The sequence below is a fragment of the Narcine bancroftii genome, chromosome 7 (assembly GCF_036971445.1).
Source record: "Narcine bancroftii isolate sNarBan1 chromosome 7, sNarBan1.hap1, whole genome shotgun sequence".
NCBI lineage: Eukaryota > Metazoa > Chordata > Chondrichthyes > Torpediniformes > Narcinidae > Narcine > Narcine bancroftii.
In genome coordinates, this window is record NC_091475.1 from 215,424,546 (window position 1) to 215,496,634 (window position 72,089).

Genomic DNA, 72,089 nt, shown 5'->3' on the forward strand with positions numbered 1-72,089 from the left:
GGTGTGATCACCCATGAGCGCAAGCTTCTCGTCCATCAGCTCCATTGGGGATCTGCCCCCCAAGGCGTCGAGGTGCAGCATCTGAGTGGCTTGCTGGTGCCTGGATAGTCCGAAGGATCCAGTAAGCACTTGCTTGATGGTCTCATATTTGTCTTTGGCAGGTGGGTGTTGAATAAGGTGCAGCATGCGTCTGGCGGTGGCCTGGTCCAGGGCAGTGACCACATGGTAGAATTTGGTTGTGTCGGACAAAATCTGGCGGAGGTGAAACTGAGACTCCGCATGGCCGAACCAGGTCTCCGGCTCCTGAACCCAGAATTCAGGCAGTTTCACGGCTATAGCGCTGATCCCAGGCTCACTCATGATGGGTTTAAAGATGTTTGAACCAGTCGGGGTCACCAATTGTAGGGGCAGCTACACTGATCCTGAAAGAACACACACAACCAGACGGGTTGAGCTCAGTGAGCAGACTAGTTTATTCCAGGCTGCTGGGCTGCACTTATACTCCCAGCCCGAACCTGGCTGAGAAACGCGCTGGAGGGCACTGATGTCACCCAGGCATCATGTGGTCCCCTAGCACGGGCTTCTGAATCCCGTGCTGGGAGGAAGGAAAAACCCCCGATGGCACCATTTTGGCCGGCTACCCCACCGCGTTGTTTACAAATGGGGCTGGTTCACCTGCCTTGTGGTGAGCCGCCACAGGATAGTAATTATAATCATTTATTTGAATTAAATTACCTACCTTTAATGTCTAAAATTAAGTATGATTTGAATCGGTGGAAGGATTTACCTATAACGTTGACAGGACAGGTTAATTGTATTAAAATGAATATACCCGAATTCAATATCTTTTTTTAGTCTATTCCTTGTAGGACTCCTCAAAAGTTTTTTTTTTAAAGATCTTAATACTTTGGTGAGAAAATGTTTGTGGAAAGATAAAATGGTGAGGGTATCACTACAGAAATTAACTTGGAAATATGCATAGGAGGTTTATAACTTCCTAATTTTCAAAATAATTATGAATCAGCTCAGTTGAAATTTTTCAATACGATGTTTCAAGTGGATAATCCTTTGACATGGGCTAATATTGAATTATCTCAGATTGATGAGAAGAAGATGGATCAATTTATTTATTGATGGAATTCTCAGTTATTAAGTAATTATAATTTACCTCTGTTAAAACATTTAATGGAATTATAGAATAAAAAGAATGAAACTATTGGTTTGGAGTAAAATTTCAGCTAAAACTGCTTTGTTTCAAAATAAGCTTTTTCCTTTCATGGTTAATAATCAACTTTTGAAGTTGTGGGAATCAGAAAGGAATTAAATTGGTGGAAGATTGTTATGAAGCTATTTATTTTATTTCCTTTCTAAGAATGAAGGCAAAGTATGAAATATATTCAAATACTCTTTATTATTATCAGGTTAAAGCATTATTATTGTACAATTTTGGACATATCTTAAGGCTACCGAGATGGTCCAAATTTTAAATTTTACTTACTGATGGTGGCAAGAAAGGATTTATATCTGAAAAGTATACTTTATTACAGATTAAAATGTTTAAACTGGATGTTTATAAAACCAGAATGAAATGGGAAAAAGATTTGGCGTTATCTATTTCTCAGGATGATTGGATAAATATATGTGAGATCAGTATGACTAAAATTATAAATGTAAGGTATCAATTGGTTCATTATAATTTTATTCATCAATTATATTTGACTCTGGAGAAATTAAGGAAATATAAATATATTTCCTCTGATTTATGTTTTAGATGCCATAAGGAAGTTGGTTCTTTTTTACATTCGGTTTAGTTATATGAGGCGGTTAAATCTTTTTTGAGCAAAATTAATTATTTTTTGGGTTATATTAAAAAATTGAATTTGAAGTTAAAATTACATAAATTTCAAATTGCTTTTTTGAGATTGGCTTTAGCTGTGGCTAGAAAATGTCTCACAATTACTTGGAAAAACTAGACTAACTTGAGTATTTGGAAATGAGATCTTGTATTCCATTGGAAAAGATAACATACAACATGAAATAATTACCCTTTTTTGTTAAAACTTGGAGCCCATATATGGAATATATGCGATTTAATTTTTAATATTTTCTTTCCCATGCATTGATAGTGTTCCCCAGGGAAAGTGATTGAAGGGTGTGATGTTAGTTGATCTCTTTTTCTTTTCTTTTTTTTTGGGTATTTTCAAGGAGTGCTTGGAGGGATGGCTGGGATAGGCTTGGAGGGTTGAGGGTATATGGGATAAAATATGTATAGGTTTGTACTTTGATTGTATGATTTATAAATAAAATGTACAAAAAGTAGGACCTATTTTGCCATATAAAAAGAGCTTTAACTTGATAGTAACAAAACAAAATATTACCACATACATTAAATTCATTTTTTCAAATATTATAAATCTCCCATCCGCGAAACAGTCTCATTCCTCTTAATACCCTTCCATCTCCAAATCCTCAAAAATTTGTTAACCATTGAAATTAAACCTTTCATACCAATTTCATTATCAATATTATTCTACAAATCAATCAAATGTTTCAAAATAAATGATTCCCTACTTCCAAATAGTAATTTAGAAATCCATTTATAAATAAACTCCTGGGGGTCCATATCTCATATTACATTAAATTCAGTAGAAGCTCAAGCTGGAATATTATCTAAACAATACATTTATAAATTACAATTGAGCTGCTTTATAATATTTCTTAAAATGAGGAAGACATAAACTCCTTAACTCATACTTCCAAGTTAATTTTTTCCAAAGAGACCCTTGGCATTTTATCTTTCCATAAAAATTTCCTAACTGCCATGTTTAAGTCCTTAAAATTTTTTGAAGGAATTGGGATGGGAATTGTTTGAAAAAGATATTATATTTTAGGGAAAACATTCATTTTAACACAATTTACTCTACCATCTAAAGTAATAGGTAAATTATTCCACTTTAAAAAAAATCAGCAACAATTCTATTAAGCAAAGGTAAATAATTCAATTTATAATTTTTTCAAATCATTATCAATTCTAATACCTATGTCTGGCCATCTAAATTTCGTGACCATTTTACAATCTGCCTAATCACCCACAGCTAAGGGCATAATCTCACTTTTTCCCAAATTAACTTGAGATCCAGAAACATACCCATATTCTTTAAATCTAATCTGTAGTTGGAACAAAGAATTTATAGGATCAGTTAAATAAAACATCATCATCATATAAATTAATTTTATATTCCTGATTCATTTTAGTTCCCTTAATCTTAGAATCTTGTCTAATAAGTTCAGCTAAAAAATCAATTGCTATAATACCTGATACCTGGAATGGCAGGAATGACTTATGAGGAAAGATTGCGCAAATTGGGATTGTACTCACTGGAGTTTAGAAGATTGAGAGGGGATCTCATAGAGACATATAAAATTCTGGCAGGACTGGACAGAATGGATGCAAATGGGATATTTCCAATGATGGGAAAATCCAGAACCCGGGGCCATGGTTTGAGGATAATAGGCAAACCATTTTGGACCGAGATGAGGAGGAATTTCTTTACCCAGAGGGTGGTGAATCTGTGGAATTCATTGGCACAGAGGGCAGTAGAGACAGGTTCATTAAATATATTTAAGAGGGAATTAGATCTATTTCTTCAGTATAAGGGTATTAAAGGTTACGGAGAGAAGGCGGGGATGGGTACTGAACTTTAAGATCAGCCATGATCTCGTTGAATGGCGGAGCAGGCTCGAAGGGTCGAATGACCTACTCCTGCTCCTATCTTCTATGTTTCTATGTTTCTAATAAATAAAGCTGGGACAAAGGATGACCTGGTCGATTTGACATAGTTAATGGAAAAGAGGTAGATATTAGGCCATTGGAAATAATTTTTGCCAAAGGATTTTATATAAAGCATTAACCCAATTTATAAATGTAAAACCAATACTAAACTTATCTAATACTTAACAAAATATTCCATTCTGATCTATCAAAAGCTTTTTCTGCATCCAAAGTTATTGCTACACTACAATCACTAATTAATCTTGCAATATTGTCTGCAGAATATTATTTTCTAATAAATCCTGTTTGATCTATATGAATTAAATCAAGGAAATATTTAGATAATTTATTTGACAACAATTTTTCATCAATTTTATAATCAACATTCAATAAGGATATTGGATAATAAAAGGCAGGATTTAACAAATCTTTATCTTTCTTTGGTATAACTGTAACTATCGCTATTGAAAAATAATCTGATAAAGAATGGGATTTTGTCACCTGCTTTAACACTTCCATAAACGGAGATATTAAAAGATCCTTAAATTTCTTATAAAATTTAGACAGAAAACCATCTTCTGGAGATTTTCCATTCTGTAATGAATGGAACTTCATTAATTTCTCTTATTGTAAAAGTAGTATCTACACTTTTCTGATCTTGATACATCAAGCTAGATAAATTTATCTGAGATAAAAATTTATCAATCTTAACTTTATCTCCAGTAAATTTGCCAGCATTGCATTTGCATTCTTCACCACCAACTTAACCTGCAAGTTTACCTTCAGGCTGTCCTGCATGAGGACTCCTATGTCCCTTTGCATCTGAGCATTTTCAATTTTCTCCCCAATTAAAAAGTAATCTGCCTGATTATTTTTTTTTCTACCAAAGTGTATGACTGTATACATTCTGATATTATATTTCATTTGCCACTTCTCTGCCCCTTCTCCTAATGTCTTTTTTAATATATTTTTTAAATTTTTCACACTATGGACCATATCAACCAAAATATTTACAAACATCTCTCATTAAATTTACATAGTGGTAATTTCTCCCCTGTTTTTCCCTTTCCCTCCCTCCCCTATACCCACCCCCCAAACCCATAAATATTCAACGTATATAATACAATGAAACCATAAAACAATATTTTCACACAAAGGAATAAACAAGAAAAATGCGTCATCTATTTATTACACACTGAATCTGGTCGTTTTGTCTTATCATCATTTTCATTCTCATTTTAGGGGATGGAGGTTGTAGGCAAGCTTTCTCTGATATGTTCCATGTATGGTTCCAAAATTTGTTCAAATATTGTGACTTTATTTTTTAAATTATATGTTATTTTTTTCCAATGGAATACATGTCTTCATTTTCATTTCCTGCATTGATTTAACCATAAATTTGGCTACTTTATTCTTTTTACTTGTCTTTTGTCCAGTTTTATCCAACACTGGGTCCAAATTAAGGTTAAAATCCCCTCCTATCAATATATTTCCTTGTGTGTCTGCAATCTTCAAAAAAAATCCTGCATAAACTTTTGATCCTCCTTGTTAGGCACATATATATTGAGCAAATTCCAAAATTCTGAATATATCTGACACTTTATCATTGCATACCTCCCTGCTGGATCTATTATTTTCTCCTCTGTTTTGATTGGTACATTTTTGTTAACTAGTATGGCTACACCTCTAGCTTTTGAATTATAGGATGCTGCCATTATGTGTCCTACCCAGTCTCTTTTTAGTTTGTTATGTTCCACTTCAGTTAGATGTGTTTCCTGCACAAATGCTATATCTATTTTTTCCTTCTTCAATAAATTTAGTAGCCTCTTCCTTTTAATTTGGTTATGTATTCCATTAATGTTTATAGTCATATAGTTCAACATGGCCATCTTATATCTTGCAAACACCTCTTTTCTACCTCTTTGCCACCTCCACCCCCCGTTTCCCCATTTTTATCTCTTAGTTTTCTCTTATGACACTTAATGTATGACAACACATTTAAGACATAAAGTACCCCCACAGTTCCCACATCCACTAATACCTTAACCCCAAAAGTCCCCCCCCCCCTCTGAGTTTCCCCATATCCCTTGCCTGGCAACCACAACTCCCCTTTTCATTTGGATTGTGATCTTGTTTGCAGCATCAACTGATTTTGCAGTGATGGTTATTCCCCCTCTACGCAGCTCTCTCCAGAAAACACTTTTTTTTTTTAAACACATATAATAAAGCTCTCTCTTTTTTCCCCTTTCTCCCTTCCTTCATTGCCGTTCTTCATTGTTTCATCTCTTCTCCTGTCCTGCAAATGTTCTGTGAATTCTTGCGCTTTTTCTGGATCCGAGAACAATCTGTTTTGTTCCCCGGGTTTAAATATTTTAAGCATGTAACCATAAAGTTGATTTCACTGTATTAAATTCCTTCCTTCTCTTTAAGAGTTCAAAACTTATGTCTGAGTAAAAATATACTTTTGATCCTTCTATTTAATCGTTTATTAGCTTCTCTAACTTTATTCCTTGCCCGTTCCAGTTTATTTTCTCTTGTCGTGTATCTCAAAAATTTTACTAAGATGGATCTTGGTTTTTGATGTGTGTGGTTTCGGAGCTAATGTTCTGTGTGCCCTTTTTATTTCCATTTCTTCCTGCATTTTTGTTATTCCTAGGACCTTCGGGATCCATCCTTTTATAAATTCCTTCATGTCTGTGCCTTCTTCTCCCTCCTTCAGGCCCACTATTTTTATGTTGTTCTGCCTACTGTAATTTTCCAACAAATCAATTTTCTGAGATAACAACTCTTGTGTCTCTCATTTTTTTGTCACTTTTTTCCAATTTTTCCTCTTGAGTCATTCACTTCCATTTCTACAGCCGTTTCCCACTCTTCCACATTCTCTGCTCTTTTCCCTATTTCTGTCATTACCTGTTCTAACCTTTGCATTTTATCTTCTGTTCTTTTCATTTTCCTTTTAATTGCATTAAATTCTAATGACAACCATTCTTTTATTGATCTCATTTGTTCTTCAAAAAAGACTTTATCTATATTCTGTTCATCAGTTTTACCTTTTATTTCTCTTTGTCCATCAGTTTTACCTTCTATTTCTCTGTGAAGATCTTGGTTTTCTTCTACCTCTTCTTCTGTGTCTGTATCTGTATTTGTGTCTTCTTCTCTTCTTTGTGTCTGTGTCTCTTCTGTTTTTCCTGATGAGCTGCTTGTATTTCTTTGTCAGGCCTCTTCTTGCTGGGCCTCTTATTGCTGGACCTCCCCTCTTGGGTTGCTCATCTGTTGTACTTCCTGACATTGGTCTTCTTGTCAGTCTTCCCTTCGTCTGTCTTCCATGTCTGTTTCATCGCTCCCTCTTCCGTCTTCCTTGTTCTCCATCTGAGAGCCCTGGTATTGGGCATTCCTCAGCTGCTCACTCTGTGACAGCCCGCTCCTCTGCTGAGACCCTTTCTCCTTTGATTGCACACTGCGCATGTGCGACTCCTTGTGCATGTGCATTTGAGCACTTTTGTTTGGCTCCGAGAGCCATTTTTGTAGTGCACCGGCTGGTGGGTCGTGACTCCGCAGGGCAGGCACTGACCTCGAGGGTCAGGTGCTCTTTGTCACCACAGCGTCCAGTTCCTTCCTGCAGGTAAGGCCTTCTTCTTTCTTCTCCGGTGACTTTTTTACTTCTTATTTTCTCCTTCTTGGAAGCCATCTTCTTTCTCTTCTCTGTATCTTTATCTTCTATTTCTTATATTCTATTTTTGTTATGCCTTGCTTTTTCCTAACTTTTTTCCTATTTTTCTGGAGAGGGCTGGTTTTCCCGACAAGCTACTACTCCGTCATGTGACTCCTTCCCTCCTAATCTTTCTAAGACCTTCTGCAGCCTCTGTGTTTCTTCAACACTCCCTGCTCCTCCACCTCCCTTCATATCATCTGCAAACTTGGCCACATAGCCATTCCTTCCATAATCCAAATCATTAACATACAACATGAAAAGAAGTGGAACCTATATCCACCCCTGTGACACCACTAACAGCCAATCAGAATATGATCCCTGTATTCCAACTCTTTGCTTCCTGCCAATCAGCCAATGCTCTCCCCACACTAGTATGTTTCCTGTTATACATGGGCTCTTACCTTGTTCAGTAGCCTCACATGTGGCACCTTGTCAAAAGCCTTTTGAAAATCCAAATATACAACATCTACTGCATCTCCCTTATCCAGCCGGCTGGTCACTTCCTCAAAGAATTCCAACAGGTTGGTGTAGAGCTCGTCGAAAGAACCAAAGACTTGTTGATCCAAACCAAGGCTTTTATTAGCAAAAGACCGGAGCTCTTCACAGGTGGCCGACCAGTCCGGAATGATCCGACCTGGCTAGGGACACAACCCTTTAAGGCCCAAACAATAGGTGTGGCTTAGCTCTCAGCCAATCGCTGTAAGCACAGTCTAGATACAGTAACTATATACACTATGTACATTGGTGATAGATCTGTACTATCACAGTTGGTCAACAAGATTTTCCCTTACGGAAACCCTGCTGCTTTGGCTGATCCTGTCATGTACCTCCAAGTTCTTCTAACCTCATCCTTTACGATTGACTCCAACATTCTCCCAACCACTGACATCAGGCTCACTGGCCAATAATTCCCAACCTGCTTCCTTCCTCACTTCTTGAATCGTGAGCTGACATTTGTTATTTTCCACTTCTCCGAGACCAGGCCAGAATCTATTGATTTCTGAAAGATCATTCCCAATGCTTCCATAATCTCTACTGCTCCCTCTTTCAGGAACCAAGGGTGCGATCCATCTGGTCCAGGAGATTTATCCACCTTTAGACCATTCAGATTTTTAACCATCTTCTCCCTTGAAATAGTAACTGGACTCACTTCCCTTCCCTGATGCCCTTCGCCATCTGGCCCACAGCTCGTGTCTTTGTTTTGTTGAGAAAGTGTCAGGTTTGATGGGTTCACAGAGAGATGAGTCTGGAGACATGGGTTTCTAATCAAATCTAACTTATTAACACAACAATAAATAGAAGAGTGTGGGAGATTGTAGCAGGAATAAAACATGCACAATAAGAATGTGGGAAAAATGCACATAATTTATAAGGGAGTGTGGGAAAGTCGTTACGGGAAACACGTGAGAACATTAAACAGTACACAATTACTAATTCACACACTATAGGCAGGAGTTGTACACACCTTCCCTTCCCCAGACCGCTAATTGCTGGGAGGCAGCTCTAGTCCACACAGTACCTGAAGGGATATACGCATGGAGTGCTGAGATCGATGGCTCTACTGCCAGTATTGATCTATAGCAATACTACGGCTCTGCCTCAGTGTGCTGTGCACCTGACCCAAGTGGTGTCTGCTGTAGTGACCTGGCATTGGAGCAGTGTCTGTGGCTCGGACCATGAGGCAGAGAGAGTGAGTATCCTCTGTGCTGTTGTTAAATAGCCACGCCTCCTCCACACACACCCCTCCATCCCTCGGAAGCCACATCACTCTGGAATCGCGATGATGTTATGTATATATTTGAACTAAAAACCAAAAACTTGTTTAAAACAACAATGTTTTGATACATTCACATACCCTCCTTATGTTGGAGGAGGCAATATCATCAAGTCCAAAGACCGTGCTCCACCTCTCTGATCAAACAGGGTCACTGTGTTACCGATGGGGCAGGGTTCTGTGGGAGCTGCTCCCCAGTGTCTGAGGGGAGGGCAGAGAAAGGAATTTGTCTGCTTACCGACTCATATGCCTGGTTTCTCCAGGTTAGCTGGCAAATGAGAGTACCCTCCACCCGCAATGTCTGTGAACAGGCAGTTGTCCAGTCTAGATGGACACCACTGTAGTATCTCGTGGTGAGGCATGGGTAGGGGCAGACATGTATCCAGGTTATATCCGGGATGCCCAGCTTCCCTGGGCCATCATCCGATACCAGGATGCTGTGCCTGCTCACAGTCACTTTCAACGGGCATCAAAAGTACCTGTGTTGGATCCTTGCAACAAGAGCCAGGAGGAGTCGAGACTTTTCGCCCATTAGTCCTTTTAAATGAAAGCTCCCAAAGCCCCTGCTCAATGAGGTGTTTTGCTTCTGTTAATTTGGGAGGGCGGAGGGGCTAAGGTGATGTTGCCACTGTCAAGTGAAACTAAAAGCACATAGAGTCCGTCCAATGCCAATGTCATTTCTACAGCTCAGGGTCTAACACAAAGTCCATGTAATAGGTGCAATCCAATGTCTCTCAGGGAGGGACATGACTTGCTCATGCAGCCTACTGGCTTCTTCTGGCCCTTTCTCTGCCAAGATGACAATGTACTGTGACAGAGTATATAGAGGTGTTTGGGAGATAAATTGGGAAAGGTTTGTTGGAGCAGGTCACACGCAAACACTTTAAAACACAGAATGTTTGCAGGAGCTTTTGGAAGAGACTCAGACTCATGAATGATGGTTTGAAAAAGCAACAAATGTAACAGCTTTGTCTGGAAAATAGAACTTTCTGACCTGGAAGGTCATGTGATTTTTGCAGACAGAGAGAGGAAAAAAGTCAGGATTTGCTCTCAGAGTTGGAGGGAGTGAGTGAGAGAGAGGAGAGAGAGACACACAGAGATTGGTTCCAGAGGGACAAGCTGGCAAGCTTTGGAAGATGGCCTGGTCAAAGGAGAGGAGGACTGGCTGTCTGGTGTTTCCCTTTGAATAGGAGAAGGTACAAGGTCAGGAGAAATGGAGAAACATGATGGGCTGCAGACGCTGTGATTGTAGTAAACACACCAAAATGCTGGAGGTACCCGGCCGGTCTTTTCAGCATCTGTAGGAGTCAAAGACATTGTTGACGTTTCAGGACAAGCCCTTCTTCAAAGGGAAAGAAATCAGAAAAGGCAGAAGCGAGAAATATCAGAAAGTCTCAGAATTGAAACAATGGGGAGGAATCCAGACCAACAACAGGTGTTAATTGGATGTGACCAGGGATGAGGTGAGAATTTATCACATACATATGATCACACTTTTCCTTTCAAAAACAAAACAATCCCCCCCCCCCCCCCCCACCTTTCACAGTATAAATCCACACCGTCAAGGCTCACATTTATATTGATTGTCAAGAATTCTACATGGGGAAGTCACCTGCATTCATACTTTACCACCATTCATTATTACCCTTTTTATTATATTTATAATTACAATTGGGCCCTGATATAATTCAAATATGGCTGTCATATCTTAATAAATGTCATATTTGTTCTTCAAGTTGTATAACTTTTTCCGTTGGTATATGCACTAATCGACAATGCTAAGGCTATTTCAACAGAACAAATTTGGAATTTGGTTAGTTTATTACTTATTTCAATAACATTTCCCAAAAGATAAAGCTCCAGATTGCCTGTGAAGGTCACCACTGTTATCCTTGATAGTATTTCAGTAATATCCTGCCAGAAAGGCCTCACCTTCACACAACCACGTAGCATATACAAACATTCCTATTTCTATTCCACATCTCCAATATTTCAGATTTTGATTTATGTAATTTCTGTGGTGTGAGGTACAATTGGTTTAGAAAATCATATTGTACTAATCCGTATCATGCATTTATAATTGATTTCATGCTATCCAAACATCAATCAGACCAGCATCTTTCCATTATTGCAACTCCTAAATCAAACTCCCATCTCTCTCAATCTCTGCAAACCTGGCTTTGCACTTTCATTCTGGAGAACATAGTACATCTTAGTTATAAATTTAGGTCTATTCCCCAGCCATATTGTTCATTCCATTTCACTAATTTCAGGTGGGGCCAAACTTGGTCTCCATCTTTCTCTTAGGAATGATCTTAACTGGAGAAAACAACAAAAAGTCCTGATGGGCACTTCATATTTATTTCTTAATTGTTCAGTAAGAGATTCTTCCACATAACAATCATCAACATATCTTATTCCTTTATCATACAATGAATTCAATATTTTGTTACCCAGATTCATGCAGAAGTACATTTTTACATAACGGTGTTTGTAATAATATATCTGCTTTTTTTCCAATACCCTCTAATTTCTTGCCTTATTCTAATTATATGTATTAATATAGGGTTATCAATATTTTTGTTATTAACAACATTCCACTTATAAAGTCCTTCACTCTTTCTTCTTTTATTGAATTCAATCCCATTCCAATCCAAGAAGGGGATTCAAAAAAGGATGATAAAAATCTTGCTTGTGTTCATAAATAATACTTAAAATCCAGAAACCCAAATCTTCCCAGTTTATAATCCCATGTAAGCTTTTCCATTGAAATTCTTGGCACTTTGTTATTCCATAGGAATTGCCTTATATAATTATTCAATAATTTAAATAAATTTTTAGGTAATGCAATAGGAAAATGTTATGAGCCCAGAGGACCACAAAGCCTAGCAGCAATAGATATTCACCAAGACAAATGGTTACTTCAACAAAAGTTGCTTTTAATTATCTTTAAACATGAAAACAGAATCACACTTTAACTTAACCAACCTAACTTAATCCCCTTCTAATTCTAAGTGCACGTGTGTGTTAGTTCAGAAAAGTTCTTTGGTTCACAGTCCAATCTCACTTCTCATTCCTCCAAGTTCACTGGTTGCAGGGAATTCTTATACTGTGCACAGAATTTAATATTTATAAAGTTCACCATGCTTTGGTGCTTGAAAGGAAAATGGTAACAGCTCAGGAAGGTTCTTGTCGGTTTTCAGAGAGAGATTTGTTGTACATTTACTTCCATCACCAATTCAGTGTCTTGCTGAAGAAACTTGCCCCCTCAGGGTTTTCCAGATGATAACCTCTTTCAGGTCACCAGAGAGTTCCTTTTTGTTTCACTTATTCCAAATGAAACATTAGACAGCCAGTCCTCTTGCATGAACCACAAGGGCTTTGATCAGGCAGTCTTCAAAAAATGGGGCTTTACACAAGCTTGCCAGCTTGTCCTGTTCCAGTCCCAGCTGTTGTCTGCTGGCTGTAACACTGTACAAGTAATCTCTCTCTCTCTCTCTCTGAGAGAAAGCCTCTTTGTCTCTCTACTTGCAAAACCACATGACCCTCTTAGAACAGCAAGCTCTCTTCCAGACAGAAGCGGTTCAGACATGCTCTTTCATCTGTTGCCTTTTGTAAACAACAATTCATTTGTGAAGTCTCTTGAGCACTCTTCAAAACTCTTGCAAAAGCCATGGAGCTGATATGGCTAGCATGGGGCAGAGCTCCAGTATTTCAAATAAGATCTGTTTTAAAATGTTTGTATGTAACCTACTCTAACAAAGCTTTCCCAATTTATCTCCTTAAAACATATCTATATACCCTGTAACTCAACAATTGAAAAAGAAACTGTAATCTTGACGTCACCTTCATTTTAATACAATTTACTCTTCCCACTAGAGTAATCAGCAGGTCTTTCCATTTCTGTAAATCTTTCTCAATTTTTTCTAAGAGTGTAGTTGAATTTATATAAGTTCCGTAAATTATCATATTATTCCTAAATATTTGATTCCATCTATCTTCCATTTAAATCTACTAGCTTTTCGATATCTTTCATAATCAAAATTTTTCAATGACATTATCTCACTCTTGTCCATATTTATTTTATAACCTGATATTCTTCCATATTTTTCTAATGCTTTTTGTAATTTAATCAAGGATTCAGCCGGGTCAGACATTTATAATTAGCACATCATCAGCAAATAAACTAACTTTACATTCTTCTTGCACAACTTTTAAGCCCTTAAAATCTGGATCTCCCCGTATAATCTCTGCCAGTGATTTAACAAAGGGATTTAACAAAGGCAACAAAGGGATTGAGGAGTTATGGTAAATAGTACCCTCAAGGCTGATACTCAGGTAGATGGTGTGGTGAAGAAGGCATTTGGAATGTTGGCCTTCATAAATCGGAGTATTGAATTCAAGAGTAGGGAGGTTATGATGAAATTGTACAAGGCATTGGTGAGGCCAAATTTGGAGTACTGTGTACAGTTTTGGTCACCAAATTATAGGAAAGATAGAAACAAAATAGAGAGAGTGCAGAGAAGGTTCACGAGAATGTTGACAGGATTTCAGGGTCTGAGTTCCAGGGAAAGGTTGTGCAGACTGGGGCTTTTTTCTCTGGAGCGTAGAAGATTGAGAGGGGACTTGATAGAGGTGTTTAAGATTTTAAAAGGGACAGACAGAGTAAATGTGGATAGGCTTTTTCAATTAAGAGTGGAGGAGATTCAAACAAGAGGGCATGGTTTAAGATTGAAGGGGGAAATTATAAGGGGAACATGAGGGGAAATTTATTTACGCAAAGGGTGGTAGGGATGTGGAATGAGCTTCCGGCAGACGTCGAGGTGGGATCACTGGTTACATTTAAGGAAAGACTAGATAGTTACATGGATAGGAGAGGACTGGAGGGGTATGGACCGGGTGCTGGTCAATGGGACTAGGAGGGTGGGGATTTGTTACGGCATGGACTAGTAGGGCCGATCTGGCCTGTTCTGTGCTGTAAGTGGTTATATGGTTAATAGCCGAGATAAAAAAAAGTGCCAGAGACAAGGACACGTATCTCTGCTTCTTCTACTTACGGGAAAAACTGCTGACATCTGATTGTTGGTTATAATTTTGGTTTGTGCTTCATGGTAAAGAGTTCTAACCCAGTTTATAAATTTTCTGCCTATTGTTATGGATTTATGTTAATAGTAATATTTAGGTTGTTATAAAATGTCTTAGTGAATTAAATTATAGTTAAAATATTGCATTTGTATTGTTAGTAAGTTAGTTGTGGGCTGCAACAGGGTCACACACAAGCCACAGCACATTTACAGAGAACCATTTTACTCGAAGATAGATCATTCTCGGAGTCACAGCATCTTGGAAAGACGGACTTAATGGATCAGAAGTGGTCCTTAATTATTCAAGAACAACAGAATGTTTGCTTTATTAAAAGCAGAAGTTCCAAGTACTCCATAAGAACTGCTGAGGAAGCCATCTATTTTTTAAAATAAAACCACCACTTCAGCCTCTTGAATGGATACAAGGTCAGAGTTGTTATGGAGATGGAATGGTTTTGAAAAACGAACAGAATTTTGGTAGAAATAAAACTGATGGCCACGTGGTTTCCAAGAATTAGGACTCACCTTGTTGATGTAGCGGCCATTGCCACAGGCGCTATTTGAACACAGCAAATAAGTGGGCAGCATAACGCTGCAGCAAAACAGGCCAATCCAGCCAATCGCCAACAATGGGTCATGAAGACACCCATCAGAGCTTGACACCCATCAGTGACGTGGCAGCCAGGGACAGCCCGACTATATAAAAGAGCAGCCAGTTCATTAATTCAGTATCAGTGGCACTCCTTGTTGTGTGTCTTATTTCCCAAGATACACCACAATGTAACTGTCACATGATTTGGAGAAATATATCGAATTCAGACATTTTTTGATCAGTTTAGTTTGGAGATTAACAGAAGTCAAAACCCTGTGACACACAGGGGTTGGAACCTTGTGAAAGGCAGGGTTGAGTTACAGTAACCAGAATAGATGCTGTTGTGTATTTCTCCTGGGGGAAAGGGAACACAGAATCAGTGGCTTTTGAAATAAGGGAGACTGCTTCACTGTCTCTTTGGAAAAGAGGACAGAATTCTACTGAGTCCATTTCTGTGTATGGCCACTTTGTTTAACTCTTGTCTAGGTTTGTGAATTTATTGTGGAAGAAAATAGTCACATTCCCTGTCTCTTTGACAAGAAGACAGATTCTTCACATGGAAAATAGATTCCAAAATCTTCAGTAAAAAGAAGATTTGATCCTGGGAAGACAGGAATTGTATTCTCCTTTTCACAGGAGGTATATTAGTGGTTTAGATGATGGTCCCTTTTTAAAGAAAATCTCTCAAGACATCTCAAAAAAATTGTGTAAAGAGGCCTGAGGATAGGATGTTTAAAAGCACTTTTTATCGTTATTTCTGAACTGAGAATTTAAGGCCTTCAAGCAAAACTAAAATGATGCTGAAGTTTTAAAATTTTACTTTTCAGAGTGAGACTTTAATTACACACACATAGTGAGGTTAAAATTAAAGTTTAGAGATAAGTAAGAAATATATTATTAATAGTTTAATAAAAAACCTGTTTTGAATTTACCAGTCCAGTGAATATTCCATTGCTGTTCCTGTGTTAGTGTTAACAAAGTCCCTTTAGTCCCAAACAAAAATTAAAAGGGTTGTGAGTTTGTAGCACTATGTTGTAGCCTCCCACTAGCTGGCAAAGGAACTGGCACTCAAAATGGCCAACTAACACAGCGCGTGTAGAAAGCCTGTGCACACCAACGGCCTTCATGGGCCAGGAGCCTGCGTGGTGGGAACTGTAGTCAATCAAAGGACAGCTCACTGGTGACATCACATCTGCCAACAGCAACAGGAATACCAAACCATGGGGGGGGGGGGGGGGCGGGGGGAGGGGGAGGGGGTTGGGTCTATAAAAGCAGGGATGGGAAGATCAATAAATCAGTCTCGACTTCACTTACACCCATGTGTGTCATTCTTCTCTTGCTCTGCAGTAGAGCCATGCTACATTGGTGTCTCTGACTGGTCCAAACGGAATTTGGACCCGAAGATGACCGACCTGTCCACGAAGTTTCACTAAAACTGCCAATGTTCTGGACATTGCAACTACTGCTGTGGTTTGAACAGGCAGAAGCTCAATTTCAACTATGGCAGATCTCCACCGATTCCACGAAGTACTACTATGTGGTGAGCTTGCTAGCCCAGAACACTGCAACAAGGGTCGTTGATTTCCCATGGCAGCCTCCAGAACAGGGCAGATATGAAACCCTAAAATAACTGTTAACCTGCTCTTTTGAGCTCTCAAGGTGGGAGTGCACAGCCCGTTTGCTGCACGTGGACAGCCTGGGCGACAGGGCCACATCAGTCCTCATGAGCGATATGCTGGTCATTCCTGGAGATGAGGCACCCGCAGCCACCCTGGAGAAACTCAGGGAAAGACTGGGTACCTGGTCCCAGTGTCACCCACGCATCATGGGCAAACAAAAACTTTCATCCCCAAGGACTTGAGGACCTGCAAGTATGTTTTTGCCCACAGGGGAGTACATCGGGCATCATTACAGCAGCTGTACGAAGGACCATACAAGGTGATCAGGCACAACGGGTCAACATGTATCCTGGAAAGAAACGACATTCACTGTTGACCAGGACACCTGAATGCAAACCAACTGTGTGTCAACACACAGCCACCACATCACAGGGACAGGCCGCCAAAGCAAAGGCAGACCTCAACTAAGGACGACAGTGTCAGCATCATCGGTTCTTGGGGAAGGTCGTGTAGTGGCCCACTACCTGTCAACTGAACTGGCACTCAAAATGGCGGTCTAATGCGGTGAGCACAAAGCCTGCATACACCAATTGCCTTCATGGGCCAGGAGCCTACACAGCTGGAACCACAGCCAATCAAAGGCCAGCTCGCTGGCAATATCACATCTGCCCGCAGTGGCTGGAAGCTGGGTCTATAAAAGGCTGCGAAGATGAACAAATCAGACTTGACTTCATTTACATATTGTGGTGAATGTCTGCCAAGCGGCCTGTCTCTCCTCTGGCGAGTCTTGCTGTACTAACACTGGCTGTGCATTATCTCTACTGTTAAGGACACTCCCCTTGGGTATAACTGTGCCAGGGAAATGTAGTGGTTCCAGCTGTGTGAATGCTGATGGTAACAAAGTTGGCTATTGCTCCCGCCTTGAACCAGCTGCTGCCATAAGCAAGTTTTGTTTTAACAAGGTGAGGAGGGGAGCAATTTCAGTGTAAGTTCTTTGCCCCCACCCCCATATTACACCAGCCACCAGCCAACAACAATTTAGGGCACCTTTAAAATTTATGCTACAGGCCTTGCAAAGCTTTAATCTAGCACTGCTGGGAACACGAGACCACGGACAGATGCGTCGGCCACAAAGACGGGACTGAAACGTGACCACACTATTGTAGCAGATAGTGCGCCATCTGCTGTCGGGATGAGCAAACTACAAGGGCCTGCATGTTGGGTTCAACACCGCCATCAGGTGTCCAGTTGAGCAAACTGCAAGGGCCCGCATGTTGGGTTCAACACTGCCATCAGGTGTCCAGTTGAGCAAACTGCAAGGGCCCGCATGTTGGGTTCAACACTGCCATCAGGTGTCCAGTTGAGCAAACTGCAGGGGCCCGCATGTTGGGTCCAGTTGAGCAAACTGCAAGGGCCCGCATGTTTGGTCCAGTTGAGCAAACTGCAAGGGCCCGCATGTTGGGTTCAACACTGCCATCAGGTGTCCAGTTGAGCAAACTGCAAGGGCCTGCATGTTGGGTCCAGTTGAGCAAACTGCAGGGGCCCGCATGTTGGGTCCAGTTGAGCAAACTGCAAGGGCCTGCATGTTGGGTTCAACACCGCCATCAGGTGCCCAGTTGAGCAAACTGCAAGGGCCCGCATGTTGGGTTCAACACTGCCATCAGGTGTCCAGTTGAGCAAACTGCAAGGGCCCGCATGTTGGGTTCAACACTGCCATCAGGTGTCCAGTTGAGCAAACTGCAGGGGCCCACATGTTGGGTCCAGTTGAGCAAACTGCAAGGGCCCGCATGTTGGGTTCAACACTGCCATCAGGTGTCCAGTTGAGCAAACTGCAAGGGCCCGCATGTTGGGTTCAACACTGCCATCAGGTGTCCAGTTGAGCAAACTGCAAGGGCCCGCATGTTGGGTTCGACACTGCCATCAGGTGTCCAGTTGAGTAAACTGCAAGGGCCCGCATGTTGGGTTCAACACTGTCATCAGGTGTCCAGTTGAGCAAACTGCAAGGGCCCGCTTGTTGGGTTCAACACTGCCATCAGGTGTCCAGTTGAGCAAACTGCAAGGGCCCGCATGTTGGGTTCGACACTGCCATCAGGTGTCCAGTTGAGTAAACTGCAAGGGCCCGCATGTTGGGTTCAACACTGCTATCAGGTGTCCAGTTGAGCAAACTTCAAGGGCCCGCATGTTGGGTTCAACACTGCTATCAGGTGTCCAGTTGAGCAAACTGCAAGGGCTCGCATGTTGGGTTCAACATTGCCATCAGGTGTCCAGTTGAGCAAACTGCAAGGGCCCGCATGTTGGGTTCAACACTGCCATCAGGTATCCAGTTGAGTAAACTGCAAGGGTCTGCATGTTAGGGACAGTTGTTGAGGTCGAGGATGATGGACTTCATTCCATCAATCTATTTATGGGCTCCCAAGTGGCTTATGAGTCATGTGTGTATTTGTTTAACGTGTACTTGATATCCAAGCAACACACAAACTTCAAAAATCAATGAACTAATTCCAATGGAATGGAAACACCACGATTGGAGCTGATGGATTTGTTGCTGCCTTCATCCACCTTCCCAGCCGTTAGGTTCAAAGTAACTTTGTGTGCCTTTTCCACCATTGAGGTCTTGGTTGGACCTCACCCTCAACCTCCCGCCATGGGTGGCCCAGCTCCAGACGGCATCACTCAGGATCTCAGGACCGCACAATCTTCTCCACCACAAGGTGACAATCCATGGAGAATAGGCACAACACCACCATCTGGTCTCAGGGTGAGCAAACTATGTGGCCACATGTGAGGTAAAACACCGCCATCTGGCATGAGAAACCATAAACTGCAAGATCTCAAGTGCTGCCATCTAGTGTTTGAACAGAGTACTGCATGAAGTGATTAAACAGGTACAACACCACCACCTGGTATCAGATGTAGCAAACAAGTGCGAGTCATTTTTCTATTATTCAGTGACAACTGTAATTTCCTAGTGCATTGAGGATGAGGGGAGGATATGATAGAAGTTTATAAAGTGAAGGGTTGACACCATATAATAATTACAGCACAGAAATAGGCCAGTTCAGCACTTTTAGTTTATGCCAAACAACTTCTCCCACCTAGTCCCATTACCCTCCACACCTTTCTCATCCATATACCTATCCAATTTTTCCTTAAATATTAAAATTGAACCCACATTGGCCTGAAGCTCATTCCATACTCCCACTACCTTTTGAGAGAAGAAATTCCCCCTAAACTTTTCCCCCTTCAATTTCAATCCATGTTTTCTTGTTTGAATCTCCCCTACTCTCAATGGAAAAAGCCTATCCACATTGACAATCTGTCCCCCTCTTAATTTTAAATACCTCTGTCAAATCACCTCTCAACCTTCTATATTCCAGAGAATAAAGTCTCAGTCTGCTCAATTGTTCCCTGTACCTCAAAGCCTGAAACAGAGGCAACATTCTTGTAAATCTCCTCTGCACTCTCTCTATACTGGTTATATCCTTACAATTCGGTGACTAAAACTGCACACAATATTGCATATTTGGCCTCACCAATGCCTTAGACAATTTCAACATAGCATCCCAACTCCTGTATTCTATACTCTTCATTTTGTGAAATGTGTGCAAGATAGTTTTGTACAACAATATGTAGAGGTGCCGACCAGAGAAGGAGCAGTGTTAGATCTACTGTTGGCAAATGGGATGGGTCAAGTGACGGAGGTTAGTGTTGGCGAGCACTTCGGGTCCAGTGATCATAATGCCATCAGCTTCAATGTCATTATGGAAAGAGAGAAGTCAGGGCCAAGGGTTGAGGTTTTTGATTGGGGAAAAGCTAGATTTGAGGAGATGCGAAAGGACTTGCAGGGTGTGCATTGGGACAATTTGTTTTATGGGCAGGATGTAGTAGAGAGATGGAAGTCTTTTAAAGATCAGATTTTGAGAGTGCAAAAGCTTTATGTTCCTGTTAGGTTAAAAGGAGGGCCAAAAGGTTTGAGAGAGCCATGGTTTTCAAGGAATATTGGAAACTTGGTTCAAAGAAAAAGGGAGGCGTACATTAGATTTAAGAAGCATGGAGTTAAGGAGATGTTTGAAAGATACATTGAATGTAAGAGGAATATTAAGAGAGGAATTAGGAAAGCTAAAAGAAGGTACGAGGAAACTATGGCAAGCAGGGTGAAAACTAATCCAAAAGAGTTCTACAAATATGTTAATGGTAAGAGGAAAGCTAGAGACAAAATTGGTCCCTTAGAAAATCAGAGCGGAAAACTGTGTGTGGAGCCTAGAGAAATGGGGGAGATATTGAACAGTTTCTTTTCTTTGGTATTCACTAAGGAGAAGGATATTGGGAGATGAGAGATAAAAAAAGCAAATTGGGTAAATATGGGGAATATAGAGATTACAAAAGGTGTAGTTTTAAGGCTTTTGAAGAATATAAAGGTGGATAAGTCTCCGGGACCAGACGGGATCTTCCCCAGGACATTGAGAGAAGTGAAGGAGGAAATAGCAGAGGCTCTGGCGGTAATTTTCCAAATGTCATTAGAGATGGGGATAGTCCCGGAGGATTGGCGCATTGCGCATGTGGTTCCGTTATTTAAAAAGGGAGAGGCCAGAGAGTGGTAGTGGATAATTGTCTGTCAGGTTGGAGGCCGGTGACCAGTGGTGTGCCTCAAGGATCTGTATTGGGCCCATTGTTGTTCGTTATATACATTAATGATCTAGATGGGGTGGTGAATTGGATTAGTAAATATGCAGACGATAGTAAGATAGGTGGAATAGTGGATAATGAAGAAGGTTTTCAAGGATTGCAGAGGGATTTGGGCTGCTTAGAAAAGTGGGCTGAAAAATGGCAGATGGAATTTAATGCTGATAAGTGTGAGGTGCTTCATTTTGGTAAGAAGAATCAGAACAGGACATACGTGGTAAATGGGAGAGCATTGAGGAATACAGAGGGAGGGTCGACTGAGTCGGTGTAGGTGGAAATAGGAAGGGAGCTATCACTGGGCTGGAAGTCATCTATAGCCCCCAAATAGCCCTCGGGACCCCTAAGAGCAGATCAGCAGGTAGATTTTGGAATGTTGGGAAATACAGGCTGTGGTTATGGGTGATTTCAACTTTCCTAGGGGGTAGGGTTGGGTGCAGAGTTTGGGTTGGGGTTAGTTGGGTGTTAAAATTTGGCTTAGTTGGGGGGGGTTGTGGTAGGGTTTGGGGGGTCGAAATTAGGCTTGGTTGGAGGACAGATTCGGGTTGGGGTCATCTGGATTTGGGTTGGAGGTGGTGAAGAAAGCTTTTGGTATGTTGGTTTCATAAATAACATGTAACATATATATATATAACATATAACAATTACAGCACGGAAACAGGCTATTAGGCCCTTCTAGTCCGCACTGAACCAAACACCCCTTTCAAGTCCCACCTCCCTGCACAATGCCCATAACCCTCCATCTTCTTCTCATCCATATACCTGTCCAACCTTTTCTTAAATAATACAATTGACTCCGCCGCCACTATTTCTCCCGGAAGCTCATTCCACACGGTTACCACTCTCTGAGTAAAGAAGTTCCCCCTCATGTTACCTCTAAACCTCTGCCCCTTAATTCTTAACTCATGTCCTCTTGTTTTAATCTTTCCTCCTCTTAACGGAAATAGTCTATCCACATCCACTCTGTCTATCCCTTTCATAATCTTAAATACTTCTATCAAATCCCCTCTCAACCTTCTACGCTCCAAAGAATAAAGACCTAATCTGTCCAATCTCTCCCTATACTCTAGATGCTTCAACCCAGGTAACATTCTGGTAAACCTTATCTGCACTCTCTCCACTCTGTTTATATCCTTCCTATAATTAGGCGACCAGAACTGCACACAGAACTCTAAATCAGGCCGTACCAACACCTTATACAATCTCAACATCACTTCCCAACTCCTATATTCCATGCAATGATTGATAAAGGCCAGCATACTAAAAGCCTTCTTCATCACCCTATTCACGTGAGTTTCTACCTTCAGGGAACGATGTACCGTTACTCCTAAATCTTTCTGCTCTTCTGTATTCATCAATGCTCTCCCATTTACTACACATGTCCTGTTCTGATTCTTCTTACCAAAATGAAGAACCTCACACTTATCAGCATTAAATTCCATCTGCCATTTTTCAGCCCACTTTTCTAAGCAGCCCAAATCCCTCTGCAATCCTTGAAAACCTTCTTCATTATCCACTATTCCGCCTATCTTAGTATCGTCTGCATATTTACTAATCCAATTTACCACCCCATCATCTAGATCATTAATGTATATAACGAACAGCAATGGGCCCAATGCAGATCCCTGAGGCACACCACTGGTCACCGGCCTCCAACCTGACAGACAATTATCTACTACCACTCTCTGGCCTCTCCCTTTCAGCCAATGTTCAATCCATTTGACTATCTCAATATTTATACCTAAAGACTGCTCCTTCCTAACTAACTTTCCATGTGGTACCTTATCGAAGGCCTTACTGAAGTCCATATAGACAACATCTACCGCGCTACCCTCATCCACATTCCTAGTCACCTCTTCAAAAAATTCAATCAGATTGGTCAAACAGGACCTTCCGCCTACAAATCCGTGTTGAGTGCTCCTGATCAGACCCTGTCTATCCAGATATTTATAAGTATATAAGAACTTTCTCCATTATCTTACCTACCACAGACGTCAAACTTACAGGCCGATAATTGCCAGGCTTCCTCCTTGAACCCTTTTTAAATAATGGAACCACATGCGCAATACGCCAATCCTCCGGCACTATCCCCATCTCTAATGACATTTGGAAAATTACCAACAGAGCCTCTGCTATTTTCTCCTTTACTTCTCTCAATGTCCTGGGAAAGATCCCGTCTGGTCCCGGAGACTTATCCACCTTTATATTCCTCAAAAGCCCTAACACTACATCTTTCGTAATCACTATATTCTCCATATTTACCCAATTTGCTTTTTTTTTAATCTCACATATCCCAATATCCTTCTCCTTGGTGAATACCGAAGAAAAGAAACTGTTCAATATCTCCCCCATTTCTCTAGGCTCTACACACAGTTTTCCGCTCTGATTCTCTAAGGGACCAATTTTATCTCTCGCTTTCCTTTTACCATTAACATATTTGTAGAACCCTTTTGGATTCATTTTCACCCTGCTTGCTATAGTCTCCTTGTACCTTCTTTTAGCTTTCCTAATTCCTCTCTTAAGATTCCTCTTACATTCAGTGTATTTTTCAAACATCTCCTTAATTCCATGCTTCTTATACCTAATACATGCCTCCCTTTTTCTTCGAAGCAAGTTTCCAATTTTCCATGAAAACCACGGCTCCTCCTTTTAACCTAACAGGAACATAAAGCTTTTGCACTCTCAAAATCTGATCTTTAAAAGACTTCCATCTCTCTACTACATCCTGCCCATAAAACAAATTGTCCCAATGCACACCCTGTAAGTCCTTTCGCATCTCCTCAAATCTAGCTTTTCCCCAATCAAAAACCTCAACCCTTGGCCCTGACTTATCTCTTTCCATAATGACATTGAAGCTGATGGCATTATGATCACTGGACCCGAAGTGCTCGCCAACACTAACCTCCGTCACTTGACCCATCTCATTTGTCAACAGTAGATCTAACACTGCTCCTTCTCTGGTCGGCACCTCTACATATTGTTGTAAAAAACTATCTTGCACACATTTCACAAACTCTAACCCATCCAGCCCTTTCACAGAATGTTTCCCAATCTATATGTGGAAAATTAAAATCTCCCATAATTACAACCCTGTGCTTATCACAAATATCCACTATCTCCCTACAGATTTGCTCCTCTAGGTCTCGGTCCCCTCCGGATGGTCTATAATACACCCCTACAAGTGTAACCTCTCCTTTCCCACTCCTCAGTTCCACCCAAATAGCCTCCGTGGACGAGCCCTCTAATCTATCCTGCCTAAGCACCGCTGTAATATTCTCCCTGACAAGCAATGCAACACCACCTCCTCTTGCCCCTCCGACTCTATCACACCTAAAGCAACGAAACCCAGGGATATTCAGCTGCCAATCACATCCCACCTGCAACCATGTCTCACTAATCGCTACCACATCATACTTCCAAGTATCAATCCACACCTTCAGCTCATCCACCTTTTTTACAATACTCCTGGCATTAAAATATATGAATTTCAGAGATTTCCCAATTCTTAATCCCTGTTTTCCCTCATCTTTAATAACAACATTATTTCCTTTTCCTGCCAATTGCCCTTCATCTTCTTCCAGAGCATTTCCTTTCTCTATCACCTGTCCATCCATATTCAAAGACTTACTACAAACTTTCTTTGTTTGCATTCTAACCTTCTCCTTACTGCTCTGTACTATTTTTCTCCCTCCCCCCAACCATTCTAGTTTAAAGGATCCTGAGTAGCCCTAGCAAATACCCCTGCCAGGATTCTGGTCCCCCTGGGATTTAAGTGTAACCCATCCTTATTGTACAGGTCACATCTTCCCCAAAAAGGGTCCCAGTGATCCAGAAACTTGAAACCCTGCCCCTTACTCCACCCCTTCAGCCATGTGTTAATCCTCCTCCTCATTCTATTTCTATTCACACTGTCACGTGGCACATGGAGTAATCCAGAGATTACCCCCTTTGCGGTCCTTCTTTTTAACTCCCTACCTAACTGCCTGTACTCACTTTTTAGGACCTCTTCTCTATTCCTCCCTATGTCATTGGTACCTACATGTACCACGACCTCTGGCTCCTGTCCCTCCCACTTTAGGATATCCGGGACACGAGCAGCAACATCCCGGACCCTAGCACCAGGGAGGCAAACCACCATCCGGTTCTCCTTGCTGCGTCCACAGAATCCACTATCCGTCCTCTTAACTATGGAGTCTCCTACCACTATTGCCCTCCTCTTCCTTTCCTTACCTTTCTGAGCTACAGGGGCCGACCCCGTGCCAAAGGCACAGCCACTGCTGCTCCCCCCAACTTTGATGTCCTCCTCAACAGTGCTCAAAGAGGCGTACTTATTGCTGAGGGTTACATTCACAGGGCTCGTCTCTGGCACCTTACGTTTTTCTGTCCCTCTCCTAACAGTTACCCACCTTTCATCCTCCCGTGGCCCTGGCGTGACCACCTGGCTGTAACTCCTGTCTGTGACCTCCTCTGTTTCCCTAACCAGCCTGAGGTCATCGAGCTGCAGCTCTAGTTCCCTAACACGGTCCCTAAGAATCTGCAGCTCGACACACCTAGTGCAGATATGGACCTCCGGGAGTCTGAAAGACTCCAGGACCTCCCACATCTGGCACTCCCAACAACACACAGCCGTAACACTCATCCTTTACCCCAATGAAGTAGTAATAAAGACTATCTTACCTTAATGTGCAGTGACTCGTCCTCAACCTGTTGCTCCCACTCACTGGCTTGGGCCACTCTCTCGCTGCCGCTCCCAAAAACCTTTCCTTTACTTTAATACACTACCCAATGTCACCACTAGCACTGTCCAATCCTAACCAGTTTCCTTTAATTACTCCCACCTGCACTCCCTATTCAATTACTGTCTCTGCACTGAACAGCAATCCCCACCTAAATTATTAACTCTTAATTAAGACTAAATGACCACTCTACTCACATCCGTTCAGCACAGCACGCTCCCGCCTCTTCGCTCCTTGCCAACTGGATCGATTACTTGTTGGCTGCTGAGGGCGGCGTTTGTGGAAGATCGATTGATGACAATGGTCACAATGGTCAGGCGGTTGAACTTTTTACTGGTGACTGGAGGTGGATACACACAGTCCTTAAAGCAGTTGGCATCGTTATTTTAGCCATCATGATACTTCCCTGTCTAATTACTTGTGTGCAGTGTTTAATTCAACGGACCCTTCATCAGATCACTACAACCCAAAGGATGTATGTTTCCCAAACTCCGTCTGATGATGCTGAGACTGCAGTTCGTTTGCTGACTCACTGGGAAAAAGACCAAGCTTCCAGTTGAGAATTTACTAAGCGTAAGTATAATAGAATAAGGGTCTTACAGTGATAGAAAGAGCTAGCAAGTTCTGCATATAGAATTAGTAAGTCCTGGGGGTTGAGAGGTGTGAATAAGGACAATGACATGATGGGACCCAGACAGGATACTCCCATGATCTTCCAAGTTTACAGAAACTGCACCGTAGTTAGACAGAATTACCAAATGCCAAACCAATCCAGGAGGCAGAAGAATGTTATGGGGGGAGGGTACCTCTACACTGAAATGAACTGTATAAAAGTTGGGTGAGCCCCAGTATGGTGTGTATTCCCAGGGTAAGGGGAAGTACCCAACTTTGCACTGTTGTACAATAAATGTTCTTTGTTCTCAATTTTTGTTTCGAGCGAAATCTGTGAAGGTACTTCTGTTTTTCACAAATATGGTGGATACAGTTCAAGACAATTTTAAGAAGATGGAAGGTGCCTTTCAAGTTTGTAAAGAACAAGTGGAAACGTAATAAAGAAAAAATAAAAAAGTGGAAGATTCTTTTGTTGGATGGGAAATTCAGAAGAAGGTCTTATCGAAGAAGATAGATTCGTTGGAAATCAAAGCCGCCGGAATAATGTTAAAATAGTGGGAATTCCTGAAGGAATTGAGTGTTTGGATCCAGTAAAAAAATTTAAAAAGTGGATCCCTGAAGCACTGGGATTGGAATTTTTTCCAGAAGGTTTAGAATTAGATAGAGCACAAGGGTCTTAAGAAGTAAACCATATCTGGTTCAATCTCCACGAGCTGTTTTGTTTATGGTACTGTGAGAGATGAGTAACACTGATCTAAAAGAAAAGTGAGGATTGTGAGAGATGAGTAAAACTGATATAAAAATATGGAGATGAGGAAACTAGTATAGATATATGTGTAATGAATAAAGCCAGTATGAATAGGATAAGAATAGATATTAGAATGTAGGAAGTAAAGTTAGTCTGAATAAGATAAGGGTCTTCTAGCCTTAGACAGAATTAGCAAGTTCTGCATGTAAGAAGTTAGTCAGCCCTGAGAGTCAGGAAGGTGTGAATAAGGACAATGACATGATGGGACACCGACAGGATACCCCCTGGTCCTCCAAGTTCATAGAAACAGACAGGATTGCCTAATGCCAAACATCCAGGAGGCAGAAGAATGTAAGGGGGAGGGTATTCCTATACTGAAATCAACTGTATAAAAGTTGGGTGAGCCCCAGTGTATGTGTGAATTCCCAGGGTAAGGGGAAGCACCCAACTTTGAATTGTTGTATAATAAATGTTCTTTGTTCTCAATTTTTGTCTCAAGCAATTTCTGTGAAGGTACCTCTGTTTCTAACAAATGGGGACTCGTCCGGGATCCCACTCCCTCCACTGACAGAGTACCCGACGACGGGGGTAGGTGCACCCCAGCTGATTCAGCTGGACTCACTGACGAAGGGTGACTGGTCAGTGGATGAAGCGAGTGATATCCGAGAAGAGGCATTGAGAACAAACAACGAGAGGATGTTAAGGAAGCGCGCTAGAAATAGCTACTGGATCTCGGTAAGAGAAATTTTACTTATCTGTTAGTATTGGAGGTGTGAGTAGTAAGGAAGAGAGTCCTAAGGAAGGATGGGAAGATCAGATAACCAAGCAAAGTCCATTAGGATTAATGCTATCTGATTGGGGTGCGGGGAGAACCCGTGGGAAAGACAAACTGACCATGGTCAGGTATTGCTGTCTGGAATGGGTTAAAAGTCCAATAAAAGGGAGTTCAGTATATTGGCCAAAGCTCGGATCTGAGGATAACATAACATAATAACATAACAATTACAGCACGGAAACAGGCCATTAGGCCCTTCTAGTCCGCACCGAACCAAACACCCCTTTCTAGTCCCACCTCCCTGCACAATGCCCATAACCCTCCATCTTCTTCTCATCAATATACCTGTCCAACCTTTTCTTAAATAATACAATTGACTCCGCCGCCACTATTTCTCCCGGAAGATCATTCCACACAGCTACCACTCTCTGAGTAAAGAAGTTCCCCCTCATGTTACCTCTAAACCTCTGCCCCTTAATTCTTAACTCATGTCCTCTTGTTTTAATCTTTCCTCCTCTTAACGGAAATAGTCTATCCATATCCATTCTGTCTATCCCTTTCATAATCTTAAATACTTCTATCAAATCCCCTTTCAACCTTCTACGCTCCAAAGAATAAAGACCTAATCTGTCCAATCTCTCCCTATACTCTAGATGCTTAAACCCAGGTAACATTCTGGTAAACCTTCTCTGCACTCTCTCCACTCTGTTTATATCCTTCCTATAATTAGGCGACCAGAACTGCACACAGACTCTAAATTAGGCCGCACCAACGTCTTATACAATCTCAACATCACCTCCCAACTCCTATATTCCATGCAATGATTGATAAAGGCCAGCATACTAAAAGCCTTCTTCACCACCCTATTCACGTGACTTTCTACCTTCAGGGAACGATGTACCGTCACTCCTAAATCTTTCTGCTCTTCTGTATTCCTCAATGCTCTCCCATTTACCACGTATGTCCTGTTCTGATTCTTCTTACCAAAATGAAGCACCTCACACTTATCAGCATTAAATTCCATCTGCCATTTTTCAGCCCACTTTTCTAAGCAGCCCAAATCCCTCTGCAATCCTGAAAACCTTCTTCATTATCCACTATTCCACCTATCTTAGTATCGTCTGCATATTTACTAATCCAATTCACCACCCCATCATCTAGATCATTAATGTATGTAACGAACAACAATGGGCCCAATACAGATCCTTGAGGCACACCACTGGTCACCGGCCTCCAACCTGACAGACAATTATCCACTACCACTCTCTGGCCTCTCCCTTTCAGCCAATGTTCAATCCATTTGACTATCTTAAAATTTATACCTAAAGACTGCACCTTCCTAACTAACCTTCCATGTGGTACCTTATCGAAGGCCTTACTGAAGTCCATATAGACAACATCCACTGCGCTACCCTCATCTACATTCCTAGTCACCTCTTCAAAAAATTCAATCAGATTGGTCAAACATGACCTTCCTCCCACAAATCCATGTTGAGTGCTCCTGATCAGACCCTGTCTATCCAGATGTTTATAAGTACTATCTCTAAGAATTTTCTCCATTAATTTACCTACCACAGACGTCAAACTTACAGGCCGATAATTGCCAGGCTTCCTCCTTGAACCCTTTTTAAATAACGGAACCACATGCGCAATGCGCCAATCCTCCGGCACTATCCCCATATCTAATGACATTTGGAAAATTACCGCCAGAGCCTCTGCTATTTCCTCCTTCACTTCTCTCAATGTCCTGGGGAAGATCCTGACTGGATGTGTCAGGCATTGAACATGTGGCTCTATCAAAACCAAAGAGATAATCTTGAGAGCAGGGAATATGCAGTCTGCTGGCTCAGGGGATCGTTTGATCAACTGGTTTTGAATGAAAAGGAATACAAGAACAAGAAAGATAAGGAACCTTTTGTCCCTGAAACACAAGGATGGGATGTGTTACATTCCTACCTCCACCTTATGCTCCTCCTATGCCGGCTCCTATCTTTCCCCTCTCTCCTATGCTCTACCCTTCTGCACCTTCCCCTCCTCCCCCACAGCTAAAGAAAGGAGAAGAAAGTAGGGGTGTTATGATGACCTGTTCACAAAATACTAGATTACCACCTCAATTGACAAGAGAGGGAGGAGACTTTGATTCAAAACGGTGTGAGACCCTCCGGGAGGGAAGGGCAGAACCCTTTGATTCATTTCCCGGAGAGCAGGAATCTAGACATTATAAAGGAGAGGTTAAGCCAGAAATTAACTGGATGAGACATTTACGGGAAGTTCCCATGGGAGGGGGTCTCGGTTTTGTAACTGTGCCCCTGACTAGTACGGAGGTGCGTAATTTTAAGAGAGAATGCCCAATAAACAGAAAGGAAAGGCTAAGATTTTGATGCAGGCAGTGAAGGAAGTCGTGGAGGGTCAGCAAGGAAAGGGTAGGGGCTGTGTGCCAGCTCCTGGACATTGGGAGGAGCTCCGGGAGTGGGAGAGTAGAGACAAGGGGCAAGGGTAGAGGGGAATTCTGGGGACAACGACTGTTCCCGGGACCTCGTGGTAATCCCGGTAGGAATTGGGAAACAGGAGCATTAGTTTGCTACCATTTTAAGAGAGAATGCCCAATGCAAGCCAGGGAGACACGACCTTGGGCACTGATGTGTTGGAATATAGGGGTTAATTAATCATAGAAAATATGTAGAATATATGCTTATGTACTATTCAGTTTGTACACATGAATCCAGTACTATGTAACAATTTAATATTTACCTCATGGTGAAGGGAAAGAGTAATGTAAGTAATGGGCAGCCACAGTATGTAGCAAAGTTGGCTGTTTACAGTAGGTTTAGAATTGTCTGTTCCCAAAATACAAAAGAGAATATGTATGAAACAATTTAGTAGGAAGGTTAAGGCAAAAGGAGGTGTTGATTAGCACAAACAAAAAGAATCTGATCAGTAAGACTAGAACAGAAGAATATGGCCAGATGAGAACAAAGAAATAATTAGAAATATCTGGGGTATGAATTGATTTCTGATCAAAACAACAGGATATTCTGACCTTGAGGATTAAGATGGGAGCTCTACACCCCAGATAACTGCAGAGCAGGAAATTACGTGATAAATCTTATGCAAGAAATCTAGCAAAGGAAGCCAACTTTTGTTCTGTATAAGGTTGAGCTATATAAACTGTAGAGACTGGACGTAGAGGTCAGTCTTGGGGAATAGCTCACTGTGCAGGTGACCTATGAACTAACGACTGAACCAGAGCTCTGTAAAGCTTTATTCTTATGCTGTGAAATAAACTGATTCTCCTATCACTTCATTTAACGAGCACACTGGACTCAGACGACACATAGACGAAATTAAAGGTAGGGTAAAGCCAGAGTCCGACAGATGGAAGCAGATTATGACTAGGGGGGGGGGGGGGGGTCACGGTGCTCAGTCAATACACACCGTGGGGCTGCACGGAGAACCATTGGTAAATTGAAGCATAGGACCCCACAGTCACAAGATGGTATTTTTAGTAGATTCTGGGGCAGCCCGGTCAAGTACTTTACAACCACCCAAGGGTGTTAAGATAGAGGGGACCGTGATGATTTTGGGAGTAGGAGGAAGAGATTTTACGGTCCCTGTATTAAGGGATGTAAGAATACAAATGGAAGAAAAGACAATAACAGAGGATATTTTACTAATTCCCCAAGCTGGAGTTTGTTTGTTAGGACGAGATTTACAGGACCAATTGGCTATCGGCACCAGACCACAGGAATTGGGTATCGGGGTTCAATTGTATGTATTAAGTGAGGAAGATCGAGAAGTAATAAATCCTGGAGTATGGGCAGAAAGAGGCAATAGAGGAGTGTTAGATATTCCTCCCCTGCAAGTTACTTTAAAAGATCCTGAGCAAGTAATTAGACGAAAACAGTATCCAATTCCGATGGCTGTCCGAAAGGGGCTGCAGCCAGTAATTGACCAGTTGGTGAAAGATGCTATACTCGAACCTTGTATGTCACCTTTTAATACCCCAATTTTACCTGTCCAAAAACCAGACGGTACCTATCGATTAGTGGAGGACTTGAGGGAGCTGAACAAAATTATTCTCACCCGTCACCCGGTTGTACCTAATCCCTATACAATAATGGGTAAAATCGATCCCCATAGTAAATGGTTTAGTGTGATTGACCTCAAAGATGCTTTTTGGACCTGTCCGTTAGCAACAGAGAGCAGAGACATATTTGCCTTTGAATGGGAAAATCCTTTTACTGGATGCAAGAATCAATACCGGTGGACGGTCCTTCCCCAGGGCTTTACAGAATCACCAAATTTATTCGGTCAGGTCTTAGAACAAATATTAGATGAGGCTCCTCGGAGAGAGAATTGTCAGTTGATACAATATGTTGATGATTTGTTAATTACGGGAAAAACGTATGAATTAGCTAAACAGTATACTGTTGAACTTTTGAATTTTCTGGAGAATAAGGGTCTCAGGGTGAGCGAATCCAAATTACAATTTGTTCAATCAGAAGTTAAATACTTGGGTCATCTGGTAAGTCAGGGAACTAGGAAAATAAGTCCAGAGAGGATACGTGGTATTCTACAGATCCCACCTCCCAAGAATGCCCAAGAATTTAGGAAATTCCTTGGTTTAGTGGGATACTGTAGAATCTGGATTGAAAATTATTCTAGCCTGGTCAAATTTCTCTATGATAAACTCACGATTCTAGGGGGCGAAGCTGTTGCCTGGACAGAGGAAGAGATTAAAGATTTTAACTTGGTGAAACAGCGCCTTATTAGTGCTCCAGTGTTGGCTTTACCCAACCTAAATAAGCCATTTGACCTATATACCAATGCGAAAGGAGGTGTAGCCACTGGAGTACTAACACAAGAGAGGGCAGGCTGTAGACAGCCAGTTGCTTTTCTGTCAAAAGTTTTAGACCCTGTTTGTCGTGGTTGGCCAGAATGTGTGCAAGCCATCACAGCCACTGCTATTTTAGTTGAGGAAGGACGAAAGATTACGTTTGGTGCCCCGATGATAGTTCACACCCCTCACACAGTCCGCAATATTCTCTTACAACGTGCTGGAAGGTGGCTCACAGGCTCTAGAATTTTAAAATATGAAGCGATCCTAATGGATAGGGATGATTTGACCCTGATTACGAATAAAGAACACAATCCAGCAGCTTTCTTGGTTTCTCCAAATTCTGACAATACCATAAATGAGTTAGAGCATGTATGTTTAGAGGTAATAGATTTACACACCAAAATTAGAGAGGATTTAAGTGATGAGCCTTTACAGGAGGGTGAAAGGTGGTTTATTGATGGATCTTCCCGTTGCATTGATGGCACTCTCTATAGCGGGTATAGTGTAGTGGATGGGAAAGAAGGAGTGGTGATTGAAGCCGGTCACCTTCCCGGTCATTGGTCAGCACAATCTTGTGAATTGTATGCCCTCTGTAGAGCTCTCCAGGGTCTAAAGAACAAGGTGGGCACGATCTACACAGACTCAAAGTACGCTTTTGGTGTAGTGCACACCTTTGGGAAGATCTGGAAAGAGCGGGGAATGATAACTGGAAAAGGACAAAAGTTGATCCATGAAAACTTAATTGTCCAATCTCTAGATGCTCTTACATTACCTGAGGAAATAGCTGTAGTTCATGTACGAAGCCATCAAAGTGGTGACAGTCCTGAAGCACAGGGGAACAGACAGGCAGATGCAGCTGCCAAACAGGCTGCGCTCACGGAGAAAATAGACATGCAGCTGTTACTGCCCACCCCTGGAGTATCCTATTCATTCTATTAAACCTGGTGATTGGGTATATGTAAAAGCATAGCAAGATCACCAACTAAAACCTGTCTGGGATGGCCTCTATGTGTACTTTTAATTACAGACACTGCCGTGCGAACGAAAGAAAAGGGATGGAGCCACATCCAACAAATTAAATGAGCTGCTGAACCACAGACTAACGACATCGATAATCTACCCTCCACTTGGCGTGCAGTCCTTCATCCTTCTGATCTGAAAGTTACACTACGCCGGGAAAAAGTGCTATAATGTTGTTTTTACCATTTACTGTATTGTTTACTTGTTGGTTCCCAATTTTTGGGACATCACTAAATTACTCACAATGTATTAAGTCCTCCTGGAATAGGGGCAGCAGAGGTGACAATTATTTACCTTTAGAATGTAGACAGGGCACAGGTATAGAGTATAGTCATAGTGGGGTATGGGTTAATATAGGATCCCAACATGGACCAGGGGAACAGAACGGCTCTAGAGGAGTAGATTTGATTTGCAATTGAAGAGGGATTGGGTCGGTGATGTAATTTCATCTTCTTTTAAGTCAAAAGCAAGAGGAGTGGCGATCTTGATTCATTAGAAAATACCATTTGAACTTGAATCTTTGGTGGAATCAGCTGGCTGAACTTTAATGATTAATTGTAAACTCTTTGTTGAATGTGTATCCACCTGACATTGATGATGAATAATTGATGTCTGAAGCTTTTTTAACTTTAAGTCAAGCCAAAGAAAACATTTTGATTGGGGGAGATTTGAATTGTGTATAAGATCCACTATTAGATAAATCTCCGAAAATCGTGAAAAAAATCAAAAGTAGTAGTCCAATTGGTTTCTTTGATGAAAGACTTAAACTTGATAGAGGTTTGGAGAAGGTTAAATCCTTTTTCATTTTATTACTCGTGCCATGACTCATTTTCAAGGATTGACTTTTTTTTGGTATCAGCACGTTTGCAATCACGTTTTTTTCAAGCTGAATATAAGAGTAGAATAATTTCTGATCACTCATTGCAATTCATTTCTTGTGTTGGACCGGAAGTTATTCAATCAACCTTTCGGTGGAGGTTTAATGTAATGTTATTGAAAAAAAAACAGAATTTGTAAAATTCATTAAGGATCAAATTGTTTCTTTCTTAGATTTGAATAGGAATACAGTTCAGAGTCATTTTACTGTATGGGATGCTTTGAAGGTGTTATTTCATGGTTAAATCAAAGGAAAAGATATTTTTTTTTGGCAAAGACTAGGTCATTGGAAAAGCAGATCGCTGATTTGGAAAAAGAATTTCAGATAATAAGGCAGTTTTGAGAAAATTGAAGTTACAATATAATACATTACAAACATACCAATTTGAACGTTTGATTCAAAGATCTAAACAACGTTATTATGAGTTAAGGGACAGAGCTTTGGGAGGGGGCGTGGCAAGATGGCGTAAGGATCAGATGTGCCTTCCAGTCCTCTCCTGACTCTATCTTATTGTTTTGTCTAGAAATGTCCGTTAAAATTCTTTAAAAGTTTAGATAACTTCAGTGCTGTTAATTTAACTTCTGATGGTACAATTGGTGAAAAAGAGTAAAAAAAAACGAAAACAGATCATCAAAAAAATACATTTTCCAAAAGTTCAAGTTTTGGAGCCTACCTGCAGAAAAGACACCGGGACTCAGCGTGAAATGGATCCCAGGAGAGAGGTACATCGGTAGAGCCCCCTAAAGAGGGCGCCAAACAGCCTTTAGAACAAAGAGTTACTCAGGTTCGCACACCAGCTGAAGCACCGGCTGGGGAAAGGCATCTGTCAACTGTAGAGGTGGCGCTGCAAACTGCACTTCTTGAGATAGAAGAACCTATACAACTTGATGTACTGGGAGAACTTAATACATTATGGACTGGGGAAAACCCCGGCCAGCGTCCTCCAGTCACTGCTGGAGAGGCTGTGGCTGGGGTTTCCACACGCAGTCATACTACAAGGAAGGCAACCAGAATGAAGGAAGGAACAGAGATCCTTTGGTTATGCAGAAGAAGCAGGAATTTGTTGAGCCAGAATCTCTTCCAATTGAAAAGATTCTTGTGAATCTTGAATCTAAATTATCTTATACAATGCAGGGATTATCCAAGATTATGACTGAACTTGGTACTAGGTTTAATACCCTGGTGAAAATACATTCTCAACACATGGCTGAGTTTGGAGCTTTTAAGCTTGAAATGAGAGATAAATTTAATTCGTGTGAAGAAGATATAGACGGAATACGGGATCAAATTTTTGAAGTGACCAAAATGGTTGAAGACTTACAAACTCAAAATAAAAATTTGGTGAAAAAGATTGATTATTTGGAAAACCAATCCAGACGGAACAATATAAAGATTATTGGTTTGCCGGAAGGTATGGAGGGACCAGACCCAATACAATTTTTTACTGAATGGATTCCACAGGTGCTGGGTCAAGAACATTTCCCGGAAGGTATAATACTGGAACGTGCTCACAGAGCTTTGCGTAGAAGACCTATTTCAGGTCAAAATCCAAGACCTGTTTTGGTTCGTTGCTTGAATTATTATGATAGAGAAATAATTTTACGAGTGGCTATTAGAAATGCACAACAGAGAAAATCACCCTTGATGATTCAAAATAATCAAGTTTTTTTCTATGCGGATTTGAGTCAAGAAGTTATGTTCCAACGACGGGAATTTAACCCTGCTAAAGAGTTGTTGTGGAAGAAAGGTTACAAGGCAACCTTTAGATATCCAGCTGTTTTGAAGGTTTTTCAAGATGGTTCCCAACCAAAGTTCTTTGATTCTCCAAAGGAAGCTATAACATTTGCTCAAGAGCTGCCAATCACTCAGTTTCAACAAAGACATAGTCTGCCGCGATCTCCAAGGAGACAAGAGATGGAAGAAAAGAGCCGTGCTCCAAGAAGGAATGGTCGTAATGGTGACTCGGCAGTTGGAGCTGATTTTTTTTCTAATGTTTTTTTTAAAAAAAGGGATATTAAATAATGATGATGTTAGTTAAAGATGAAGTGAGAGTTGGGGGAGAGAATTGGATAGGCACTATTTTCTGAAAGTCATCTGCTACGTGTGAGTTATCTCACACCCATTTTTTTTGGGAGTTACCGCATTGCACGGCTTAGACGGGAGGGGGTATTTTTAACCTCCTACCCATTTTTTTTCTCTTTTTTTTGTATTATTAGATTAAAGAGTGAAGGGGTTTTTTTTGTTTCCTTTTTTTTCTCTTTCTTTTTTTGATTGTATTAAGAGAGGGTAAGGGGATAAGAGTTAGGGTTTTTTTTTTCTAATTGTTGTAAGACATGTCAAAATTTAAATTTGCTTTTCTTACTGTTCAGGGTTTGAATAATCCTATAAAGCGTAAGAAAGTACTTGCTTATTTAAAAAAATTTAAAGTAGATGTGGCATTTTTATAGGAAACTCATTTGACAGATAAAGAACATTTGAAACTTAAGCGGGACTGGGTTGGACAAGTCTTGGGGGGGGGTTTTTTTCTCTTTTTTCTCTCTTTTTTAAGAGGATGATGTCACAGAAGATTATAAGTCAAAAATTGAGGATGTTGAATTAGATGAAGAGGAAGATGAGGGGAAAGGTGATAAGAAGAAAAAGAAGAAAATCAAGTACAAATACATTGAGGGAGAAAGTTTAATAAAATTAAGTTAATTTCAATAGAGAATTTTGAAGATGATATAAATGAAGAATATGGAGAATTTTATAAAAGTTTGAACTTTTTCTTTCCTTTTTTTATATAAGGGGAGGGGAAGGGAATAGAAAGTTTATCTGATTGTTTTTCTAAGGGATGTTTTTGTTCTCTCGATGAATTATAAAGAAACTTGGTATTAATGGAAATTCTGTATTTATGTATTATTAATTATGATTTTTTGTATAACATATGTGGTTGATATATGATTTTAATATTTGAACTTAGTTTTAAAGTGGATTTCATTTTTTAAATACATGTATTACGTTTGATTTAAATATATGTTTAAGGGTATTATTTTAGTATGAATATTTTTTTTGTTAGTAATTTTTTTGTTGTTGTTAAGTTTTATCCTTTTTTTTTGTAAATGGGGTTTTTTCTATTTTATTTACAACATTGTTAATTAATTCTTCACTCTTTATTTTGGGGGGAGGGTTGGAATAATTTTAAATTAGACGATTAATGTTGTGTTATAATTATTGGGGGGGTTAATTTGTGTAGTTTAATGATGTAGTATTCTAATTTTTATTGTCTTATTTTTTATTATCCATTTAAATGTAATTTTTATTTTATTCATGTCATAAAATTTTAAATAAAGTTTAAAAAAAAGTTTGGCATGGCAAATGAAAACAGAACAAGCATCAACAACTATTAATGCTGTGAGGAAGGATCATTCAGTTACTTTTAAACCTCAGGAAATCAATGACCAATTTTTATCATTTTATCAGAAATTATATGCTTCTGAGGGAGGTCGAGAAGATGGTTCCATTGAATCTTTTTTATCAGAATTAAATTTGCCAATATTAGGGGAAGATGATGTGAGGAAACTGGATTCTCCTTTTACAGATTTAGAAATAAAGGATGTTATTCAACAAATGCCTAATTGGAAATCTCCAGCAGACGATGGGTTCACTGTTGAATTTTATAAAGTTTTTTATGATGATGTGTCCTCTTTATTTATGGACGTTCTTCATGAGGTAACTCAAGAACAAGCCTTACCAGATTCGTGTTTAAGTGCAATATTAATTTATACCAAAAAAAGATAGAGACCCTTTGAAAGTAGCTTCATATCGGCCAATTTCTTTATTGAATGTGGATTATAAAATAATAGAGAAATTACTGGCCAATAGACTTGCTAAGTATTTACTACAACTGGTACTTGCTGATCAGGCTGGTTTTATTAAAAATAGGTATGCTTCTGATAAAATTCTTAGAGTGATTTCACTGATCAATGCTTTATGTCAGCAACCTAACCTACCAATGGTAGTTGCATTAGATGCTGAAAAAGCTTTTGATAGGGTCGAATAGAATTTTTTATTTAAAGTTTTGGAGAAATATAAGTTTGGACCCTTTTTTATTGGTTGGGTGAAGGCATTATACAATAATCCTGTAGCTAGGGTGGTGACAAATGGTCAAACCTCTTATTTCTTAAATTATCATGTTCAACTCGTCAAGGTTGTCTTCTGTCGCCAGCTCTATTTGCGTTGGTCATCAAACCGTTAGCTCAAGCTATTAGACAGAATGAGAATATTAGAGGTAGAAGGATAGTAGATGATGAATATATTATTAATCTATTTGTGGATGATGTTTTGATATATTTAACTAATCTGGGATGATCTTTAATTTATTTGCAAGAATGTTTAGAACAATACAGTAAATTATCAGAATATAAAGTGAACTGGGATAAAAGTAAAATATTACCAATTTCTGAAGGAAATAACGTGTAGTGTAGACAAATTACTAAACTCCGTTGGACTGATAAATTAAGTATTTAGGGATAATGATTGATGTAAATATTCAATCATTGTATAATTTAAATTATGTACCGCTAATGAGAAAGATTAAAGCTGATTTGATTAAATGAGAGGATTTACCTTTGTCATTAATAGGTCGAGTAAACTGTATTAAGATGAATATCTTTCCACGAATTCAGTATCTTTTTCAATCGATTCCTTGTTCTCTTTCAAAATCTTTTTTTTCAAGACTTAAATAAAGTCGTCCAAAAATTTCTATGGAAGGGAAAATTAGCTAGAGTAGCAATTCATAAATTGACAGGTTTGCAATTACCCCATTTTAAAATATTATGAGGCAGCTCAATTAAGATTTATTAATCGTATGTAAGATGTTTCATGTCCCCCTAGTTGGGCCAGGGTAGAATCGGCTGGAACCTTGTCCACATCAATTTGTATTTAAATGGAATTCTGTTTTATTACGTAGATATAATGTACCAGTTTTTAAACATTTGTTAGGGATTTGGACCAAATGGAATTTATTAATAGGCTCAAAAGGTAAAATATCAGTTCAGGCCCCAATATATCAAAATAAATTAATTCCTTTTACATGGAATAATAGATTTTTAGGAAATTGGCAGATTAAAGGATTGTTTTGAAGAGAGTAAATTTTTATCATTTAATCAACTTAGAGAGAAATTTGGGATTTCAGGGAATTCTTTGTTTGTTTATTATCAAATTAGAGCATCAGTGAAAGATAATTTTGGAAGAGATATGAAAATTCCCAAATTAATGAAATTTGAGTTTATGTTTTCCAATTTTTCAGATAAGGGTTTTATTTGTGAGATGTATGCGTTGTTACAGGATACTATGGATAAAATAAATTTAGATAAATCCAGGATTAAATGGGAAAATGATTTAACATGTGATATCAGGCCAACTGGGAGATGATGTGTTTTGAGGGTGTGAATAAATTGTTTAATGGAATATATAGTATGATTAATTATAAATTTTTGCATCAGTTATATTTAACCCCTGAGAAATTGAGAAAATATGGATTTAGTAATTCAGAGTCGTGTTTTAGATGTGGATCATGTGTTGGAACATTTTTATATTCTGTTTGGCTTTCTGATAAAGTTCAATTATTTTGGTATAATGTGGTATAATGGAGTTCAATCTGGTTAAGTGTGAAGTGATGCATTTTGGAAGGTCAAACTTGAAGGTGGACGACATGGTGAATGGCAGGATTTGTAAAGGTGTGGAAGAACAGAGGGGCCTTGGGTACATATCTACAGATCTCTCAAGGCTGGCTCACAGGATGATAGTGTAGTCAAGGCTGATGGAGTCATTAGTCAGGGGACTGAGTTCAAGAGTCACGAGGTTATGTTGCAGCTCTATAAAACTCTGGTTCGAACACACTTGGAATCTAGTGTTCCATTCTGGTCACCTCATTACAGGAAGGACATGGGAATCTTTGGAGAAGGTGCAGAAATTTCCCAGGAATTTACCTGGATTGGAAAATGTGCCTTTTGAGGTGAGGTTAACAGAGCTCGGGCTTTTCCCTTTGGAGTGAAGAATAAGAGAGGGCTTGGATCTGCAAAATGATGAGGCACGAATAGGGCGGGCGACCAGTGCCTTTTCCCAAGTTTGCAAGAGTAGCAAACCCCACATTAAGGTTAGGGTTAAGCAAACACCAGATGACATTTGTACAAGGCAAGGAGAGGAAAGTTTTGGGGAGACGTCAGGGGCACTTTTATTTTAAACATTGAGAGTAGAAGGTACTTGGAATGCATTGTCAGGATGGTAGAGGCTGGTACACTTGAGACATTTAAAAGGATCTCGGGCACATGGATGCATAAAAAAATAGAGGGTTATGAGGAAGGGAAGGTCTAGTTTGTTGAGATTTAAATAGGTCAACACAACATCATGGGCTGAACCTGGAACATGGGCTGTAAGGTTCTATTTACTATTCCTTTGTTTTTAAAACTTTATTTAATATTTTCCAAACAAAATTTTTTACAAAATCCATAATATAAAAATGAGAACTAGAACTATTCCACCCCCTCCCCCCACCCTCAACAGTCCCCACAAGGGAAGCATTAAAAAAGAAAATAACTAAATACCGCAGTTTAAGATATTATTAAATTCATACATTTCAAATAAGGCAACCACATCTTTACAAAAAAAAATCATAATTATCATACAAATTATATGTTATTTTTTCCATATAAATGCAGCACCTCAACTCATTATGCCAACGATTTACATTTATCTCAACTTCATCTTTCCAGGAAGTCACAACACATTTACATGGGTTACCCAATTAAGGAATGGCTGTGGTGTTTTGGGGAATACATGCTCTTTAAAAATATGCATGCCCAAATGTAAACGTTTTGTGTAGAATGGTTATTTTTGGTGAAGTGCAGCCACTGATAAAACAAGGGCTGTGTTTGGAAGGAAAATGTGCAGTTTTTAAAAAAATATTCGATTTGTAATTTTCCACTCAAACTCCAAGAATTGTCAATGTCATTAATATCATTATCAACAATATCAACATTATTTAATTCCATACAATCTTCTCAATATTCCCCTTCACTCCGCCCTTCCCCCTGATATCGAACACTTAACCAGACTAATTACACTTACACACAGTAACCCAAACACTCACAACAAAGGAATGAAACTTAGATTTGGGGGTTTATGGGTTTGTCACGACTTGGCGGTCAGCGCATAGGCTGCCTTCCTTTTTCCATGGCTTTTCTTCGTTAGAATGGGATGGACCCACCCTCTGCTCCCCTTGCCAATTGGATTAGGAGGGTAGAGTAGGGCGGCAAGGCACGGTGGTCCACACTACAGCTGTGCCCCTATGTAGTTTAAATAGGACTGCCAGACCTTCAAAAAAGTGCCGTATTATTTCCTTAGGTTGTAGGTAATTTTCTCCAGGGGAACACAGTTCTGCATTTCTGTGTCCCAGTGCTCAATGCTCAGGTAGGAGTCAGACTTCCAGGCAACTGCTGTGCATTTCCTGGCCACCGCCAATGTGATCATGACAAATTGGAAAGTGTGCAGTGTTTTTAAGTAAAAGACAAGGTTGTATTTTTCAAAATGTGTGGTCTTTTTGTATCAAAAACAACATCTTTGCTGAGAAAAAATGTGTGCAATTTTCATTTAAAAAGACAAAACTGTGATTACCAATTGTGTTGTGGTTTAAAAAATGTTTGTGGTTTGCAAAATATGAGACAATGAAATATAGGAGCAGAAGTTGGCCATTTTGCCCATTGAGTCTGCTCCACCATTCTATCATGAGCTGATCATTCTCCCAGTCAGCCCCACTCCCCCATTTCTCCTGACTATTCAGATAGCTATCAATCTCTGCCTTGAACACTTCCAATGACCTGGCCTCTCCAGGTGTCCTTGGCAGCAAATTCCAGAGCTTCACCACACTCTGGCTGAAGAAATTCCTCCCCAATGAAATGGGTGCCCTTCAATCCTGAAATTGTGCCCACTTGTCCTACATTCCCCTATCCTGGGAAACAACTTCACTGCATTTACTCTGCTCGGGCCTTTCAACATTAGTAATGTTTCTCTGACTCCCCCCCCGCCCTCATTCTTTTGAACTCCAAGGAGTCCAGTCCAAGAGCTGTCAGATATTCCTCACCTTCTAATCCCTTCATTCCAGGAATCACTCTTGTAAATCTCCTCTGAAACCTCCCCTATTCTTCTGAAATACAGAGCCCAAAACTGCCCCGAAATTCATGAGGCCTCTCTAGTACCTTACACAGTAAATCTCAAAATCACATCTCTGCTCTTGTGTCCGATTCCCTGAACAGGGATGTCAACATTGCATTTGCCTTCTTCTCCACCGACTCAACCTGAGGTGAACCTTTCTGCTATCCTTCATGAGGACTCCCAATTCCCTTTGCAACACCAAATTTTGAAAATTTTCCCCATCCAAATAAGACTGAGCTTTTATATGATTTAGTATTAAAAAATGTCTGTCTTGCAGAAAGTGTGTGAAGTTTTCCAACCTCGAGACACAACCTGAGTTAATTTTCAAGGTGAGTTGATAAAATGTCCAAGGTGGTGCCTTGCTGGATGTGTGTGGAGAGTCTTTATTAAATGGCCCTTTTCCCTCCGAGCCCTTTTCTCATTTATTGTCAAGAATGTGGGTCACAGAATTTGTTTTACAGGTGCAAAATTGCTTTAAATTACATTTAAAAAAATTAGTTTAAAAGGAGAGAAAGTGATTGCATTGACACAGAGGCCACTGGATAGATCCTCAGAGGTGCTGACACCCAGGAGTTTGTAGTCCTTAACTGTTTCCACTACTGCTCCCTCGATGAGGACTGGTTTGTATTTTCCAGATTTCCCCTTCCTGACGTCCACAATCAGTTCCTTAGTTTTGCTAACTTTGAGCGCAAGGTTGTTGATGTAGCATCACTCAATGAGCTGATCTGTCTCCCTCCTGTACGATTCCTCATTGCCATCTGTGATTCTGCTGACAACTGTGGGGTCATGGGCAGATTTGTAGATGGCCCATTCATAGGTGCAGAGAGAGTGGAGTAAGCACATACTTTTGAAATGTTCATTGTCACTTTTTCTCGCACCCCCACCTCACGTCCTCTGCATCATGCTCTCTGCCTTGGACACTTCCATTTCAGGCCCTCTGCCTTGGACACTTCTGGCTCAGGCCCTCCACTTTGGCCACTTCATCTCACACCCTCCACCTTGGCCCCTTCATCTCAGGCTCTCCGCCTTGACTCCTCCACCTCAGGCCCTTTACCTCAGCCCCTCCACCTCTCGCCCTCTGCCTTGGCCCGACCACCTCACGCCCTCCACCTTGGCCCCTCCGCCTCACACCATCCGCCTTGGCCCTTCCATCTCAGGGCCTCTGCCTTGGCCCCACTGTTTCACAGGGTCATCAACTTCTGCAGAGATTCTCATTGGTAATGTTGAGTTCCCCTTTTCAAAATGAGCATAAAAAGTGTTCAGCTCCTCGTGTAGTGGAGCAACACACATTTCTGGTGTTCAGCCTCGCCTTGTTGGATGCAATGGCTTGCAATCCCTGCTGTAGCTGGTGAGTACCTGACTCTTTCTCCAACTTCCCTTGGAATTGCCTGTTTGCAGCTGAGATAGCCTTCTGCAGGTTGTACCTGTCTTGCTGGAGATATCTTGATCAATGTTCTTAAATGCCAGCAACCTCTCCCTAGCAGGTTGTGAATATTTTGATTCATACTTGGCTTCTGTTTGGGGAACTCTGGGTGTGCACACGTGGGCACACACTTATCCACACAGGACTTTTCCTTTTTCAATATTTTTATTAACATTGGATACAAGTTAAAATTCAAAATGATATGGGGTTGTGGCCATGCTAATGAGCTGAGCAGAAATGTTTTGAAAGAGCTCTCCACAAAAAGTATTAAAAAGATGGTTTAAAAACTCAAAACCAGAATTCCTTGGACACCATATCACCTGCGAGGGTGCCACACTGCTGCTGGATAAGGTAGAAGCCATCCAGCTTTCATCCAGGCCAACAGCATCAAAGGGATGGTGAACTTTTATCATCATTTCCTTCTGGGTACAGCCACCCTCATGCAACCCCTATTTAACCTCATCAAGCTCAGTGACAAGGCCCTCCAGTGGACACATGAAACTGATGATGCATTGCAGGCCACTAAACCAGTAATGGCAGATGCCACATCTCTAGCTCAACCTGACTCTTCCTCCCTCCCACATCCCAGCTCTTACAACCAACACATCAGACAGTGCGGTCAGTGTGGTGCTTGAGCAGTGGGTCAATGAATAGTGGAGCCCCCTGGCCTTCTTTAGCTAACAACTCCGGACACCAGAACTCAAATACAGTGTGTTCGATCGTAAGCTGTTGGCCCTGTACCTGGCAATACAACATTTCCAATACATGTTAGAAGGAAGGGTTGCCTACACAGAACACAATCACCATGTTGGAGGAAAATTCAATGATGTAGCCAATGTTCTGTCAAGATTGGCCATCTCCGCCATCTCAGAAGGACTCGATGTTGCCCAACTGGCCAGGGACCAGACAGAGGATACTGATGTCCAGGCCTATCACTGACCTTGAGGTTAGCGATTGCTGACCTTCACCAGGGAGCCCGACTTTACTGTACGACATATCAACAGGTTTTCCTAGACCCATCCTACCCATGACCTGGCGACAGCGTGTGTTTGACCAAATCCATGGCTTGCCATACCCTTTGGCAGGTGTCCAACAGGTTCGTATGGTGCGGTCCTACCATAGACTAGGACTTGTTTGGGTTGCCAGTGTGCCAAAGTTCACACTCACCAAGGCCCCTCTCCAGAGTTTCGCGCTGGTGCACCACTACCCCTGCCCACGTGTCACAGAGGCTTACGCCAGAGACTTTTCGTCCAGTTGGGTCGCACATTTTAGCCCACATCACCTCGGACCAAGGGGCCCAGTTCACTTCCTCACTCTGTTCAAGCCTAGCCAAGTTCACCAGCAGCCAGTTACACCACACCACGGTCTACCATCCACAGGCAAATGGACTTGTTAAATGTTTTTATCACCATCTGAAAGCAGCCCTGAGAGCCTGACTGCAAGGCCCTGAATTTGATGGATGAACTCCCATGGGTACTGTTGGGAATTCGCACAGCACAAGACCTGCTAGAGTCTTCTACCGAGTTAATGTACAGTTCCCCACTTACCATCCCAGGGGATATTCACTTCAACCATTCCAGCCCAGTGCTTAAGAGAACAGATGGTTAAACCAAAACCTCCGCCACCTTTCTGGCATGGCTCTCCACCCTGCCATGTCCCTGCAGATCTACATTCTACCAACTCGAGTTCAGAAGAATGAGAGGAGATCTTATAGAAACATATAGGATTATGAAGGGTATGGATAGGATAGATGTAGGAAGGTTTTTTGAGCTGGCCGGGGAAACTAAAATGAGAGGACACAGTCTCAAGATTTGGGGGAGTAGATTTAGGACAGAGATGAGGAAAAATAGTTTTTCCCAGAGAGTAGTGAATGTTTGGAATTCTCTAACCAGGGAAGTGTGATTGAGGCTGCTTCATTAAATATATTTAAAATTCGGTTAGATGAATTTTTACATGATAGAGGAATTAGAGGATATGGGGAGAAGTCAGGTAGGTGGAGTTGGGTCATAAATTAGATCAGCCATGATCTTATTGAATGGCGGAGCAGGCTCGATAGGCCATTTTTGGCCTACTCCTGTTCCTACTTCCTATGTTCCTAACTTTGTTTTTGTTCTCAGAGGACAGCAAGGAACACCCTTGCAATGCCCTTGAATTTAAATTCCACTTACTTCGAACATGGACATTACAGTACAAGAACAGCCCCTTAGGGCCAAGTGTCTGTGCTAAACATGATGTTCAATTTAAACTAAAAAATCTGCTGCCTGCACCTAATGGAAGTCCCTCCATCCCCATATTTATGTATGTTATATGTGGATTGTGGAGGCTCACATGGCTTTCCAGTCTGAAACCTAGTTGGAAGTCGCATCACCTGTCAATCAAGGTTGGACTCCTGCCACCCATTAGGTGTCATTTTCACCCTGAACATTGGCGGGCAGCAGGACATGTTTATCGTTAACCGTCTCAGTTGGACTCAGCCCTGCCTGACTCGGCTCCCCAGGTCAGACCCAGAGGCTGCCCGCCTAAAGACAGTACTGTGACTTGCTCAAAGGGTGACAGCAATTTGGGAAGGGTGATGTACTGGGCTGAGCGATTGCGCGATTATACAGGCTGAATTGCTGTCCCAGTCAGTTGGTACAAGATGGCACGGGCCCCCTTCCCTTCTCAGGAGAAGCCCACGTTTGGCGACATCGTTGCCTGCGAGATGTTGCCACTTCCTGGTTGCGCGTCACTGGACACGCAGTGACTCTGCAACGTGCTGACATCACCCCCTTAGACCAACGCGCCCCAGACTGAAAGTGGGTCATCCTGTAAAAGCAGCACATGAAACTCAAATAAAGTCAGTGACTGGTTCACCCTCGTGTTGTGTGAACGTACTTCATTTCAGTAGCTGTTAGCAGCCACTACATTTTGGGTCCAGTGATCACAATACCATTAGTTTCAAGTTAATTATGGAGAAGGATAGGTCTGGCCCTCAGGTTGAGATTTGATATTGGAGAAAGACTAAATTTGTGGAAATGGCAAGTTTGCACTAATGGGTGGCCGGAGTCCAACCTTGATTGACAGGTGATGCGACTTCCAACTAGGTTTCAGACTGGAAAGCCATGTGAGCCTCCACAATCCACATATAACATACATAAATATGGGGATGGAGGGACTTCCATTAGGTGCAGGCAGCAGATTTTTTAGTTTAATTTGAACATCATGTTTAGCACAGACACTTGGCCCTAAGGGGCTGTTCTTGTACTGTAATGTCCATGTTCGAAGTAAGTGGAATTTAAATTCAAGCCTAGTTTTCCATAAACTTTTGGGTAAAAAATAAAATTGAGGGCTGGTTTCCTTTGGAATGCCATCGAAGGCCTAACTGTCTGTGCGCAACCTTTTTCCACTAAGTTTGATGTAAATTCCTTTTCAGTAACTTTGATCTACTCAAGAGCTCACATTTAACATTTCTGCTTCAGGAACCTTTTTTGACAGATGTTTAGACACCTCGTACTGAGTTATTCCAGTGTGTGTGTGTGTGTGTGTGTGTGTGTGTGAGAGCGATGCATAAGACAAGAGGAATTTGATATATGCAAATTAAACTTCAAGATTATCAGAACATGCAATGCATCAAGTTTACATGGCATTGCTTCCTAAAATGTTGTCCGGTTCATTATAGATTCCAACCATTTCCTGAACAAAGACAACATATTTAATAACTGAATTTGTGCAGTGGTTCAGTAAGTTAAAGGCTCATCTCTGAGTGAGGAAGTGAGTTTAGAGACCACTTAAATAAACAAAGTGAGGATTGATAAGAACTTCTCCATCAGTACCAGAGCACCACGGGGCTGTGTTCATAGTTCCCTGCTCTACTCACTTTACACCCATGACTGTGTGACACGGTACGACAGTAACACAATCTACAAATTTGCCGATGATACCACAGTAGTGGGTTGGATAAAGGAAGGGGATGAGTCAGTATACAGGATGGAGATTGAAAACTTGGCTGAATGTCATCAAAACTGTGACAGGTTATGTTATATTTTATGTTGTATATAGATATGTTTTAAAGGAGGTAAATTATGTGGGGTTTTTAGTTAGGTCACACACAGATACAAACACTTCAAAACAGATCTCATTTAAAATACCAGAGCTCTGCTCAAGCCAGACAGTCCAGGCTCCAAGTGCCTTTGCAGAATCTTTGAAGAATGCCCACAAGGACTTCTGTATAATGGCTGTATAATGTTTCACTTTGAAATAAGGGAAACAAAAAGATACTCTTTGGTGACCTAAAAGAAAGCGGTTATCATCTGGAAAACCCTGACGGGGTAAGTTTCTCCGGCAAGACACTGAAGTGACTGATCAGAAGGAAACAGTTGTGGGTGTCCAATGAACAACAAATCTCTCTCTGAAAACCAACAAGAACCTTCCTGAGCAGTAACCATTTACCTTTCAAGCACCAAAGCCTGGTGAAATTCATAAATGTTAAATTCTGTGCACAGTCTAAGAATTGTCTGCAACCAGTGAACTTGGAGGAATGAGAAGTGAGATTGGATTGTGAATCAAAGAACTTTTCTGAACTTACACACACATTACATACATGTGCGCTTGGAATTAGAAGGGAGTTAAGTTAGATTAGTTAAGTTAAAAGTAATGTTAAAGTTTGATATTGTTTTCATGTTTAAAGATAATTAAAAGCAACTTGTGTTTAAGTAACCATTTGTCTTGAAGAATTCCTATTGCTGCCAAGTTTTGGGGTCCTCTGGGCCCGTAACAAAACTAAGGAACTGATTGTTGACTTCAGGAAAGGAAACTAGAGGTATACCATCCAGTGATCATTGGGGAATCAGAGGTGGAGAAGGTCAACAAATTTAGGTTCTTGGGAGTCACTATCTCAGAGAATCTTTCCTGGACCCAACACACTAAAGGCATCATAAAGAAAAGCACATCGGTATCTCTACTTCCTCAGGAGTTTGCAGAGGTTTAGAATGACATCAGAAACCCTAGTAAATTTCTAGAGGTGTGGTGTAAAGTGTGCTGACTGGCTGCATCACGGTCTGGTATGGGAACACCAATACCCCTGAGTGAAAAGCCCTCCTAAAGGTAGTGGACACAGCCGAGGACATCACAGGCAAAACCTCCCCACCATCAAGAACATCTACAGGGAACGCTGCCATCAGAGATCAGCAGCGATCATCAAAGTCCCACACCACCCAGCACACACTCCGTCCTCACTGCTGCCATCAGGAAAGAGGCATCAGTGCCACAAGACTCGCACGACCAGGCTCAGGAACAGTTGCTACCCCTCCACCATCAAACTCCTCAACAACAAACTCTTCTTCCGACTGGGCACCCTCCAACTGGATGGCATTAATATTGACTTATCTGGATTTTGTTAAACACCCCCCCGCCCTCACTTTTTCCCCTGTCACCTTCCCCAGCTCTGTCTCTCCCTTCCCTGTCTCCTTTCACACAGCCATGATAAATTCTTACCTCCTCCCTTATCGTATCCAATTAATCCCTTTGGTTGGTCTGGACTCCTCCCCCAGCCAGGCACTGTCTGAATTCTGGGATTTCCTGCTTTTGGATCATTCTGCTTATTCCTTGAAGAAGGGTTCAGGCCCAAAACATTGACAATATATCTTTGTCTCTAACAGATGCTGAAAAGACTGGCTGAGTTCACCCAGCATTTTGGTGTTTTTATTAAATGCTTTTAGGTTCATTGGAAAGCATGGCAGCTTTGCACTAAAAATGAAGCATTCAGCAATAAATGTCTTTAATTCTACACGAGCCATCAAGCACCATTTACATTAATCATACACAATTAATTTTTTAAAATCTCCCCACATTCTCATCAACTCTCCCATAAATGGCAATTTTAGTGACCAAATAACCTACCATCTTGCAAGCCTTTGGGATGTGGAAAAAATAGATTAATTTCTAGGGCACCTTATTTGAGAAAGGATGTGCTAGCATTGGAGAGGGTTCAGAGAAGATTTAAATTTAAATGTAATTTAAAAAAAAACTAGATATACAGCACAGTAACAGGCCATTCTGGCCCATGAGTGTGTGCCACCCAATTACAGCTAAATAACCGACAACCCCAGTACAATTTGAACAGTGGGAGGAATCCGGAGCCCCTGGGGAAAAGCTATATATACACAGGGAGAACGTACAAACTCCTGACAGATAGGGTGCGATTCAAAATCTGGATGGATGCAGCTGGTGCTGCAACAGCGTTACACTAACTGTGCATCCCCTAGAATGATACTAGTGTAGCCCTGTGCTACTCGAAGTAAAGACACACACACGAGTGTAGTCAGGTATAGCTCTGGTTTATTGGGGCTGAAGCCCGACTTTTATAGTTTGTGTTCCCGCTGTTTTCCCCCATTTGCTGGCGTCACCACTCACATAACAATAGCAGGTTTTCCATGCGCGGTACATTCTTACATGGCAATCCCTTCTTCCCTGCATGCTGTTCCTATCTGTTGGTTGTGCATCAGGGCCAGTGCCATATTGGGGATGCTGGCCTCTATACTGCCTTAGTCGCCGGTTCGCTTGCTGGGGTGAATGCCGCTGTGCAGTCTGCAGTGGGCCTTGGGTGAGGATGTGATACTACACTCTGTGCTGGGCCATCTCTGTGGTTAACTTGGGGGTAAGCACTGCTGGGAACTCTGCTAGGATCTTAGTGTACTCATCCATGGATCACTGAACTGAGTCCAGGTAAGGAGCCGGGAGCCTGGCATCTTTGAGGGGGAAAGTCATTGCGTGGACCAGTCTCTGATCCTTAAGATCCATGAACAGGCTTTAGGTGCACAGGAGGTCTGCCTCAAGGAGCAGCTGTTCCACTGCAACCAGTGTGAACACCCACATGAAGAGTCTGCCTCCCAATGCAGTTGGACCTTGCGTGTGCCATAGATCCTGATCATGCTCGTGTTGTCAGCCCTCAGTGTGGGGCCTACTTGCCTGTTTCTGGTCAGGGCAGGACACTGACCTCTGCTTCTGTGTCCATGAGGAAAAGCTGCTGGATTGACGGTCCCCCATGTACAGGAGGCTGTCTTATTGGCCAGCTGTCATGGTAATCAGTGAGGGCTGACCCTGGCATTTCCCTGGAACGTGCATGGTGGTCAGTATCGGTAGGCTCTGGAACCCCATCACTGGTGATAGAAGCACCACTAGTCTTTGGGCTCACCTCCCTTGTGGGGTTGGTGTTCCTTCAGCAGACTGGTCTAGGTCTGGCTGCGACAAGCCCCAGGGCTGCCGAGCCCTCTCTTTTCTCCTTCCGTAGGATGTCCGCTCTTGCTGTGACATTCCAGGAATCATTGGTCAGTGTCCGCCAGGTGCAGATGGACATTCTCAGGTAGTTGCTCTAGGAATGCCTGCTTGAACATTATGCAGGGTTCATGCTTTCCAATGATGGCCACCATATCATTCATCAAGGCTGACGGCGGCCTGTTCCCAGCCTGTCTAAGTGGAGCAGATGTGCCCCTCTCTCGTGCCATGAGAGCCCCAAGGTCCCAATGAGTAAATCTTTGAAGACGGTGTAGACACCTTCCGACAGGGGCTCCTGGATGAAATTGGCCACCCAGCTTGCCGTGTCCTGGTCCAGGGTGCTCATCACGTGGTAGTACCAGGTGGACTCCGCTGTGATCTGCCGGATCTGGAACTGTACCTCAGCCTAGTCAAAGCACAAGTGTGGTTGATTCATCTAGAAGGTCGGCAGCTTGAGAGCGACTGCATGGACTGTTGCCAGTTCACTCATCGTTGGGTTTAGATGCCATCTAAACCGTTGGAGTCACCAATTGTAGCCGTGCACTACTCAAAGTAAAGACACACACATGAGTGTCGTCAGGTATAGCTCTGGTTTATTGGGGCTGAAGCCCGACTTTTAAGCCGTTTGCGTTCCCATCATTTGCCCCCATTTGCTGATGTCACCACCCACGTAACAATAGGAGGTTTCCCACGCACGGGTACATTCTTACATGACAATCCCTTCTTCCCCACACACTGTCCTATCTGTTGGGGTTGCTGGCCCCTACGCTGGTTTAGTTGGTTGACTGTTGGTTCACATGCTGGGGCCAGTGCTGCTGTATGGTCCACTGGCTCTTGGTTGCGCTCGCTGCCCGGAACATTGGCCTGATTGCCGCTGTGGAGGGCTGCTACACTAGAATGATACCAGGAACAAAAGGGTTAGCATGGGAAGAACAAAAGTCAGCTCTTGGACTGGACTTGTTAGAGTAGAGAAGGATGGGGAGACGGACCTCAAGGCATTTTGAATGCAGAAAGGCCTGGACAGTCGAGATATGCCAAATTTGTTTCCCATGGTAGGGAAGTCTAGGACAAGGGGCCATAATATCGGGATGAAAGGGCATAAATTTAAAACAGAAATGCAGAGAAATTTCTTTAGCCAGAGGGGCATGAGTCAACAAGTTCCACAGGCAACAGTATTGATTAGTCAGGGCATCAAGGATGATGGAGATAAGGCCCGGGAGTGGGGCTGAATGATAAAGATCAGCTCATGATTAGAATAGTGGAGCAGACCCAGTGGGCCAAATGGCCTACTTCTGCTCTTGTATCTTGTGAACCTGCATCATTAGAAATCTCCCAGCTGAATCGGTGACCACACCCAAGTACTAGCTACAATCTGGGTTCTTCTGCAATGTGAGTGAAACGTGAAAGTCAGCAGATGCTGTGATTGCAGTAAAAACACACCAAAATGCTGGTGGAACTCAGCCGGTCTTTTCAGCGTACATTGAAGACAAAGATATATTGCCACCATTTTAGGTGTTCACAGGGGGAATGTGTGAACTTCAAACAGATGACACTGGCATTTCGGGGGTGAACCAGGGTCACTAGAACTGCTCCACATGCCTTGCATCCAGGCCACTGTGCCAATGCCACATTGTAGAACAATTCTGCTTATTCCTTGAAAAAGGGCTTACACCTGAAATGGTATAGAGGTCATGCCTTCCCCAAAAGAGATCCCAATAATCCAAGAAGCCAAAACCCTGTCCTTTACACCAGCCCCTCAGCCACACATTCATTTTTCTTAACCTTCCATTTTTGTCCTCAGTTGCACTTGACACAGGTAGCAAACCAGAGATCACCACCCTGGCGGTCCTATTTCTTCATTTCTGTCCTAGCTCTATGTAATCCTTTTTCAGTACTTCCTCCTTTTTATTTATGTCATTGGTACCCACATGTACCAAGACATCAGGCTGTTTGCCTTCCCCTTTTGGAATACCCTGGACCCCATTTGAGATATCCCGCACCCCACCAGGGAGGCAGCACACCATGCGGGCTTACCTATCTGGCTCACAGAATCTCCTGTCTGTATTTCTGACAATGGAGTCCCCAATGACCACTGCATTCCTCTTTACCTTTTGGTCCACCATGCCAGGCTCAGTGCCAGCTTCTGTCAGGTCATCTCCCTCAACAGCATCCAACAAAATATACCTGTTACTGAGAGGGATATTCACAGATGTGCTCTCCATTTTCCTGGTATTTTTCTTCCCTCCCCTGACAGTTACCCACTTACCTGACACATCTGGTCTTGGGGTAACTATGTCCCTGAAAGTTGAATCTATCAACTCCTCACTCTCCCTCACCAGTTGTAGGTCCTCAAGTTGCAGCTCCAGTTCCCCAACTCGGTCCTTAAGGAACTGCATCTTGGTGCACCTGATGCAGATGTGGCTATTGACCTCATGGGATTTGTGTTTTTTGTATTGTTACGAGCCCAGAGGACCCCAAAACTCAGCAGCAATAAAAATTCAACAAGACAAATTGTTACTTAAACAAAAGTTGCTTTTAATTATCTTTAAACATGAAAACAGGATCAAACTTTAACTTATTACTATTAACTTAAATTAACAACCCCCTTCTAATTCTTAGCGCATGTGTATATAATGTATGTGTAAGTTCAGAAAAGTTCTTTAATTCACAGTCCAACCTCACGTCTTTCTTCTCCAAGTTCACTGGTTTCAGGCAATTCTTATACTGTGCATAGAATTTAACATTTATGGGGGGGGGAGGGCGTGTCAAGATGGCATAGAGGGCAGACGTGCAATCCTACTCCTCTTCAGCCAGTTTTTTAAGCACCCGTCTTTAAACTTTATCTAAGTGAATAAAAGTTGTATTTTTACGTTTGGGAATATTAGTGGGTCACAATGGCGACTAATGTTAAAAAAACGAAAGCTCAATTACAGAAGAAACGACCTTTTAAAAGTGCTGAAGAATTGAGGCTACCTGTCCAGTTGAAGCCACAGAATTGTCGTTTGGAACCTCCAAGACACAGAGAACTCCTGCCACGCTGAGTATTACACCGGCGCCGACCTTGCTTCACAAGATGGAGCCGGCATATTGACGAGTTGATTCGCGCGTTTGCGATGTCGGATGCGCGGGTGACCCAGCTGAGAAAAGGGCCCTTGAGCCTGCACTGCTGTCGGGTGAACTGGGGATGCGCAGAATGGCGTTGGAAACTGCCTCTGCGCGGTTCCTGGCTTTGCCGGGCATGTGTGGTGCCTCCAAGGTCCATGAACTACTGGACCGTGTGTGGGCTGTGTCGGGTGTGCAAACCCTCCAGCCACACCGGGAAGGGCCCGACAACATTGGAAGAAGAAGAGGACTTACCTTTAATGAACAGTTCATAGGAACAATTGGAAGTGGAGTCTAGAGAAGGTAGGCCACAAGATACGGAACTGGAATCTGGAATGGAGTCTGTTTGTACAGTTTTGGAAGGGATTGTCTATCATATGGATAATATGTCTAAACAAATTACTCAAGGATTTCTGGATGTGACAACTAAAATATCTAATAGGTCTGAAGATATAACTAATATGTCTGAAGATATATCTATGCTTAATGTATTAAATCGGTGGATAAAAAAAAATTGAAACAGCTTTTTCTGAATGTAAAATTCAAGTTGTACGTAATAAGGAAAAAATAGAGAAAGTGGAAGATTTGTTTGTGGATTGGGGAATCCAGAAGAAAGACTTAATTTTAAAAATTGACTCATTGGAAAATCAAAGTCAGAGAAATAATGTGAAAATTGTGGGTCTTCCAAAAGACATTGAAGGTCTGATCCAATTAAATTTTCAAGAGTTGGATTCCCAAGGTGTTGGGTAAAAAGTTTTTCTCAGGAGATTTAGTATTGGAAAGAGCACATAGAGCGTTATGAAAGAAATCATTACCGGGACAACCACCATGAGTGGTCTGAGTTCGGTGCCTGAATTATCAAGACAGAGAAATGATATTACGGTTGGCGGGACAGAAGGGACGACAAAGTCAATCTCCTATGATGATCCAAAATAACAGAGTATTTTTTAATGCAGATTTGAGTCAAGAAATTATTAGGCGACAACGGGAATTTAATTCGGCTAAAGAAGTACTGTGGCGGAAGGGTTATAAATTTGCTTTTCGATATCCTGCTGTGTTAAAGGTCTTTCATGGTAACTTTCAATCTCATTTTCTTTGAGAATGATCATGATGCATTAATTTTTGCTCATTCATTACCGGATTTACGAGGACATGGAAGAGTTTTGCCACCATCGCCCAAAAAGAGGGCAAATGGAAATGGAAGTGGGCAGAATGGGGAAAATGGAAAGAAAGAGGTTTTAACACAAAGTCTTATTGACATTGAAAACCCAAAACAATTATTGGGAATGGAGTCATTGGGTTGAATATATTTACAGTATTGAATTGCATTACTATGAATGATGTATTTCTGGCTGGGGAGGGGGGGGGGGTGGATAGCATTAAAATCTTTGATAGTCATCTTCCACTAGTGGGATTTACCACTCCCAGTTTTTTAGGGCATTACTAACTTTGGGTAGTGTTTCTTTTTTGGGGGGTTAATTAAAATTTTTTCTATATATATTTTCTTTTAAAAAGAATATTTAGGGGAGGGAGAGTGGTTTTTATTTATTAGAAGGGGAGCGATATTTTGTAGTAAATGACTATATTGTTAGTTTGTAAAGATGTCTAATTTGAAATTTGCAACTTATAATGTTCAAGGGTTGAATAATCTGATTAAGCAAAAGTTGATATTGCCTTTTTACAAGAAACACATTTAACTGAAAAAGAACATTTGAAATTGAAGAGAGATTGGGTTGGGCACATGTTTTTTTCTTCATTTAATTCTAAGGCAAGGGGTATAGCAATTCTAATTCATAAGAATTTGTCTTTTGAGTTGCGTACTATGAAAGGGAATGCTAGAAGGGTTTTAAAGGTGAATTGTAAAATTTTTACTGAATTTTGGACTTTGCTTAATATTTATGCACCTAATGTGGATGATGAATGTTTTATTTTGGATGCTTTTTTGTTATTAAATCAAGCTAATGAAAATATTTTAGTTTGGGGAGATTTTAATTGTGTCTTGGATCCTTTGTTGGACAGATCCCCAAAAGTATAAAGAAATCAAAGGTGGCGATACAAATTTGGGCCTTCATGAAAGATTTAAATTTAGTGGATATTTGGAAATGGGTTAATCCTACAGAGAAGGATTTTTCTTTTTATTCGTCTCGACATGATTCATTTTCTAGAATAGATTTTTTTAGTATCGGAACATTTACAAGGAAGGGTGTCACAGGCAGAATATAAAAGCAGGGTTATATCAGATCATTCTTTATTATTTTTTTTCTTATGTAAGTTCAGAAGTGGTACATTCATCTTATAGATGGAGATTTAGGACAATGTTGTTGAAAAAACCAGAGTTTGTTATTTTTGTTAAAGAACAGATTACTTTTTTCTTGTCTGAAAATGGAAATTCAGTAAAAAGTCATTTTGTGTTATGGAATGCATTAAAAGTTTATTTAAGAGGACAGATTATTAGTTATGATAAAGTTAAGAAACAGTATATGGTTGAAAGCTTTGATTTAGAAAAGCAAATTGATGAATTGAAGAAGGAATTTCAGAAGGAAGTGACAGAAGATAAAAAAGTGGCTTTGACTAAATTGAAATTGCGTTATAATATGTTGCAGACTTATCAATTTGAAAGTTTAATTAATCGATCTAAGCAGCAATATTATGAGTTGGGTGAGAGGGCACATAAAGTACTTGCATGGCAGTTAAAGAAGGAACAGGTTTCATGAATTATTCATGCTGTAAAAAATAATTCAACAGTTACCTATAACCTCAGGAAATTAATGACCAGTTCTATTCATTTTATAAAAAATTATACTTCTGTGGGGAAACAGGATAATGGTTCTATAGATTCTTTTTTTAAATAAGTTAACGTTATCAGCATTAGATGAGGAGGATGTTATGGATTTGGAAGCTCCATTTACAGAATTAGAGATTAAGATGGCTATGTTGGAAATGCCCAATGGGAAGTCACCAGGTGATGATAGGTTTTCGGTGGAATTTTATGACTTTTTATGAAGATTTATCTTCGGTGTTTGGGGAGGTACTACAATAAGTGACTGAACAGTATGAGTTACCAGAATATTGCTCTAGTGCTTTAATTACTGTAATCCCGAAAAAAGATAGAGACCCATTGAAAGTGTCTTCGTATAGGCCTAATTCTTTATTGAATGTTGATTATAAAATAATAGCAAAAATGTTAGCAAATTGATTTGCTAAGTAATACATGTTGATCAAACAGGTTTTATTAAAATAGAAATGCTTCAGATAATATTCTTCGATTGATTAGTTTGGTCAATGAATATCGACAGCAACCCAACCATCCAATGGTGGTTGCGCTTGATGCAGAAAAAGCCTTTGATAGGGTCGAATGGGATTTTTTTATTTAGAGTACTGGAGGTTTAAACTTGGCCCTTTTTTTATTGGTTGGGTTAAAGCTTTATATACCCTAATGTGGTGACAAATGGTCAAGTTTCATCATTGTTTAAATTGACACATTCAACTCGACAAGGCTGTCCATTGTCACCACCCCTGTTTGTATTGGCTATTGAACCATTTGCTCAAACAATAAGGCAAAATGAACAGATAAGTGGGATGAAAGTTATGGATGAAGAGTATAAGATTAATTTGTTTGCAGATGATGTTTTGATATATTTAACAAACCCAGAACAATCATTGCCACATTTACAGGAATGTTTATTACAGTATGGAACATTATCTGGATATAGTTAATTGGGATAAAAGTGACATTTTACCAGTCAGAGAAGAAGATTATTCAGAGTATAATAAAAATGATCTGATAAAATTAAATATTTAGGAATAATTGCAAATACTGAGTATCAATCTTTATATAAGTTAAATTATCTTCCATTATTAAAAAAGATTAAAGCAGATCTTATTAAGTGGAAAGATCTTCTGTTAACTTTAATTGGTCCAGTTAATTGTATTAAGATGAATATTTTTCCTCGTATTCAATATTTATTTCAATCAATACTGTGTTGTCTTTCAAAGAGTTTCTCTCAGGATTTAAATAAAGTTACGAGAGAATTTTTATGGAAAGGTAAACTACTACAGGTAGCATTAAATAAACTTACTTGGAAGTATGCATTAGGTGGGCTTCAGTTACCTCATTTTCAAAATTATTATGAAGCAGCCCAGTTGAAATTTATTAGTATCAGCCTGTAAGTTTGACGTCTGTGGTAGGTAAATTAATGGAGAAAATTCTTAGAGATAGTACTTATAAACATCTGGATAGACAGGGTCTGATCAGGAGCACTCAACATGGATTTGTGGGAGGAAGGTCATGTTTGACCAATCTGATTGAATTTTTTGAAGAGGTGACTAGGAATGTGGATGAGGGTAGCACAGTGGATGTTGTCTATATGGACTTCAGTAAGGCCTTCGATAAGGTACCACATGGAAGGTTAGTTAGGAAGGTGCAGTCTTTAGGTATAAATTTTGAGATAGTCAAATGGATTGAACATTGGCTGAAAGGGAGAGGCCAGAGAGTGGTAATGGATAATTGTCTGTCAGGTTGGAGGCCGGTGACCAGTGGTGTGCCTCAAGGATCTGTATTGGGCCCATTGTTGTTCGTTATATACATTAATGATCTAGATGATGGGGTGGCGAATTGGATTAGTAAATATGCAGACGATACTAAGATGGGTGGAATAGTGGATAATAAAGAAGGTTTTCAAGGATTGCAGAGGGATTTGGGCTGCTTAGAAAAGTGGGCTGAAAAATGGCAGATGGAATTTAATGCTGATAAGTGTGAGGTGCTTCATTTTGGTAAGAAGAATCAGAACAGGACATATGTGGTAAATGGGAGAGCATTGATGAATACAGAAGAGCAGAAAGATTTAGGAGTAACGGTACATCATTCCCTAAAGGTAGAAACTCACGTGAATAGGGTGGTGAAGAAGGCTTTTAGTATGCTGGCCTTTATCAATCATTGCATGGAATATAGGAGTTGGGAGGTGATGTTGAGATTGTATAAGTTGTTGGTGCGGCCTAATTTGGAGTTCTGTGTGCAGTTCTGGTTGCCTAATTATAGGAAGGATATAAACAGAGTGGAGAGAGTGCAGAGAAGGTTTACCAGAATGTTACCTGGGTTTAAGTATCTAGAGTATAGGGAGAGATTGGACAGATTAGGTCTTTATTCTTTGGAGCGTAGAAGGTTGAGAGGGGATTTGATAGAAGTATTTAAGATTATGAAAGGGATAGACAGAGTGGATGTGGATAGACTATTTCCGTTAAGGGGAGGAAGATTAAAACAAGAGGACATGAGTTAAGAATTAAGGGGCAGAGGTTTAGAGGTAACATGAGGGGGAACTTCTTTACTCAGAGAGTGGTAGCCGTGTAGAATGAGCTTCCGGGAGAAATAGTGGCGGCGGAGTCAATTGTATTATTTAAGAAAAGGTTGGACAGGTATATGGATGAGAAGAAGATGGAGGGTTATGGGCATTGTGCAGGGAGGTGGGACTAGAGAGGGGTGTTTGGTTTGGTGCGGACTAGAAGGGCTTAATTGGCCTGTTTCCGTGCTGTAATTGTTATGTATGTTTTTATGTAGATTGATGGATTTGAACCAGCCCCCGAGTTGGGCTAAAGTTGAGATGGCCTGTATTCCTGAAGTTGAGGTGTATCAATTTATATTTTGATGGAATGTAAATTTGTTGAGGGAATATAATATGCCGATATTAAAACATTTATTAAAATTATGGATTAAAAAAAATAAGATTTTAGGATCAAAAGGTAAATTGTCAATTTTAACTCCATTATATAATAATCAGCTTGTTTATTTTTCAATGTTTAATAGTCATTTAAAGAGTTGGGATTTTAAGGGTATAAAAACATTACAAGATTGTTTTGTGGAAGGTCAATTTCTTTCTTTCAACCAATTGAAAGAGCGTTTTGATATTGCTGAAAATTCTTTATTTGTTTATTATCAACTTTGATCTTTGGAGAAAAATATGTACGGTAGAAAGATGATTTTACCTGTATTGATGGAATTTGAGTCTTTTATTTCTTCTATTCCAAAAAGGGGTTATATTTCTGTTATGTATCAAGTATTACAAGACAACATGGAATGGGAGAAATCTAAGTTTAAATGGGAAAATGATTTAGCCTTTGTTTTTCCTGAAGAGTACTGGGTAGATATGTGTCATGATAATGTTACTAAATTGATGAATGTACGGTATGGAATGATTAATTATAATTTTTTACATCAATTGTATTTAACACCAGAGAAATTGAAAAAATATGGTTTCAATAATTCAGATTCTTGTTTTAGATGTGGTGTACGTACTGGAACTTTTTTACATGCTATTTGGTCTTGTGTGCATGTACAACCATTTTGGGATGAAGTTAAGCTAATTTTGGAAAAATTATATAATTTTTAGTTACCATTAGATACATCTATTTTTTTAATGGTTTATATGATTCCTTTAAGGGGATTAGGGTTGGATAAATTTCAAATTGCATTTATATATTTAGCATTGTCTGTAGCTCAAAAATGTGTAGCAAGTACATGGAAAAATAATATAGTAATTAATATAATGTGATGGCAAAATGAAATGAAAGCTTGTATTGTTATGGAAAAAATTACATATAATTTACATGACAATTATTCTTTTTCTGATAATAAGTAGTTACCATATTTAGAATATATGCATTTAGATATATTTTGATTTATTATATACTTTTAGTTTCTGTTTATATATTTTTAGCTCTCCTTAAGAGAGTGGCTGAAGGGGTGGGAGGGGGGTGTGGACTTCATTTTTTTAGTTGTTTTTTTAATTTTATTATTTTAATATATACTTATAAAATTTTCTTTATAGAATGTACTTTGTATTACTATTAACGATTCTTCAAATAAATAAAGTTTAAAAAAAGTATTTAACATTTATGAATTTCACCAGGCTTTGGTGCTTGAAAGGTAAATGGTTACCACTCAGGAAGGTTCTTGTTGGTTTTCAGAGAGAGATTTGTTGTTCGTTAGACACCCAAGAACTGTTTCCTTCTGATCAGCCACTTCAGTGTCTTGCTGGAGAAATTTACCCCATCAGGGTTTTCCAGATGATAACCTCTTTCTTTTAGGTCACCACAGAGTTCCTTTTTGTTTCCTTTATTTCAAGTGAAACATTATACAGCCACCCATCTCCTCTTGTATGGACCACAAGGGCTTTGAACAGGCGGAACTAAAAACTCACAATCCATCTTCAAATGGGGGTTTCCACAAGCATTCCAGCTTGTCATGTTCCAGTCCCAGCTGCTGCTGCTGGACTATAGAACTGAACTCCCTCTCTCGCACTCAGAGAAAACCACATGACCTTCTTAGAACAGCAAACTGCACTCAGACAGACTGCGGCTCTGGACCTGATCTTCCGAGTCCATTCATCTGTTGTTTTCCAAAACAATAATCCATTATTCCACAGCATGTCCTATTAATACCTACTTGTGAAGTCCTTATAGGCATTCTTCAAAGTGTTTGCAAATGCAACCGGAACCTGGACTGTCTGGCTTGAGCAGAGCTCTGGCATTTTAAATGAGATTTGTTTTGAAGTATTTGTATATGACCTACACTAAAAAACCTGCCACAATTTTTCTTCTTTAAAACATTCTATATACAATATAAAATATAACAAAATCTGTCACAGTATAATTTATATAAATTTATTCGGTTGTTTTGGGGCATGGTGGGACGGGATAGGGAGGGGAAAATGGACTCTGTAGTTATACATAAGTGTTGTAAGAACTGTATTGTCTGAATCTATCAGAGTCTTTGAAAATCAAAAATATTTTTTTCAAAAAGCACTCCCAGGAGAAAAACATGAAAGTCTGCTGACACCATGGTTGAAATAAAAACAACGGCAGAGAATCTCTGCAGATCAAACAGTGTAGTTTATATCACACAGATAAAAATCACATCACCAACCTTTCAGGATTGAGCCCTTCACCAAGAAAAGTGTCCTCTGCAAAACCTTTCTATGGTTTCCTACCCTGAAGAAGTTCTCCTTTGCTCTTCAAAGGAAATTCTGTGGAATTCTCTCCCTCTGCTCCCCATCTGTAATCCCTTCTGCGCTCAAGCTCTACAACCATGTACTCACCCAGACTTACTTCTGAACCTTGATTTATGTATCTTTATTTTTGTTAAAGGACACTATTTGACCTGCCGAATTTCTCTAGCATTGTGTTTTTCCAGGCAGCACTTGTCAACTTGTCAGCAATTTTTGAAGCATTATTGAGGTAAAAATCTATGAATTGTATTAATGATTCTATTGCATGTAATACACCAATGGAGAAATGATCATTCATATCAGCAGGCATCCGAATAAAAGGCTTTGCTGAGCATTTTTGCTCTGTCCACACCAGTGATAGAGTTCTCTCAGTGGCCAACTGCTACAGTCCTGCACCATACTCTCATACTCACCTGTCTGTCAATGGCCTCATGTACTGTCCCTCCAATCGGAGGAACAACACCTGATTTTCCATCTGGGCAGTCTCCAACCAGATGTTTTCAGTTTCTGCTAATCTGCTCTCCTTTCCCTTCCCTTCCCTCTGTCAGCTCTCCACCCCTTTGTGGTGAAACCACTAATCATATATGTAAATGACGTGACCTTTTATGTTTGACCCTGCTCTCACTGGCTGGCTCCTGACTCCTCCCCTTTCTCCCCCATAATGGCTGTCATGCCACAAGCCTGCCCCCAGTTCAAGTCTTGGTCAGTGTGAATGACTAATTCAGGGATGCTGTCCATCTCTTGCTAATAAAACCTTCAAATCCAGTAACTCCAGTCTTTGTGTAATTGATTGTGCATTATTTTTATTAGCAAGATTTTGTTTCCCTCAAAACATGGACAAGTACGTGAAGTTGGACCACTTAGAAATTGACCCAAGAGAACCCAAAGCAGCTGACAATTTTGCAGTCTACCCCTGCTGCTTTGAAAGATTCCTCACAGCCTCTGTAGCAGCTATCCAGGACGTCGAAGACAAGCTCCACCTACTATTCTCGTACATCAGGCATTGATGCCAAACGTAAGGAGGTGACACCCTGAAACTCATGGACACCCTGAGAGACCAGTACATGATTCAGGTGAATGAAGTCTATGCACGGCCGATACTCCACTTGTGCAGGCAGCGACTCAGGGAAACTTTTAATGACTTTGTCAGGGCCCTGCAGGAGTTTGCGAGGGACCGCCACTGCCAGACTGTGGATTGTGGAACAGCACACCCAGCTGTTCAGAGACACCTGCAGAGGAGACTCAAGCAGAAACAACTGAGCCTACTTTAAACCATTGAACTGGTGAACACTCTGACCATCCACAATGCGGAATCACTTTCCAGCGAGCACGCGGCCACCTCGTGGGGAACACGGGCACTGCCATCTTAGGAGGTGGGAAGGACAAACTTCCTCTCATCCTGAGCTGAGCTCCACTGCCGTTAGTGAACATCCGATGTGCTACTTCTGCATGCAGGACAAGCATCCGAGGAAACATTGCCCTGCCGGGGACGCCATCTGCTTCAACTGCAGGAAGAAGGGACACTTCATGAAGGTCTATAAGTCTAAGCAAACCCCCAAGCTCAGCAGCGCCGTGTGCTAGCGGAGGGTGGCCATCACTGATACAGTCACTTCCGGGGACCTGGGATGCCTGTGCAATATGGAGATCACTGACCGTGATGAGATCACTTTCGTCTTATTCCCCTTCTCTTCTGGTGAACGATGATGGGGCCACGCGCATGCTATTGGGGCCACTATCTCAACCACCATCTTATAGGACCACCAGCAGCCAACAGAACTCCTCAGACGACGAACTGACGCTGGCATCAGTAACCCTGAATCAGCGCAGACCCCACCAACTCACCAGGACGTCCAGGTTAACACCCACCCCACTGCTTGCCTATTTGACAGTGGAAGCACCAAGAGCTTAATTCACCCAAACATTGTACAGCACTACTCCCTTGGGGTGAAGCCCGGTAAACACAGTGTCTCTCGTGTCCCAATCCCAGCCTGCAAAATTTTACAGCAGTTGTACTGCAACATTGACTGTCCAAGGCATGGTCTACCGAAATTTTAGGTACCTAGTATTGCCACAGTTCTGTGCACCCATCCTATTGGGATGAGACTTCCTGTGCAAATTAAAGAGTGTCACCATGGAGTATGACGGGCCCTACCCGCTCCTCAAAGTCTGCTACATTCACAGCAGTTTCTAAATTGCCTGCCCCTCCCTCACCACGTGGCCAACCAGCAGCCCCAAAACCAATGACTGGATCTGACATGCAGCCTCTCAACATGCCTGATTTCTCCCCCACCCGTTCCCCAATCTCACCCTGAACTATAATCCCGTTGCTACTAAAAGTTAGCAATATAGTGTGGGGAACAGGGTTATAGTCAGAGGTGAGAGGCCTTCTCGCAGAGGAGGGTGATAAAGCAGAGTATGAGCCCCTGGAGAGCCCAGATAGAGGTGGTGAAGAATGGGGAGAAACATCGGATGGTTATCTATTACTCCCAGACTATCAACAGGTTCACCTGGCTAGATGCATATCCCTCCCCTGCATAGCCGACAAGGTGAACCAGTTCGCACAATACAGGGTGTTCTCGACCATAGATATTAAGTCCGCTTATCACCAACTCCCCATCTGCCCAGAAGACCGCCAATATATCGCCTTCGAGGTGGATGGCTGATTGTACCATTTCGTGAGGGTCCCTTTTGGGGTCACGAATGGGGTATCTGTCTTTTAAAGGGAGATGGTTTGAATGATGAACAAACATTGGCTGCAGGCCACTTTCCCATACCTCAACAAAGTCACCATCTGTGGCCATGATTAGCAGGACCATGATAGGAACCTCCAGAAATTCCTCCACACCGTAAAATACCTCAACTTCACGTATAATGCAGGGAAGTTTGTTTTCTACACACGTCGCCTGGCTATACTAGGCTGCCTTGTGGAGAATGGAGTCATCAGCCTGACCCTGACCGCATGCCCCCTGTTAGAACTTCCACTCTCCCACTGCCTCAAGGCCTTGAAAAGGTGCCTGGGGTTTTTCTCCTATTATACTCAGTTAGGTCCCAGCTATGCAGAGAAGACCCGAACCCTCATCACAGCCACCACTTTCCCTGTCAGCAGAAGCCCGCAAGGTTTCATCCATACCAAAGCTGACATTGTAAAGGCCACGATGCAAGCAGTGGATGAGTCCATCTCGTTCCAGGTGGAGAGCGACGCATCAGACTTTGCCCTGGCCACCACACTTAACCAGGTTTTTTTCATGCACCCTCCAGGACCCCGAGATCTGGCACTCTTCCATCGAGAAAGAAGCCCAGGCTATCATTGAAGCAGTATGGCACTGGAGACATTATCTCACTGGTAAGCATTTTATCCTCCTGACTGACCAACGGGCAGTCACCTTTATGTTTAACAATCAGCTGTGGGGTAAAATCAAAAATGATAACATTCTGAGGTGGAGAATTGAGCTCTCCACCTACAATTATGACTTACTGTACCAGCCCGGAAAGCTCAACGAGCCTTCGGACACACTGTCTCAGGGCACTTGTGTCAGTGCACAGATGAATCAATTGCAGGCACTGCACAACGACCTCTGCCACCCAGGGATCACCCATTTTTTCATTTCATCAAGGCCTATAATCTCCCCTACTCCATTGAGGACATCAGTGTGCTGACCAAAAATTGCCAGGTCTGCGTGGAGTGCAAAACGTGCTTCTACCAGCCTAACTGGTCACACCTGATCAAGGCCAATTGGCCCTTTGAACATCTGAGTATGCGGTTGAAAAGACCCCTACCCTCAATATCATCGATGAGTACTCATGGTTCCCCTTTGCCATCTCCTGCCCGGACATGACCACAGCTACCGTCATAAAGGCTCTGAACAACCTGTTCACCATTTTTGGATACCCCTGCTACATCCACAGTGATAGGGGTTCATCCTTCATGAATGATGAGCTGCATCAATATTTGCTGACCAAGGGCATTCCCTCTAGCTGGACCACCAGCTACAACCCCAAAGGGAATGGCCAGGTGGAACGGGAGAAGAGCACAGTCTGGAAGGCAGTACTATCTGTTCCCTCCTGTGAACGGCCACCAATCATACATCTCTCGAGAGACTTTTTACATTCCCCAGGAGATCGGCGCCAAGAACCACCTTACCTACCTGGCTGATGTTCCCCAGGCAGGTCCTACTCTGCAGACATGTAAGTCTGCCCTCTAGTCGAAAGGATCTAGCTGCTCCATGCTATCCCACAGTATATCTACGTGGCATTCCCGGACAATCACAAGGACACAGTATCCATCCAGGACCTGGCACATGTGGGCGCATCTGGACCCCCCTCAACCAGCCAACTGTCACACCCCCTCCAGCACTCCAGGGCCTGTTTCTACCCCCATCATCCCAGCCAACCCAGCAACTGACACACATGTTCCCATTCTCCCGACTCAACCAAGTACCCCAACCAAGCCAAAGCCAATGGAGACCGCCACAGACTCCCAGATGGGGGTGTACCAGTCATCAGTCACAATGCCAAAGGAGGATGCTGGACAGACTGAACTTAAGAGGTCGACTGACCGCATCAGGCACCCCCCGGGACTTTTTAAAAAGAGGGGTGAATGTGGTGAAACTACGATTGTATGACATGACCTTTTATGTTTGACCCTGCTCTCACTGGCCAGATTGTGACTCCTCCCCTTTCTCCCCCATAAAGGCTATTGTGCCACAAGCCTGCCCCCAGTTCATCTGGGTCAGGGAAAGTGACCAGCAGAGGGATGCTGTCCATTTCTTCCTAATAAAAGCCTTCAGCTTCCAATAACGTCTTTGTGTAATTGATCGTGCATCACCCTTCCCTCTCTATTCACCCAGGCATCCCTCCTCCCTCCCTTCACCACCTATTACCTCCTGCTTTGCCACCATGCCTCCACCCCTTACCCTTTTTAGATGGATGCCTGCTCACATTTTTACATACCTTGATGAAGGCCTCAGGCCTGGAACATTGGTTATGTATCTTTATCTTTGATGCATAATTAACATGCCCATGCAGCTCTCATTCAATTTCTGGTGCTTGCTCTTCCATAATTAGCTTGAAATCAAAGACTTTTTCTCATTAATCATTTTTATTCACACCTGACCAAATAAAGAAGGAAAACATATCAAAATGCTGGAGGAATTCTAGTCTTTTTGGCGTCCACTGGAGACAAAGATATATTAGTGACATTTTGGGCCAGAGCCCTTCTTCAAGGAATAAGCAGAATGAACCAGAGGCAGGAAATCTCAGAATACAGATAATGGTGGCTGGGGGAGGAATCCAGACCAACAAAAGATGTTAATTGGATATGATAAAGGACGAGTGTATAATTTATGTGTGAAAGGAGAGGAAGGGAGAGAGAGTTGGGAAAAGGCATGGGGGAAGAATTGGGGGGTGGGGTTTAAATAAAGACAGAGAAGTCTATATTATTGCCATCTAGTCGGAAGATGAGGTGTTGTTCCTCCTATTTGCAGGTGGTCTTAGTCTGGCAGTACATGAAGCCACGGACAGACATATTGGCACGAGAACTGGGTGGGGAATTGAAATGGATGAGATTTTCTGTATCTGGCTCATTCTGCTTATTCCTCGAAGAAGGGCTCAGGTCTGAAATGTCGGCAATATATCTGTCTCCTATGGATGCTGGAAAGACTGGTTGATTTCCTCCAGCATTTCAGTGTGTTTATTATAATCACAATGTTGGCAGACTTTCGGATTTCAATCCAATAATTTAGGCTACAAAACACCTTAGTAACGCAGTATCAACGGTAATTCAATTCTACTACAAATCTGGTTGCTGTGCTGTATTTACACATTGATTCAGGACAATCAAAGGTTGTCAACAATCAGTGTCTGCTTTTTAACCAGAATCCCCTCCATCTTCAATGTTTTTCACCTTCCCTTGCTGCAAGGTCATCTAACTATAACCAAAGTTATTTATAAACAGCTTTGCAAGGTCTCAATGCCAAAATACCACGATGTGAAATTATTGCCCTCATTTTCTACCAACCTGACCAACAGGAATGTGCGTGAGGTCGAGTGGAGAACCGGTTTTGGGTAGATACCTGATTTATATCCTCCTGACGTTATGCTTCATTGAAATCGGCAGAGGAAAAAAAATCAGATAAGGCTTTAAAACAGGTATTTAGCCTGAACCCAGCAAATTCCTGCCAGCGAGTTCTGTCTATTTATTTATTTTCCAGGACCTGGACATTGCTGGGAAGGCTTGAATTTATTTTTATTACATATTACATAAATTTGCCGATGATATTACAGTTGTCGGCAGAATGACAAACAGCAATGAAGAAGTGTACAAGAGGGAGATAGATTAGAGTGTTGAGTGGTGTCACATCAACAACCTTGCTCTCGACGTCAGCAAAACCAAGGAGATGATTATAACCATATAACCACTTACAGCACAGAACAGGCCAGTTTGGCCCTACTAGTCCATGCTGTAGCAAATCCCCACCCTCCTAGTTCCACTGACCAGCACCTGGTCCATACCCCTCTAGTCCCCTCCTATCAATGTAACGATCCAGTCTTTCCTTAAATGTAACCAATGATCCCACCTCGACCACGTCTGCCGGAAGCTCATTCCACATCCCCACCACCCTCTGCGTAAAGAAATTTCCCCTCATGTTCCCCTTATAATTTTCCCCCTTTAATCTTAAACCATGTCCTCTAGTTTGAATCTCCCCCTTTCTTAATTGAAAAAGCCTATCCACATTTACTCTGTCTGTCCCTTTTAAAATCTTAAACACCTCTATCAAGTCCCCTCTCAATCTTCTACGCTCCAGAGAAAAAAGCCCCAGTCTGCACAACCTTTCCCTATAACTCAGACCCTGAAATCCTGTCAACATTTTCGTGAACCTTCTCTGCACTAATTTGGTGACCAAAACTGTACACAGTACTCCAAATTTGGCCTCACCAATGCCTTTTACAATTTCATCATAACCTCCTTACTCTTGAATTCAATACTCCGATTTATGAAGGCCAACATTCCAAATGCCTTCTTCACCACACCATCTACCTGAGTATCAGCCTTGAGGGTACTATTTACCACAACTCCTAAATCCCTTTGTTGCTCTGCACTCCTCAATTGTCTACCATTCAATGTATATGACCTATTTAAATTTGCCTTTCCAAAATGTAGCACCTCGCATTTATCTGTATTAAATTCCATCTGCCATTTCTCAGCCCACACCTCCAGCCTTCCTAAATCACCTTTTAATCTATGGTAATCTACCTCACTGTCCACAACACCACCAATCTTTGTGTCACCCGCAAACTTGCTTATCCAATTCTCTACCCCTACATCCAGATCGTTAATATATATAACAAATAATAGTGGACCCAGGACCGAATCCTGACGAACTCCACTAGTCACCGGCCTCCAATTGGACAAACAATTTTCTACCACTACTCTCTGACACCTTCCATCCAACCACTGCTGAATCCATTTCACTACTCCTTATTTATACCTCAGGAGGAAGTCAGACCTTTCAGTTAGCATGGTTGATCTTTACCTATGCACATACTAATCTTTACCCGTGTGCACACCTAACGACATTAATAATTACGCAACATCATTGATTAGAGCACACAGATGCACAAAATAGGTGGATTCAGGCAGTTAAATAAATCCACAATCTGCTGCTATTACTGGAAACCACACCCATATCTTACAACATGAAGGAATATTGTGTGGTTTGTAAAGATAATGTGGCCTCTCTGTCTGGAACCTGAGGGGTGGGGAATATGGATTGCAGAGTGCCCTCTCTGGCTGGAGCCTAGTTGGAAGTCATCTCACCTGCCAGCCAAGGGTTAGATCTGTCCCAGTTTGCAGAGATTTTGTATGACAGTAGAAACGCTGGCAAATTTCTACAAAATTATACACTCGTCCTTTATCATATCCAATTAACATCTTTTGTTGGTCTGGATTCCTCCCCCAAAAGTGTGCTGATCGGCTGCATTACGGTCTGGTATGGGAACACCAAATATCCCCAAACATAAAGCTCTCCAAAAGGTAGTGGACACAGCCCAGGATATCACAGACAAAACCTTCTCCACTATTGAGAACATCTACAGGGATCACTGCTGTTGGAGAGCAGCAGCAATCATCAAAGACCCACACTACTCAGTACATGCTCTGTTCTTGCTGTTGCCATCTGGCAAGAGGTCTCGGTGCCACAAGACTCGCACCACCAGGTTCAGGAACAGCTGCTCCCCCTCACCATCAGACTCCTCAATGACAAACTCAATCAGGGTCTCATTTAAGCTCTCTTACTTGTGCACTTTATTGATATTTTTTAGTCTCTCTGTACTGCAGTTGGTTTGTTCACATTCATTATCTGTTTACACTTCTTTATTTGTTACATGTATACACTGTGTACATTTTTTTTGCACGATCAATAAGTGGTAATTCTGCCTCATCCACAGGGAAAAAAAGAATCTCAGGGTTGTATGTAATGTCATGTATGTCCTCTGACAATAAATCTGAAATCTAAATCACCATAGATGATTTGCTCACCCAGGAGGGGAGATTACCAACCCCAGTATCTTCACCATCTGATGCAATGACATCAAGACTTAACTTCAGAAAAAGAACAGAACAGGAGAGATTTTAACAAAGATCCTGATGTCGTTTAGTCCCACTGGGATCTCTTTACAATCTAACAATCTTGTTAGATTATGCACCTTGTCGAATGGTAAGATTACATCGATCTTTCCTGCCATTGTTTTACAATGTTCCACTTCTAAGTTAAGTCACACAATTTTGAATTCTCTCCATACTAGAGTCTGCCTATGGTCATAAAGAACTGAGTAGGCTGGCTTACTTTACACAAAATAAGAGCTGTTGTCTCATCTGTGATGTCTAAAAAATTTAGACAAACAGCACAGTAACAGGGCATTTCAGCCTACGAGTCTGTGCTGTCCACTTTACATCCAATTAACCTACAGCCCTAGTATGTGTCTTTGGCTTGGCTTCGCGGACGAAGATTTATGGAGGGGTAAAAAAGTCCACGTCAGCTGCAGGCTCGTTTGTGGCTGACCAGTCCGAAGCGGGACAGGCAGACACGATTGCAGCGGTTGCAAGGGAAAATTGGTTGGTTGGGGTTGGGTGTTGGGTTTTTCCTCCTTTGCCTTTTGTCAGTGAGGTAGGCTCTGCGGTCTTCTTCAAAGGAGGCTGCTGCCCGCCAAACTGTGAGGCGCCAAGATGCACGGTTTGAGGCGTTATCAGCCCACTGGCGGTGGTCAATGTGGCAGGCACCAAGA